Source organism: Triticum aestivum, chromosome 1B (assembly GCF_018294505.1).
Source record: "Triticum aestivum cultivar Chinese Spring chromosome 1B, IWGSC CS RefSeq v2.1, whole genome shotgun sequence".
In the NCBI taxonomy this organism is placed as follows: domain Eukaryota; kingdom Viridiplantae; phylum Streptophyta; class Magnoliopsida; order Poales; family Poaceae; genus Triticum; species Triticum aestivum.
The window spans coordinates 536,641,450-536,713,300 of NC_057795.1; the positions used below are offsets into that span (position 1 = coordinate 536,641,450).

At 48.2% G+C, this 71,851-nt stretch overlaps 3 protein-coding genes and 2 non-coding genes across 5 annotated transcripts; 4 read left to right on the top strand and 1 right to left on the bottom strand.

The window, feature by feature from the left end:
* The first annotated feature begins 33,464 nt into the window (after positions 1 to 33,464).
* On the top strand, positions 33,465 to 36,949 carry LOC123094101 (dehydration-responsive element-binding protein 2D). The gene is made up of 2 exons (XM_044516176.1): positions 33,465 to 33,753; positions 35,071 to 36,949. The coding sequence occupies exons 1-2, from the start codon at positions 33,680 to 33,682 to the stop codon at positions 36,152 to 36,154; spliced, it is 1,158 nt and encodes a 385-aa protein (XP_044372111.1). The 5' UTR covers positions 33,465 to 33,679; the 3' UTR covers positions 36,155 to 36,949.
* A 1,067-nt stretch (positions 36,950 to 38,016) lies between these two features.
* On the top strand, positions 38,017 to 41,288 carry LOC123094109 (cation/H(+) antiporter 15). Its single transcript, XM_044516181.1, has 3 exons — positions 38,017 to 38,661; positions 38,767 to 39,762; positions 39,857 to 41,288. Exons 1-3 carry the CDS (start codon positions 38,470 to 38,472, stop codon positions 41,159 to 41,161), a joined length of 2,493 nt encoding a protein of 830 aa, XP_044372116.1. The 5' UTR covers positions 38,017 to 38,469; the 3' UTR covers positions 41,162 to 41,288.
* A 110-nt stretch (positions 41,289 to 41,398) lies between these two features.
* Positions 41,399 to 41,472, top strand: TRNAV-AAC (transfer RNA valine (anticodon AAC)). Its single transcript has one exon. It is a non-coding gene; the product is annotated as a tRNA-Val (tRNA).
* Positions 41,473 to 45,369: 3,897 nt separating this feature from the next.
* Positions 45,370 to 45,443, top strand: TRNAV-AAC (transfer RNA valine (anticodon AAC)). Its single transcript has one exon. It is a non-coding gene; the product is annotated as a tRNA-Val (tRNA).
* Positions 45,444 to 48,535: 3,092 nt separating this feature from the next.
* Positions 48,536 to 51,168, bottom strand: LOC123136825 (exocyst complex component EXO70B1). Its single transcript, XM_044556334.1, has one exon. The coding sequence runs from the start codon at positions 50,778 to 50,780 to the stop codon at positions 48,819 to 48,821; it is 1,962 nt and encodes a 653-aa protein (XP_044412269.1). The 5' UTR covers positions 50,781 to 51,168; the 3' UTR covers positions 48,536 to 48,818.
* Between the last annotated feature and the right edge of the window lie 20,683 nt (positions 51,169 to 71,851).

Here is a 71,851-nt window from a genome sequence, read left to right on the forward strand (position 1 = left end):
ATGTTTGTTCCGGCTTATTCTGCAAGCCAATCCTTTGTTTTGTTTTGAGCTATGGTATTCAAGTTGCTTCAATGTCAAGTGTTGATTCCATACCTTTCCGAAATGGTGTTCTCATACTCCGATGTGAATACTAATCCTTCTTGATCATCGAGTCTGTCTTGTCAATCCTTTTTTTTAACCGGTGTGTCTCTCCTCAAGTGGATCCGTTCACGTCAACATTTGCAAGATCATTTATCACTTCTTCTCAACGGTGTTTGTTTCATCCGTCTCCAAGTTGCCTTTGTTTTTCCCACCCTCCCTCCCTTTTGTTTTCTTCAAGGACTAAGATTTCTTCTTCTAGTATCCATTTTATTGATGGGAAGTTTCTCCATTCTTTTCCGTCAATATTCTTATCCGGTGATTCTCACGTATATTCTAACGGAGCTTCAAGTTCGTCACTCTTCACTCGTTTTCTTCTCCGGTGGTTTAAATTCAAGCGTTATTGATCATATCTTTCTCCTCGTTTTACATACATTCTCATACCGGTGCACCTCATAATAATTCACTTCCCGCTATTCAATTGTTCCGGAGTGCTCAAGATATCTCGAAGATTCGTGTTTCCACTCTGCATTCATTCAAGCTCTTTCGAGATTGGTATCTCATTCAAGTCATTTAATTCAACCGGTGCAACATCTCTTTTAAATCTTTTCAACGGTGTTCTTTTGAGTGGGCCCTAACCCACAGGTCTTTTTCCAGGATCTTACCTGACTCTTCTTATTTTCCCGGTGTTACTCTTAATTTTTTCTCCAAGTTTGACGTAAGAATGAGTTATCATCAGTCAAATGCTTTTTCTCCAAGATCTTTCAAATTCTTTTCATAGTTGGCTCAACCTCTTCGCTTTTGATTCTTCCGGTGTGCCTCAATAATTCTTGGTGGTGTTTCTCGTTGTCATTCTCATCATTTGAAGACCGAAGAAGAGTTTCTCTTTAATCTTGCTCTATTCTCTTCAAGATTCATGGTGCTAGCTTGTTGCCATCCTCTCATAATTGTTTTCGATTGTGAGAATCTTTTTCACCCATCAGGAGATATTCAAGAGTCTTCTCAGTTTGTCATCCGGAGTCCATCAATTCAGGTTTATTCATTCTCAGCCGTCAGTTATCATTCTCCTATCTTGCCGGTGCATCTATTGAATATCCTCTAATCAGTTCTTGATCTCTTTGTTCTCAGGTATCTAGTTTGTCTCAAGCATCCTCGTTCATTTGCAAATTCTTCCGGTGATTCGTTATCTTTTATTCATTCTTTTCAATTCTTCCTGTGGTTCGTTCAAGAGTTTTCTTCCTTCGTGTATCATATCTATGTATTTGTTATTTCAATTCTACCGGTGGTTCGTTGAAGACCTTCTCAAGTTTTGATATATCTTTTTTAATCCTTTCTACGAGAATAAGTAGTATGCCAAATCCGTTGATTGTCGTCAATTTAATTGGTGAAGGATAAGCATAATGTAATTCTTATTCTTGTTTCATCGAGTAAATTCAATTCCTTATTCCGAAGGTTCATCCAAAAAATTCTTGGTTTCAATTGCTCATCCTTCTTTTTCGAAGTTCCAAGTTCTCTCAGTTATATAATCGCGAAGCTCCATCTAAATCATTGCAAGGCTTCACCTTGTGTTTTCAACTTCTCTTTCTTTTCATCATCCTTCTATTACCGGATTTCTTCATGAAGGCTATACATGATGGTTCGTCAAGGATTCCTTTTAATCTCGAATTGTTCTTCAAGATTTCTCTTGAAGTTAAGATCTGTCAAGCCATACTCTAAAATAAACATGGTGCTCAACTCATGTTTTGTTTTGAGGAGTTCAAGCATTCTTCATCTTGCATTCCGAAGTGCAATTCTTTCTTCCTTATCTTCTGAGGTGGTGTTAGGTCATTCTTGATAATTTCTCCTTGTGTTTCATGATTGACAGGTTGTCAGGAATGAGATATTTAAATCCATCTTTTTCTCTTTGTTCAAGAGATCTTTTCTACCGTCAATCTCTTCATTGGAGTTATCTTGGTATAGATTTCACCTAAAGCCTTCCGTTGTGAATGTTGCTATTTGTGGTGCTTATTAATGACCCAAGTTATCTCTTTTCCATCTTGATGGAACAAGCTTTCATCTCTTCGTTAATCTCAAGCAATTGTTTCCGTTAGTGGCCATTTGTCACCTCATAATTTTGAGATGTTTTCCATAAGCCCACTACAAGCTTATTCGTTTCGTTGTTAGTTTTTCCCAACAACCCCGTTGTAACCTTCTTGGAAGGGTGCTTTCCAAGCTCAATTGTGGCAGAAGTTGCCATTTCCCCCTCCATTCTGTTATTCCAATGACCTATCTTCTATTCTTTCTTCCGGAGGCATTGTGATGTTGCTCTTTTCACTCACCATCTCGATTCGTGAGGTTCGTGTTCTTTTCTTGCTTATCCATTTAACCGGAGTGTCGTGTTTTCATTCGAGTTCTCTAATCTTATCAAGTTTTCCCTCCTTCCTCAACTGGAGAGCTGTCTGAAATCCTTCTTACCCATTGTGCCATTCTTTCAATAGTTCCGGAGGCAGTGTGTTGTTGATTTCATCAAGTAACATCCCATCTTCTCAAGTTCATGTTCTATTCCTTCCATGTTCAACCGGAGTACTGCCCGAATTCTTCCCCTCTCATCTTGTTTTAACCGGAGTGGTTTCGAATTCTATCTTGTCCATTAAACTCTTGATTCATGTCTTTGCAACCTTCAAGTTCTCGTAATATTCCTTGTTCCTCTTTCTAACGGATTGTTTGCAATCTCGTTCATCTCCTTTGTATTCTTTCTTTCAATTTGTTCAACCTCTCAAGGTTCTTTGGTTTCACTCATTGGTCAAAGAAGCAACTTAGTTTACCCTCTTCTCTTCCTCTTCCGTTTCTCTCCGGTGCCATCCTAGATCTCGGGACGAGATCCTCTCGTAGTGGTGGAGTGTTGTAACGCCCCGAGACCGACGATCAGAAGACTTCCAGCTATTCCGAGTTCCTCCGTGTGTTTTTTTTATTTGTGCTTGCTCTATTTATTTTTGCATTGCATCATGTCATCATGCAGTCATCTCTTAAATCTTTTGCAACTCTTCCAAATAAATTGTATGGATTTTTCGATCCATTTAAACCGAGGGAACTCACATGGTGACTTCTCTTTATAACTTATCCTCCAATATTAGGGAGCTATATTAAATATTTCTTTATTTCGGAAATCACCAAAACACACTTGCAAAATAATTCCCCATGCCTTTGACCTCAAACGTTGTCCAATAATTTATTTCATCATTTTCCGGAGCTCCACCAAAAATCACAACATTTTTGGACCTTCCCTTTACCTAGTCCTAGTTCAAACCTATTGAATTAAATTCAAATGATTTTGAATTTAATCTTGCAATCTTGCTCACTTCTATTTTCTTGGGACTAGCGCATTTTTGTGAGTCCAAGAATATTATTTGCATGTGCTAATTCTTTGCCTATCCTTCTCTTTCTTTTCTTTCTCTTTTTCTGTTTTGTTTTAAATGGGAAAATGAGAGAGAGAAGAGAGAGTGCAGCCTGTAGCCCAGTCGGCCTCCTGCAGCCCAGCTAGGCCCTTTGTCAGCCCACCAGGCCTCTGCCATTTTTTCTCTCCACTGGGCCGGCCTCCCAGGCCCAGCCGGCGCCCCACCGATCCGACCTAACCCTAGCCCGACTCCTATCGGTCTCCATCTCCCCTCGATCTCCTCCCTCACGCCCCTTCTTCCTCTGCCGCTGCGCCGTCGTTCTGGCCGGCGAGCCCATCTCCTCCGTCCATCCCCATCGTCCCGCTGCTGCGCCGTCTTCTTCACCTCCTGCCCGCGTCCCTCTGCTGCCTTGTCGCCGTCGAGCTGCGCCGCAGCGCCGACCTCGCCCGCGCCACCACTTATCCACCTCTCCTGGACCTCCGCACGCCGGCCACAGGAGCCGCTGCTGGCTGCCGTCCCGCGCTCCTCGCTCCCCTTGCCAGCCAGGAGCTTGTCCCCGAGCTCGGCCAACTCCGGCGGCCCCGGCGCCCGCGCCAAGCTTGCCGCCTCGCCATCTGGTTCCGCCTCAGCCATCCCCGAGCGCCACCGTCCGGCTCCCGTCGCCCCTTTGCAGGAGCAGCCCCATGCCCCGCCTCTGCCTTGTTCGAGCAGGGAGGAGGATGTGCCTCCGCTCGCCCTCATCGACCAGGAACGCCAAGGCCAAGACCAGCCCCGGGCAGGACCTCGTGTTCATCTACATCGCCAAGACCCTAGGCCTTTTGGTGTTGCTCTGTTTTGGAACGCCAAGTACCTCGACGCCGAAGACCCGTGTACAACTACTGTTTCCTGCCTAGAACGACTACCGTCGATGTGCATTTCGCCAAGTACCGCTACCGACGAGCCCCGAAGGACTTGGTTGCGACAAGTTCCTCTCCAAATGTGAACGTCTACTTCCACGACTGCTGCAAGAACAACTACTTCCACGACGTCCGTGAACCACTACCGTCGCCCCGAAGATGTTGGATTCGTCAAGTACCTCTCCGAAAACGAACATGTACCACTACTTCCACGACGCCCGTGAACGTCTACTTCCCTCTACGAACTCGATCCGCCCGAAACGCACGTTTCGAAGGTATAACCCGAGACGACCGCGATGAGATGCCCTTGCATGTATGAGATGCTCGTGTTTGCACCGTGCCCGTTTGTCTTTGCACGTTCCTCCTCGTTTGCCATGCCGTCGACCCGTGGGAACCCGGTAGTCGGGAGCACCCCACCATCTTTTGCATGTTCCGCACATCCGCACATTTGCTCTTTTGCACCGGTATCTCAATGAGTTATCGGATCATCGGAATGTTGCCGTGGCACCATTTTCGGATATGCTGCCGTGGCAACATTTTTGTTTCACCGCCGTGGCACCTTTTTCCTTCTGCCATGGTGACAAATGCTTCATAACATGCTCATGTCAACATTTTCATAAAATTGCATAAAACTTGTATATGTCATCCGCATCATGATAACAACATTTAAAATGTTTAAACTTGTTGTTGCATTAAATTGCTAAATGCATATGGGGATTTACCGGATTTGTTGTTTTTATATCCGGCCCCATTTAAATTGTTTAGATGGTATAGTTTATATTATGCTTCCCCTCTTGCCATGCTTAACAACATTTAATATTGTTGGGTACATAAACGGGATCAAACTAAATAACTTATCGTGGTGTTTCGTCAATATGCAGTTGCATATTGAGCTCCATTTAATTTGTAGGATTGTTTGTCGCACTTTGCCATGCCATGCCTCATTAAACCAGACATGCATCATACTTGTTTGTGCATCATGACTTGTTTATGCTTGTGTGTTTACTATGTTGTTTGTTTCTTTCCGGGTTGCTTCTCTCGTTAGCTTCGGTTTCGTTCCGGAGTTGTGAGGATTTGTTCGTCTACGACCGTTTGTCTTCTTCTTGGATTCGTTCTTCTTCCTTGCGGGATCTCAGGCAAGATGATCATACCCTCGAAATCACTACTATCTTTGCTATGCTAGTTTGCTCGCTCTTTTGCAATGCCAATGCTACGATGCCTACCACTTGCTTGTCAGCCACCCAAATTGCCATGTTCAGCCTCTAACCCACCAATGTCCTAGCAAACCGTTGATTGGCTATGTACCGCTTTGCTCAGCCCCTCTTATAGCGTTGTTAGTTGCAGGTGAAGATTGAAGTTTGTTCCTTGTTGGAACATGGAGATGTTGTTCCTTGTTGGAACATGTTTACTTGTTGGGATATCACAATATATCTTATTTAATTAATGCATCTATATACTTGGTAAAGGGTGGAAGGCTCGGCCTTATGCCTGGTGTTTTGTTCCACTCTTGCCGCCCTAGTTTCCGTCATATCGGTGTTATGTTCCCGGATTTTGCGTTCCTTACACGGTTGGGCTATAATGGGAACCCCTTGACAGTTCGCCTTAAGTAAAGCTCTTCCAGCAATGCCCAACATTGGTTTTACCATTTGCACTAACAACCTACCACCTTCCCTTGGGTTCTGCAGACTCAAGGGTCATCTTTATTCTAACCCCCCCGGGCCAGTGCTCCTCTGAGTGTTGGTCCGAACTGAGCTGCCTGCGGGGCCACCTCGGGGAAACTTGAGGGTTGGTTTTACTCGTAGCTAGTCTCATCTGAGTGTGCCCTGAGAAAGAGATATGTGCAGCTCCTATCGGGATTTGTCGGCACATTCGGGCGGTGTTGCTGGTTTAGTTTTACCCTGTCGAAATGTCTTGTTGTACCGGGATACCGAGTCTGATCGGAATGTCTCGGGTGGAGGTCTATTCCTTCGTTGACCGTGAGAGCTTGTCATGGGCTAAGTTGGGACACCCCTGCAGGGATTTGAACTTTCGAAAGCCGTGCCCGCGGTTATGGGCAGATGGGAATTTGTTAATGTCCGGTTGTAGAAAACCCGAAGTTGACCTTAATTAAAATACATCAACCGTGTGTGTAACCGTGATGGTCTCTTTCCGGCGGAGTCCGGGAAGTGAACACGGTGTTGGAGTTATGCTTGACGTAGGTTGCTATAGGATCACTTCTTGATCATACTTTTATCGGCCGTGCTTTGCCTTCTCTTCTCGCTCTCATTTGCGTATGTTAGCCACCATATATGCTAGTCGCTTGCTGCAGCTCCACCTCATGCCTTTACCTTACCCATAAGCTTAAATAGTCTTGATCTCGCGGGTGCGAGATTGCTGAGTCCCCGTGGCTCACAGATACTTCCAAAACCAGTTTGCAGGTGCCTATGTTACCGTGCAGATGACGCAACCAAGCTCAAGGAGGAGCTCGATGAAGATCTTGCCCTTTGTGTTGTTTCGTTCTAGTTGATCAGTAGTGGAGCCCAGTTGGGGTCGATCGGGGACCTTTGTCGCATTTGGGGTTCTTCTTTTATTTTGGTTCCATAGTCGGACCTTGATTGTATCTGGATGATGTAATGCTTTATTCATGTAATTGTGTGAAGTGGCGATTGTAAGCCAACTATGTATCTCTTTCCCTTATGTATTACATGGGTTGTGTGAAGATTACCTCACTTGCGACATTGCTTTCAATGCGGTTATGCCTCTAAGTCGTGCTTCGACACGTGGGAGATATAGCCGCATCGAGGGCGTTACACCCCTGAACCAGGCTTCAATGACGATAAATCCGGCGCGCACTTTGTCTTCGGCATTGCAACGCAGGTTCCATCTCCGAATACTCCATAAAACATCTCGAACACTTAAATCGTGTCCGGCTCTGCAAGACGAACTTCACATACCACCGTAGAGAGAATAATATTCCACAAATATAATCTGCTGATAACTTTAGATAACGTGACATCACACCACAACCAGCCACCGCACATACCGCGAGGCGGTTTCCTTGTCACGTCTTGTCGAAGCAGAGATCATGTCCCCTTATCACGAGATTCTCATTAATACGGGTATGGGTAACCCAACCGTGCCATTTAACGTGGCACCTGGAAAATAAGCGATTTTAACAGGCAAGCGGGGAGGCACATAGTTTTTGCCACCTCTATAAAGAGACAAGGATCCCCCATTCTTACCCACTCCTTCCTCCTTTGCTCATCCATCCTCGCACTCTCGAGCCCCAGCGCCCAAGTTCTCACCTTCTCCGTAGGACCATTCGCAGTATGTCCGGAGCGGGAGCCTCCTCCGTCACGGAGGAGGACATTACCAAGCTTTGGGCGGCCGGATACCTGGCCGCAGACGTCGCGCACAGGCTTTCGGCAGAGGGACAGATCACTCCCACTCCAAAGTCTCGGGAGAGAGTAGTATGTCTCTCTCATTTCGTTCGCGGACTAGGTTTTTCACTTCACCCGTTCGTCTGTGGGCTCATGTTTTATTATGGGCTAGATTTTCATGATCTAGCCCCAAATTTTGTCCTCAACATCTCGGCGTTTATCGTCGTGTGCGAGGCGTTCCTCCGCATCAAACCCCACTTCGTCATGTGGTTACAAATCTTCTGCGTGAAGCCGAAGATCGTGAGCGGCCAGCAAGCGGAGTGCGGAGGCGCCATGGTGGGCAAAATGTCCAACGTCACATGGCTTGACGGCTCCTTCGTGGAGACCGTGAAAGGGTGCAATCCGGGTGGTTCTATATCACCGATCCGCGCAACGCCAATTGGGCGGTGGCCCCCAAATTCCGATCTGGAATCCCCATGCGGCTCACCTCCTAGGAAAAGAAGGGCCTGCCCTGGGGCGAACACGTTGAGCTGACCGGGCTGCAGAACTGCATCAAAAACATGATAGAGAAGAAGATCAAGCTTGTCAATGTGGTCCAAGTCATGCTCGTCCGCCGGATCCTCCCGTGTCAAAGACGGGCATTCACTCTTTGGGAGTTTGATCCGGCCGAACACCAGACACTGCGAGAGCTTTTCGGCATGACGCATAAGGACGTCTGGAAGGTGCTGTTCAAGGCCACCGAAGTTCCTCCTTCCACATCCGAGGACCGCGGGCTCAGTCCCACGCGACTCGCCAATCCAGTAAGTTCTCTGAATATTACTAGATGTACCTTTCCCAACATATTCATGGGAGGATTTTAAGTCACCACGCTTATCAAATAGGATTATGTGACGACGGCGGAACGGATTGACTGTTCGGCTCCGCTGCCAGAAGATCCGGCAACCGCACTCCTGACGGAGATGCTAGTTCCAGCGCCGTACAAGGTGCCGGAGAAGAAGGCCGAAAAGAAGGCCACGAGGACCAGGAAAGGTCTCCGGTGCAAGGCTGCACCGAACGCCTAGTCCGAAGACGACGAGGCGCACTCCTCCCATGAAGGGGAGGAGAAGAATAGGAAGGCCGCCCCATCCGGGGAGGCCGAAAGGTCTAAGAAGGCGGTCGCAGGGACAGGGAAGGGTCTCCGGCGCAAGGCCGTAATAGACTCGTCGTCCAAAGACGGCGAGGCAGATTCCTTCCACGGAGACGGGGGGAGACATGAAGAAATTCCTCCTCCCCGCATTGGGGAGGAGAAGAAAAGAAAAGCTGCCCCACAGGGGGAGGCTAGGACGCCGAAGAAGGGAAAGGCGTCCCTTCCGGATCACTCCACCACGGCCGCCTACAGCGAGGAGGAGTGGTTGCCCAGGGGCAAGCCCCTGGCGAGATTGTAAGTATCCACACTCTACAATACTTTTCATGCGACTTAACTTCATAGTTTGTTATAACGCCGGACACACATATGCAGCCCGGCCAGATCCCATCTCGAGGTATCCTCTCTGGATGGGTCTATGAGTGATTCAGCGATGAATTCGCTCCCGACGGCCACCTCCCCTCGGCCTGCGGATGACACGGAGGTGTTGTCCCAAAGGATACCGGAACAAGGGGCGACGGTTCTGGAGATGCCCCAAGGCAAAATTCCAGACCCTGGGCACATGAGGGGTAAGATCCCCATAGACTATGCTGACGAGAACCACAGCAAGTTGGGTTCCCAGCCGGATACTGCACCGGAACCTCCAAAGGTTCCAGACTCAGGTAAGCAGCCCCTTGCTAAGGAGGGCGAGCCGGCCGTGCTGATGTCCTCCATCCATCCGGAGGCATTGGATAATTTGCTCGAAGTGCTCCGCGACGCTTCCATTGACGAAGAACACCGTACTCTTATGAGTACAATGATTGAGAAATTTCGGTCCGCCAAAAGCGGATTGGCCGAAGCCTGCACCAGTCTACTAACATGCTTTGAGGTAAGTAATAAAAAAGTGTGAGAAATTATCACCCAATAGACAGCAGCCCCTGATACTCTGTTTGGTGTTCGGAAAGAAGAACCAAACAGAGGGTCAACTTTTAATCCGCAGGAGTCTAACAACAAATGTCTATGTGAATAAGCAGGCATTCCTGCTGCCCGTACTGCCGAGGTCGCCGGACTCACGCGGGACCTAAAACAGGTCGAAGAGGAGCTCAACCTCACGAAGAGGCAGCTCAAAGAGAACAAAGGTAAGTGATACCCCGTCCATGTGTTATATAGAGGAGAAAGAATTGGTGACGTTTAACAAAAAATGTCCTGATTTTTAATAGGGGCTACGACCGAAGTGGCTGCCCTAAAGAAAGCGCTATCCGAGGCCGAAGACAAGGCGGCCGCGGAGCGCACCGAGCGTGAAAAGAAAGATGCTCGGGTGGGCGAGGTACAGCAAGAGCTCCAGGAGTTCGGCAAGAAGTTCGAGTCCTTGGAGGGTGACTTCAAGACGCAAGAGTCTGAGCTTGCAAAGGCCCTCCAGAGCGCGAAAAACGCCAAGGCCGAAACCCAAAAGGCCCTCCAGGAAATCCAGGCGGCCAAGAAGATAGCGGCGGGTAAGGCATTCATTATGCAAAGCAAGCATGTGGAGGAGACATTTATTTTACTTACCCGCATTCGGAGCTCTCCAGGGGCATTCGCAGATCTGTCATGCAGCATATCGGATTCCACGGAGTTCTACCGTACCGAAGAGGGGAGCTCGACGAAGAAGTTGTTCTGGTCCCAGTATACTGGAGCCGAACACCCAATGTCTCTGAGTGACCAACTGAAGCAATTGGTCGAACTCCACAGGGTGGTCGAACTGGCCATGAAGGACCTCATAGTCCGGATGTGGCCTGATGAGCCCCTGCCCGACAGCTACTTCGGCCTTATAAAGGGGATGGTAAATGCATGTCCACGGCTTGAAGTTATCAAACAATCAGTCTGCATTGAGGGTGCCCACCGGGCCTTTGCCCGTGCGAAGATGCATTGGGCCAAACTGGATGCAGAGAAGCTAGTGAAGGATGGACCGCCAGAGGGTAAGGCGCATCGCTACCCCGATAAATATTATGATGGCGTAATGAAAGGCGCTCGCCTCATGGCCGATGAATGTACCAAGGACATAATCTTTGAGTGAATGTACTCATGTTGTCTTTGTAATATGAAAACGAGTTTGTTTGCGCTCTATTGCGCTTTGTTAATTTAAAATATTACCTTCTGTGCGGCTGTTTATAAAATTCTGAAAGTAGCCAGTCGTTGGCTTCGTGGAAAACCCAAACACTCTTTATCCAAATTTTTGGTCCATTAAGAAGATGTTTAGCGCAGCAAACAAGGCAATCGGACTATGCAGCTTTACAACTCTCACTTAGCCATAGAAGTCTACAATTTTAAATTTCGGCGAAGCCCCTAGTATCCGGAAAGCCGAATTGGAGCGCTATACACGCCTAAATTGGACCAGGATGATTCCTCGCCTGAAGCGGAAAAAATCTTTAAGGATTTAGGACCTCTCGAACAGCGACCGGCTCTCGCCGCATCATGACAGTCGGTTTTTGGCTTTCTCTACTCAGGTGCTCGTCCGGAAGAACCGGGACACAATCGCAGTAGTTCTCCCTGCGCTACCTTAGCCGATATAACGGAATGTAAGGTACCAAAACAAGGGAGCCGGGCAAACCCAACTATTGACCCAAGACATGATTCGGAGTTGATGCATATAATGCTATAAGTTCGGGGTGCCGCACTGTCGAAAGTGTTCGGACTTATCTTGCCGTATTATGGGGCGCCATAAGAAGCCCCTGGCAAACTGAACGTACCAAAGTGTATGGATGCAATATAAACATTCAAGGGAGAACATGAAGATAGAAATAATAAGCTGATGTTGTATATTGTTTCCCGTTGTTATTTGGATAATACGTCAAAGCGTATGGGTACAATTAATGTGTTAAGTAGAAACAAATAGGACTATTTGACATGTCCTATCCAAGGGCGGGCCGCATGCGGGTATGTAAAACAGGTATAATGATCGTTAACAGAGACCAGCTGGGTATTCCCTTTGTACGCGAAGCCTCTTGCCTCCTTGGTTTTCCCTCCTATGATGAGTCCGATGATCCGGTTCTCCGAAGGGGCTACCCGAAAGTAGGGTCCTGAAAGAGAAAGAAGGTTATAAAGGTATGCGGGTCTTGTGGCGGTTGAACCGCACTGTGTACCGCCTTGTCGTTGCGCCTCCGCCTATGCCCATGGTATTTTGAGTGCGTAATTGTGTACGCGCGGTTCAAATGCTGCCTGAGTGGGGCTAGGGAGAAGGCCGGATTGCTAGTCGCGCTCTTGGCGTGCCTGACCATCCTGTTGCAAAGTACTCTGGACTCGCTTGACGGTGTCCGGGGTTGTCAGCACCGAATTGGCGGTCTGTTGGAGAAGGCTGCTTTGTATTTCTGCCGCGAGGGCCACAGTGTGTTCTTCCAAGAGAGCAGTCTGTGTTTTCATTGACTGTTATAACCCCGCGAGGTCCTGTCATCTTGAGCTTGAGGTATGCATAGTGTGGTACCGCATTGAATTGAGTGAATGCGGTTCATCCGAGCAGTGCATGATAGCCACTACGGAAAGGGGCGATATCAAAGATTAGCTCCTCGCTTTGGAAATTATCCGAGGATCCGAAGACCACTTCCAGTGTTATTGAGCCCATACAACGGGCTTCTACACCTGGAATTACACCTTTGAAGGTGGTTTTGGTGGGTTTGATCCTCGAGGGATCAATGCCCATTTTGCACACTGTGTCCTGATAAAGCAGGTTCAGGCTACTACCACCATCCATAAGGACTCGCGTGAGGTGGAATCCGTCGATGATTGGGTCGAGGACCAATGCGGCTGAACCACCGTGACGGATGCTAGTAGGGTGGTCCCTACAATCAAATGTGATCGGACAGGATGACCATGGGTTAAACTTTGGGGCGACTGGCTCCATCGCATAGACATCCCGTAGTACACGCTTTCGTTCCCGTTTGGGAATGTGGGTGGCATAGATCATGTTTACCGTTTTCACATGAGGAGGAAATTTCTTTTGTCCCCCAGTGTTCGGACGCCGAGGCTCCTCGTCATCATTGTTGTGCAGCCCCTTGTCTTTGTTTTCGGCATTTATCTTGCCGGCCTGTTTGAACACCCAGCAATCCCTGTTAGTGTGGTTGGCTGGCTTATCAGGGGTGCCGTGAATTTGGCATGAGCGGTCGAGTATGCGGTCCAGATTGGACGATCCCGGATTGATTCTTTTGAATGGCTTTTTCCGCTGACCGGATTTTGAGCCACTGAATCCGGTGTTGACTGCCGTGTCTTGGGTGTTGTCGCCAATGTCGGTGTCAAAACCGGTGGATCTCGGGTAGGGGGTCCCGAACTATGCGTCTAAGGATAATGGTAACAGGAGGCAGGGGACACGATGTTTTACCCAGGTTCGGGCCCTCTCGATGGAGGTAATACCCTACTTCCTGCTTGATTGATCTTGATGATATGAGTATTACATGAGTTGATCTACCACGAGATCGTAGAGACTAAACCCTATGAGCTAGCCTATGATTATGATTGTTCTTGTCCTACGGACTAAACCCTCCGGTTTATATAGACATCAGAGGAGGCTAGGGTTACACAGAGTTGGTTACAAAAGGAGGAGATCTAATATCGGAATTGCCAAGCTTGCCTTCCACGCAAAGGAGTCCCATCCGGACACGATACGAAGTCTCAAACCTTGTATCTTCATAGTCCAACAGTCCGACCAAAGTATATAGTCCGGCAGTCCGGATACCCCCTAATCCAGGACTCCCTCAGTAGCCCCTGAACCAGGCTTCAATGATGATGAGTCCGGCGCGCAGATTGTCTTCGGCATTGCAAGGCGGGTTCCATCTCCGAATACTCCATAAAACATCTCGAACACTTAAATCGTGTCCGGCTCTGCAAGACGAACTTCACATACCACCGTAGAGAGAACAATATTCCACAAATATAATCTGCTGATAACTTTAGATAACGTGACATCACACCACAACCAGCCACCGCACATATCGCGAGGCGGTTTCCTTGGCACGTCTTGTCGAAGCAGAGATTGTGTCCCCTTATCATGGGATTCTCATTAATACGGGTATGGGTAACCCAACCGTGCCATTTAACGTGGCGCCTGGAAAATAAGCGATTTTAACAGGCAAGCGGGGAGGCGCACAGTTTTTGCCACCTCTATAAAGAGACAAGGATCCCCTATTCTTACCCACGCCTTCTTCCTCCTTTGCTCATGCATCCTCGCACTCTCAAGCCCCAGCGCCCAAGTTCTCACCTTCTCCGTAGGACCATTCGCAGTATGTCCGGTGCGGGAGGCAAGTGGATGGCCTCCTCCGTCACAGAGGAGGACATTACCAAGCTTCGGGCAGACAGATACCTGGCCGCAGACGTCGCGCACAAGCTTCCGGCAAAGGGACAGATCACCCCCACTCCAAAGTCTCGAGACAAAGTAGTATTTCTCTCTCATTTCGTTTGCGGACTAGGTTTTCCACTTCACCCGTTCGTCCGCGGGCTCATGTTTTATTATGGGCTAGATTTTCATGATCTAGCCCCAAATTTCATCCTCAACATCTCGGCATTTATCGTCGTGTGCGAGGCCTTCCTCCGCATCAAACCCCTCCTTCGGCCTGTGGTTACAAATCTTCTGCGTGAAGCCGAAGATTGTGAGCGGCCGGCAAGCGGAGTGCGGAGGTGCCATGGTGAGAAAAATGCCCAACGTCACATGGCTTGACGGCTCCTTCGTGGAGACCGTGAAAGGGTGGCAATCGGGGTAGTTCTATATCACCGAGCCACGCGACGCCAATTGGGCGGCGGCCCCCAAATTCTGATCTGGAATCCTCATGCGGCTCACCTCCTGGGAAAAGAAGGGCCTGGCCTGGGGCGAACCCGCTGAGCTGACTGGGCTGCAGTTCTGCATCAAAAACATGATAGAGAAGAAGATCAAGCTTGTCAACATGGTCCAGGTCATGCTCGTCGGCCGGATCCTCCCGTGTCAAAGACAGGCATTCACACTGTGGGAGTTTGATCCGGCCAAACACCAGACACTGCGAGAGCTTTTCGGCATGACGCATAAGGACGTCTGGAAGGTGTTGTTCAAGGCCACCGAAGTTCCTCCTTCCACATCCGAGGACCGCGGGCTCAGTGCCACTTGGATCGGCAATCCGGTAAGTTCTCTGAATATTACTAGATGTACCTTTCCCAACATAATCATGGGAGGATTTTAAGTCACCACGCTTATCAAACAGGATTACGTGGCGACGGCGAAACAGATTGACTGTCCGGCTCCGCTGCCAGAAGATCCGGCAACCACACTCCTGACGGAGATGCTAGTTTCGGCGCCATACAAGGTGTCGGAGAAGAAGGCTGAAAAGAAGGCCACGGGGACCAGGAAAGGTCTCTGGCGCAAGGCTGCACCGGACGCCTTGTCCGAAGACGACGAGGCACGCTCCTCACACGAAGGGGAGGAGAAGAAGAGGAAGGCCGCCCCATCCCGGGAGTCCGAAAGGTCTAAGAAGGCGGCCGCGGGGACCGGGAAGGGTCTCCTGTGCAAGGCCGTAATAGACTCATCGTCCGAAGACAGCGAGGCAGATTCCTCCCATGGAGATGGGGGGGAGACATGAAGAAATTCCCCTTCCCCGCATTGGGGAGGAGAAGAAAAGAAAAGCCGCCCCACAGGGGGAGGCTAGGACACCGAAGAAGGAAAATGCGTCCCTTCCGGATCACTCCACCACGGCCGCCTACAGCAAGGAGGAGTGGCTGCCCAGGGGCAAGCCCCTGGCGAGATCATAAGTGTTGTGGAACGTAGCAGAAATTCAAAAATTTTCCTACGTAACACCAAGATCTATCTATGGAGAGACCAGCAACGAGTAGAAGGAGAGTGCATCTACATACCCTTGTAGATCGCTAAGCGGAAGCGTTCAAGTGAACGGGGTTGATGGAGTCGTACTCGTCGTGATTCAGATCACCGATGATCCTAGTGCCGAACGGACGGCACCTCCGCGTTCAACACACGTACAGCCCGGTGACGTCTCCCACGCCTTGATCCAGCAAGGGGAGAGGGAGAGGTTGAGGAAGACTCCATCCAACAGCAGCACAACGGCGTGGTGGTGGTGGAGGAGCGTGGCAATCCCGCAGGGCTTCGCCGAGCACCTACGGGAGAGGAGATGTGTCACGGGAGGGAGAGGGAGGCAACCAAAGGCCTTAGGTATGATTGCTCCTCCTTTTCCCCACTATATATAGGGCCAAGGGAGAGGGGGAGGGCGCAGCCTTGCCCCCTCCTCCAAGGAAGGGGTGCGGCTAAGGATGGGGAGGAGTCCATCCTCCCCAAGGCACCTCGGAGGTGCCTTCCCCCTTGAGGACTCTTCCCTCTCCAAGTTTCCTTGCGCATGGGCCTCTTGGGGCTGGTGCCCTTGGCCCATGTAGGCCAAGGCGCACCCCCTACAGCCCATGTGGCCCCCCGGGGCAGGTGGCCCCACCCGGTGGGCCCCCGGGACCCTTCCGGTGGTCCCGGTACAATACCGATGACCCCGAAACTTGTCCCGATGGCCGAAACAGGACTTCCTATATATAAATCTTTACCTCCGGACCATTCCGGAACTCCTCGTGACGTCCGGGATCTCATCCGGGACTCCGAACAACATTCGGTTACCACATACAAGCTTCCTTTATAACCCTAGCGTCATCGAACCTTAAGTGTGTAGACCCTACGGGTTCGGGAGACATGCATACATGACCGAGACGTTCTCCAGTCAATAACCAACAGCGGGATCTGGATACCCATGTTGGCTCCCACATGTTCCACGATGATCTCATCGGATGAACCACGATGTCAAGGACTCAATCGATCCCGTATTCAATTCCCTTTGTCTATCGGTATGTTACTTGCCCGAGATTCGATCGTCGGTATCCAATACCTTGTTCAATCTCGTTACCGGCAAGTCACTTTACTCGTTCCGTAACACATCATCCCGTGATCAACTCCTTGGTCACATTGCGCATATGATGATGTCCTACCGAGTGGGCCCAGAGATACCTCTCCGTTTACACGGAGTGACAAATCCCAGTCTCGATTCGTGCCAACCCAACAGACACTTTCGGAGATACCTGTAATGCACCTTTATAGCCACCCAGTTACGTTGTGACGTTTGGTACACCCAAAGCATTCCTACGGTATCCGGGAGTTGCACAATCTCATGGTCTAAGGAAAAGATACTTGACATTGGCAAAGCTCTAGCAAACGAACTACATGATCTTTGTGCTAGTCTTAGGATTGGGTCTTGTCCATCACATCATTCTCCTAATGATGTGATCCCGTTATCAACGACATCCAATGTCCATAGCCAGGAAACCATGACTATCTGTTGATCACAACGAGCTAGTCAACTAGAGGCTCACTAGGGACATATTGTGGTCTATGTATTCACACGTGTATTACGATTTCCGGATAATACAGTTATAGCATGAATAAAAGACAATTATCATGAACAAGGAAATATAATAATAATACTTTATTATTGCCTCTAGGGCATATTTCCAACAGTCTCCCACTTGCACTAGAGTCAATAATCTAGTTCACATTGTCATGTGATTAACACTCACAGGTCACATCGCCATGTGACTAATACCCAAGAGTTTACTAGAGTCAGTAGTCTAGTTCACATCACTATGTGATTAACACTCAATGAGTTTTATGTTTGATCATGTTGCTTGTGAGAGAGGTTTTAGTCAACGGGTCTGAACCTTTCAGATCCGTGTGTGCTTTACAAATCTCTATGTCATCTCCTAGATGCAGCTACCACGTTCTATTTGGAGCTATTCCAAATAACTGTTCTACTTGCAACTATTCTAAATTGTTGCCCCATTGTACGTATCCGGTATCTCTACTTAGAGCTATCCGGATAGGTGTTAAGCTTGCATCGTCGTAACCTTTACGACGAACTCTTTTACCACCTCCATAATCGAGAAAATTCCTTAGTCCACTAGTTACTAAGGATAACTTTGACCGCTGTCCTGTGAGCCATTCTTGGATCACTCTTGTACCCCTTGACTGACTCATGGCAAGGCACACTTCAGGTGCGGTACACAGCATAGCATACTGAAGAGCCTATGTCTTAAGTATAGGGGACGACCTTCGTCCTTTCTCTCTATTCTGCCGTGGTCGAGCTTTAAGTCTTAACTTCGTACCTTACAACTCAGGCAAGAACTTCTTCTTTGACTGATCCATCTTGAACACCTTCAAGATCATGTCAAGGTATGTGCTCATTTGAAAGTATTATTAAGCATTTTGATCTATCCTTATAGATCTTGATGCTCAGTGTTCAAGTAGCTTAATCCAGGCTTTCCATTGAAAAACACTTTCAAAATCACCCTATATGCTTTCCAGAAATTCTACGTCATTTCTGATCAACAATATGTCAATGACATATACTCATCAGAAATTCTATAGTGCTCCCACTCACTTCTTTGGAAATACAAGTTTCTCATAAACTTTGTACAAACCCAAAATCTTTGATCATCTCATCAAAGCGTACATTCCAACTCCGAGATGCTTACTCCAGTCCATTGAAGGATCGCTGGAGCTAGCATACCTTTTAGCATCCTTAGGATCGACAAAAACTTTCTGATTGTATTACATACAACCTTTCCTTACGAAAACTAGTAAGGAAACTTGTCTTGACATCCATCTGCCAGATTTCATAAATGCAGCTAATGCTAACATGATTCCGACGGACTTTAAGCATCGCTACGGATGAGAAAAACTCATCGTAGTCAACTCCTTGAACTTGTGAAAAAAATTTCGCCACAAGTCGAGCTTCATGGACGGTGACATTACCATCCACGTCCGTCTTCTTCTTAAAGATCCATTTATCTTAATGGCTTGCCGATCATCGGGCAAGTCCACCAAAGTCCATGGATCCGTTCTCGGATTTTATGGCCTCTAACCATTTGTAGGAATTCGGGCCCACCATCGCTTCTCCATAGCTCGTAGGTTCATTGTTGTCTAGCAACATGACTTCCAAGACAGGATTACGTACCACTCTGAAGTAGTACGCATCCTTGTCATCCCACGAGGTTTGGTAGTGACTTGATCCAAAGTTTCATGATCAATATCATAAGCTTCCACTTCAATTGGTGTAGGTGCCACAGGAACAACTCCCTGTGCCCTGTCACACACTAGTTGAAGAGACGGTTCAATAACCTCATCAAGTCTCCACCATCCTCCCACTCAACTCTTTCGAGAGAAACCTTTCCTCGAGAAAGGACCCGATTCTAGAAACAATTCATATTGCTTTCGGATCTGAATTAGGAGGTATACCCAACTGTTTTGGGTGTCCTATGAAGATGCATTTTATCCGCTTTGGGTTCGAGCTTAATCCTGAAACTTTTTCACATAAGCGTCGCAGCCCCAAACCTTTAAGAAACGACAACTTAGGTTTCTCTAAACCATAATTCATACGGTGTCATCTCAACGGAATTACGTGGTGCCCTATTTAAAGTGAATGTGGTTGTCTCTAATGCCTAACCCATGGACAATAGTGGTAATTCGATAAGAGACATCATGGTACGCACCATGTCCAATAGGGTGCAACTATGATGTTCGAACACACCATCACACTATGGTGTTCTAGGCGGTATTAATTGCGAAACAATTTCCACAATGTCTTAATTGTGTGCCAAAACTCGTAACTTAGATATTCATCTCTATGATCGTATCATAGACATTTTATCCTCTAATGATCTTCTACTTCACTCTGAAATTATTTGAACCATTCAATAATTCAGACATGTGTTTCATCAAGTAAATATTCTCAACATCTACTCGAATCATCTGTGAAGTAAGAACATAACGATATTCACTGCATGCCTCAGCACTCATTGGACTGCACACATCAAAATGTGTTGCTTCCAACAAGTTGCTATCTTGTTCCATCTTACTGAAACCGAGGCTTTTCAGTCATCTTGCCCATGTGGTATAATTTGCATATCTCAAGTGATTCAAAATCAAGTGAGTCCGAACGATCCATTTGCATGGAGTTTCTTCATGCATATACACCAATAGACATGGTTCGCATGTCTCAAACTTTTCAAAAACGAGTGAGTCCAAAGATCCATCAACATGGAGCTTCTTCATGCGTTTTATACCATTATGACTTACATGGCAGTGCCACAAGTAAGTGGTACTATCATTACTATCTTATATCTTTTGGCATGAAAATGTGTATCCCTACGATCAAAATTCAATAAACCATTCCTTTAGGTGCAAGAGCACTTATTCAGGTTTAATACTAATCTTGATGGTAGAGGGAGCGTGCGATGTTAGATCACATCAAACTTGGAAACACTTCCAACATGTATCGTCAGCTCACCTTTAGCTAGTCTCCGTTTTATTCCGTAGCTTTTATTTCGAGTTACTAACACTTAGCAACCGAACCGGTATCTAATACCCTGGTGCTACTAGGAGTACTAGTAAAGTACACATTAACATAATGTATATCCAATATACTTCTATCGACCTTGCCAGCCTTCTCATCCACCAAGTATCTAGGGTAATCTTGCTCCAGTGGTTGTTCCCCTTATTACAGAAGCACTTAGTCTCGGGTTTGGGTTCAATCTTGGGTTTCTTCATTGGTGCAGCAGCTGATTTGCCGTTTCATGAAGTATCCCTTCTTGCCCTTGCCCATCTTGAAACTAGTGGTTTTACCAACCATCAACAATTGATGCTCCTTCTTGATTTCTACTTTCGCGGTGTCAAACATCGCGAATACCTCAAGGATCATCATATCTATCCCTGATATGTTATAGTTCATCACGAAGCTCTAGCAGCTTGGTGGCAATGACTTTGGAGAAACATCACTATCTCATTTGGAAGATCAACTCCCACTCGATTCAAGTGATTGTTGCACTCAGACAATCTGAGCACAAGCTCAACAATTGAGCTTTTCTCCCTTAGTTTGTAGGCTAAGAAAATTGTCGGAGGTCTTATACCTCTTGACGTGGGCACGAGCCTGAAATCTTAATTTCAGCCCTCGAAACATCTCATATGTTCCGCGACATTTCGAAAACGTCTTTGGTGCCTATACTCTAAACCATTTAACTGAACTATCACGTAGTTATCAAAACGTGTATGTTCGATGTTCGAAACATCCACAAACGACGTTTGGGGTTCAGCACATTGAGCGGTGCATTAAGGACATGAGCTTTCTACTGATCGCATAATCGCTACTATCAACTTTCAACTATATTTTCTCTAGGAACATATCTAAACAGTAGAACTATAGCGTGAGCTATGACATAATTTGCAGAAGGTCTTTTGACTATGTTCAGGATAATTAAGTTCATCTTATGAACTCCCACTCAGATAGACATCCCTCTAGTCATCTAAGTGATTACATGATCCGAGTCAAACTAGGCCGTGTCCGATCATCACGTGAGACGGACTAGTCATCATCGGTGAACATCTTCATGTTGATCGTATCTACTATACGACTCATGCTCGACCTTTCGGTCTCTGTGTTCCGAGGCCATGTCTGTACATGCTAGGCTCGTCAAGTTAACCCTAAGTGTTTTCGCTGTGTAAAACTGTCTTACACCCGTTGTATGTGAACGTAAGAATCTATCACACCCGATCATCACGTGGTGCTTCGAAACGACGAACTGTAGCAACGGTGCACAGTTAGGGGAGAACACTTCTTGAAATTTTAATGAGGGATCATCTTATTTACTACCGTCGTTCTAAGCAAATAAGATGCATAAACATAATAAACATCACATGCAATTATATAGTTGTGACATGATATGGCCAATATCATATAGCTCCATTGATCTCCATCTTCGGGGCTCCATGATCATCTTGTCACCGGCTTGACACCATGATCTCCATCATCATGATCTCCATCATCGTGTCTTCATGAAGTTGTCACGCCAACGACTACTTCTACTTCTATGACTAACGCGTTTAGCAATAAAGTAAAGTAGTTTACATGGCGTTCTTCAATGACACGCAGGTCATACAAAAAATAAAGACAACTCCTATGGCTCCTGCCGGTTGTCATACTCATCGACATGCAAGTCGTGAATCCTATTACAAGAACATGATCAATCTCATACATCACATATATCATTCATCACATCCTTTGGCCATATCACATCACATAGTATACCCTGCAAAAACAAGTTAGACGTCCTCTAATTGTTGTTGCATGTTTTACGTGGCTGCTATGGGTTTCTAGCAAGAACGTTTCTTACCTACGCATGAACCACAACGTGATATGCCAATTGCTATTTACCCTTCATAAGGACCCTTTTCATCGAATCCGATCCGACTAAAGTGGGAGAGACAGACACCCGCTAGCCACCTTATGCACCAAGTGCATGTCAATCGGTGGAACCTGTCTCACGTAAGAGTACGTGTAAGGTCGGTCCGGGCCGCTTCATCCCACAATACCGTCGAAACAAGATTGGACTAGTAACGGTAAGCATATTGAACAACATCAACGTCCACAACTACTTTGTGTTCTACTCGTGCAAAGAATCTACGCAATAGACCTAGCTCATGATGCCACTGTTGTGGAACGTAGCAGAAATTCAAAAATTTTCCTACGTAACACCAAGATCTATCTATGGAGAGACCAGCAACGAGTAGAAGGAGAGTGCATCTACATACCCTTGTAGATCGCTAAGCGGAAGCGTTCAAGTGAACGGGGTTGATGGAGTCGTACTCGTCGTGATTCAGATCACCGATGATCCTAGTGCCGAACGGACGGCACCTCCGCGTTCAACACACGTACAGCCCGGTGACGTCTCCCACGCCTTGATCCAGCAAGGGGAGAGGGAGAGGTTGAGGAAGACTCCATCCAACAGCAGCACAACGGCGTGGTGGTGGTGGAGGAGCGTGGCAATCCCGCAGGGCTTCGCCGAGCACCTACGGGAGAGGAGATGTGTCACGGGAGGGAGAGGGAGGCAACCAAAGGCCTTAGGTATGATTGCTCCTCCTTTTCCCCACTATATATAGGGCCAAGGGAGAGGGGGAGGGCGCAGCCTTGCCCCCTCCTCCAAGGAAGGGGTGCGGCTAAGGATGGGGAGGAGTCCATCCTCCCCAAGGCACCTCGGAGGTGCCTTCCCCCTTGAGGACTCTTCCCTCTCCAAGTTTCCTTGCGCATGGGCCTCTTGGGGCTGGTGCCCTTGGCCCATGTAGGCCAAGGCGCACCCCCTACAGCCCATGTGGCCCCCCGGGGCAGGTGGCCCCACCCGGTGGGCCCCCGGGACCCTTCCGGTGGTCCCGGTACAATACCGATGACCCCGAAACTTGTCCCGATGGCCGAAACAGGACTTCCTATATATAAATCTTTACCTCCGGACCATTCCGGAACTCCTCGTGACGTCCGGGATCTCATCCGGGACTCCGAACAACATTCGGTTACCACATACAAGCTTCCTTTATAACCCTAGCGTCATCGAACCTTAAGTGTGTAGACCCTATGGGTTCGGGAGACATGCAGACATGACCGAGACGTTCTCCGGTCAATAACCAACAGCGGGATCTGGATACCCATGTTGGCTCCCACATGTTCCACGATGATCTCATCGGATGAACCACGATGTCAAGGACTCAATCGATCCCGTATTCAATTCCCTTTGTCTATCGGTATGTTACTTGCCCGAGATTCGATCGTCGGTATACCGATACCTTGTTCAATCTCGTTACCGGCAAGTCACTTTACTCGTTCCGTAACACATCATCCCGTGATCAACTCCTTGGTCACATTGCGCATTTGATGATGTCCTACCGAGTGGGCCCAGAGATACCTCTCCGTTTACACGGAGTGACAAATCCCAGTCTCGATTCGTGCCAACCCAACAGACACTTTCGGAGATACCTGTAATGCACCTTTATAGCCACCCAGTTACGTTGTGACGTTTGGTACACCCAAAGCATTCCTACGGTATCCGGGAGTTGCACAATCTCATGGTCTAAGGAAAAGATACTTGACATTGGCAAAGCTCTAGCAAACGAACTACACGATCTTTGTGCTAGTCTTAGGATTGGGTCTTGTCCATCACATCATTCTCCTAATGATGTGATCCCGTTATCAACGACATCCAATGTCCATAGCCAGGAAACCATGACTATCTGTTGATCACAACGAGCTAGTCAACTAGAGGCTCACTAGGGACATATTGTGGTCTATGTATTCACACGTGTATTACGATTTCCGGATAATACAGTTATAGCATGAATAAAAGACAATTATCATGAACAAGGAAATATAATAATAATACTTTATTATTGCCTCTAGGGCATATTTCCAACAATAAGTATCCGCACTCTGCAATACTTTTCATGCGACTTAACTTCATAGTTTGTTATAACACCTGACACGCATACGCAGCCCGGCCCCATCTCGAGGTATCCTCTTCGAATGGGTCTCTGAGTGATTCAGCGATGAATTCGCTCCCGACGGCCACCTCCCCTCGGCCTGCGGATGACACGGAGGTGTTGTCCCAAAGGATACCGGAACAAGGGGCGACGGTTCTGGAGATGCCCCAAGGCGAAATTCCAGACGCTGGGCACATGAGGGGTAAGATCCCCATAGACTATGCTGACGAGAACCGCAGCAAGTTGGGTTCCCAGCCGGATACTGCACCAGAACCTCCAAAGGTTTCGGACTCAGGTAGGTAGCCCCTCGCTGAGGAGGGCGAGCCGGCCGTGCCAATGTCCTCCGTCCATCCGGAGGCATCGGATAATTTGCTGGAAGTGCTTCGCGGCGCTTCCATTGACGAAGAACACCGTACTCTTATGAGTACGGTGATTGAGAAAGTTCGTTCTGCCAAAAGCGGATTGGCCGAAGCCTGCACCAGTCTACTAACAGGCTTTGAGGTAAGTAATAAAAAAGTGTGAGAAATTCTCACCCAATAGACAGTAGCCCCTGATACTCTGTTTGGTGTTCGGAAAGAAGAACCAAACGGAGGGTCAACTTTTAATCCGCAGGAGTCTAACAACAAATGTCTATGTGAATAAGCAGGCGTTGCTACTGATCGTTGCCGCCCATACTGCCGAGGTCGCCGGACTCACGCGGGACCTGAAGCAGGTCGAAGAGGAGTTCAGCCTCATGAAGAGGCAGCTCAAGGAGAACAAAGGTAAGTGATACCCCATCCATGTCTTATATAGAGGAGAAAGAATTGGTGACGTTTAACAAAAAACGTCATGATTTTTAATAGGGGCTATGATCAAAGTGGCTGCCCTGAAGAAAGCGCTATCCAAGGCCGAAGACAAGGCGGCGCGGAGCGCACCGAGCGTGAAAAGCAAGATGCTCGGGTGGGCGAGGTACAGCAAGAGCTCCAGGAGTTCGGCAAGAAGTTCGAGTCCTTGGAGCGTGACTTCAAGACGCAAGAGTCTGAGCTTGCAAAGGCCCTCCAGAGCGCGAAAGACGCCAAGGCTGAAGCCCAAAAGGCCCTCCAAGAAATCCAGGCGACCAAGAAGATAGCGGTGGGCAAGGCATTCATTATGCAAATCAAGCATGTGGAGGAGACATTTCTTTTACTTACCCGCATTCGGAGCTCTCCAGGTGCATTCGCAGATCTGCCATGCAGCATATCGGATGCCACGGAGTTCTACCATGCCGAAGAGGGGAGCTCGACGGAGAAGCTGTTCTGGTCCCAGTATACTAGAGCCGAACACCCAATGTCTCTGAGTGACCAACTGAAGCAATTGGTCGAACTCCACAGGGCAGTCAAACTGGCCATGAAGGACCTCACAATCCGGATGTGGCCTGGTGAGCCCCTGCCCGACAACTACTTTTGCCTTATAAAGCGGATGGTAAATGCCAGCCCGCAGCTTGAAGTTATCAAACAATCCGTCTGCACTGAGGGTGCCCGTCGGGCCTTTGCCCGTGCGAAGATGCATTGGGCCAAACTGGATGCAGAGAAGCAGGTGAAGGATGGACCGCTAGAGGGTAAGGCACATCGCTACCCCGAGAAATATTATGATGGTGTAATGAAAGGCGCTCACCTCGTGACCGATGAATGTACCAAGGACATAATCTTTGAGTGAATGTACTCATGTCGTCTTTGTAATATGAAAACGAGTTTGTTTGCGCTATATGGCACTTTGTTAATGTAAAATATTACCTTCTGTGCGGCTATTTATAAAATTCTAAAAGTAGGCCAGTCGTCGGCTTCTGCCCTCCGTAACTAGTACTGGGGTGTTCGTGGAAAACACAAACACTCTTTATCCAAATTTTTGGTCCATTAAGGAGGTGTTTAGCGCAGCAAGCAAGGCAATCGGACTATGCGGCTTTATAACTCTCACTTAGCCATAGAAGTCTACAATTTTAAATTTCGGCGAAGCCCCTAGTATTCGGAAAGCCGAATTGGGGCGCTATACACGCCTAAATCGGACAAGGCCGATTCCTCGCCTGAAGTGGAAAAAATCTTTAAGGATTTAGGACCTCTCGAACAGCGACCAGCTCTCGCCGCATCATGACAGTCAGTTTTCGGCTTTCTCTACTGAGGTGCTCGTCCGGAAGAACCAGGACACAATCGCAGTAGTTCTCCCTACGCTACCTTAGCCGATATAACGGAACATAAGGTACCAAAACAAGAGAGCCGGGCAAACCCAACTATTGACCCAAGACATGATTCAGAGCTGATGCATATAATGCTATAAGTTTGGGGTGCCGCACTGTCGAAAGTGTTCAGACTTATCTTGCCGTATTATGGGGCGCCATAAGAAGCCCCTGGCAAACTGAACGTACCAAAGTGTACGGATGCAATATAAACATTCAAGGGAGAACATGAAGATAGAAATAATAAGCTGACGATGTATATTGTTTCCCGTTGTTATTTGGATAATACGTCAAAGCATATGGGTACAATTAATGCGTTAAGCCGAAATAAATAGGACTATTTGACATGTCCTATCCAAGAGCGAGCCGCATGCATGTATGTAAAATAGGTATAATGATCGTTAACAGAGACCACCTGGGTATTCCCTTTGTACGCGAAGCCTCTTGCCTCCTTGGTTTTCCCTCCTATGATGAGTCCGATGATCCGGTTCTCTGAAGGGGCTGCCCGAAAGTAGGGTCCTGAAAGAGAAAGAAGATTATAAAGGTATGCGGGTCTTGTGGCGATTGAACCGCACTGTGGACCGCCTTGTTGTTGCGCCTCCGCCTATGCCCATGGTGTTTTGAGTGCGTAATTCTGTACGCGCGGCGCAAATGCTGCCTGAGTGGGGTTAGGGCGAAGGCCGGATTGCTAGTCGCGCTCTTAGCGTGCCTGACCATCCTGTTGCAAAGTACTCCGGACTCGCTTGACGGTGTCCAGGGTTGTCATCGCCGAATTTGTGGTCTGCCGGAGAAGGCTGCTTTGTACTTCTGCCGCGAGGGCCGCAGTGTGTTCTTCCGTATGGAGAGAGCGGCCTATGTTTCCATTGACTGTTATAACCCCGTGAGGTCCTGGCATCTTGAGCTTGAGGTATGCATAGTGTGGTACCGCATTGAATCGAGCGAATGCGGTTCATCCGAGCAATGCATGATAGCCACTACAGAAAGGGACGATATCGAAGATTAACTCCTCGCTTCAGAAATTATCTGGGGATCCAAGACCACTTCCAGTGTTATTGAGCCCGTACAATGGGCCTCTACACCTGGAATTACACCTTTGAAGGTGGTTTTGGTGGGTTTGATCCTCGAGGGATCGATGCCCATTTTGCGCACTGTGTCCTGATAAAGAAGGTCCAGGCTACTGCCACCGTCCATAAGGACTCGCGTGAGGTGGAATCTGTCGATGATTGGGTCGAGGACCAATGCAGCTGAACCGCCGTGACGGATGCTGGTAGGGTGGTCCCTACGATCAAAAGTGATCAGACAGGATGACCATGGGTTAAACTTTGGGGCGACTGGCTCCATCGCATAGACGTCCCGTAGTGCACGCTTTCGTTCCCATTTGGGAATGTGGGTGGCATAGATCATGTTTACCGTTTTCACATGAGGAGGAAATTTCTTGTCCCCGAGTGTTCGGACGCCGGGGCTCCTCGTCATCATCGTTGTGCAGCCCCTTGTCCTTGTTTTTGGCATTTCTCTTGCCGGCCTGTTTGAACACCCAACAATCCCTGTTAGTGTGGTTGGCTGGCTTATCAGGGGTGCCGTGAATTTGGCACGAGCGGTCGAGTATGCGGTCCAGACTGGACGACCCCGGATTGTTTCTTTTGAACGGCTTTTTCCGCTAACCGGATTTTGAGCCACTGAATCCAGCGTTGACTATTGTGTCTTCGGTGTTGTCGCCATTGTTCTGACGCTTATGTCTATTGCGCCGTGGCTTACCGTTACTGTCGCGGACATCTGAAGTGCCGGAGCTTCTTGGCGTGGTGCTACTGCGGGCGCAAAAGCGGGTCATGAGTGTCGTGAGGGCCGCCATGGACTTCGGTTTTTCTTGGCCGAGGTGTCGGGCGAGCCACTTGTCGCGGATATTATGCTTAAAGGCCGCCAAGGCTTCGGCGTCCGGACAGTCGACTATTTGGTTCTTTTTAGTTAGGAACGGAGTCTAGGATTCCTGGCTGACTGTCCGGGCTATTGGGTAATGTGACTCAAGTCATCAGCATCCATTGGTCGCACGTAAGTGCCTTGGAAGTTGTCGAGGAACGCGTCCTGCAGGTTTTCCCAACTGCCAATTGAATTTGCCGGCAGGCTATTCAGCCAGTGTCGGGCCAGTCATTTGAGCTTAAGGGGAAGATACTTGATGGCATGTAGATCATCACCGCAGGCCATGTGAATGTGGAGAAGGAAATCTTTGATCCATACCGCGGGGTCTGTTGTGCCATCGTATGATTCGATGTTTACGGGTTTAAACCCTTCTGGGAATTCATGATCCACTACTTTATCCGTGAAGCAGAGGGGGTGTGCGGCGCCTCTATGCCGGGCTATGTTACTACGCAGTTCGAGCAAGTCTGGTCTGTTATGTTCGGCCCGGTCGGACTTGTTGTTAATGTATCCGGCATGACGGTCATCGTCATGTGCTGGGGCGCGCCCCCGTGATCCGTAGATCGATCTTGGCTGTCCTGCTTTGTTTTCCAATATATCTCGCAGGTCCTGCGGATTGCCCTAGGCCGTAGTGTATTGGTGTGGGGGTGCGGGTTGGTATTCGGGCTGGTACACCATTTTATCTTGGCCACGAGGTGGCCGGTCAGCCTCGTCCTGTGCTGGTAATGTAGGATCTAGGACCTCCTCCCCGAGTTGGGGTAGCAACTTGTGCTTTGGGTAACCTTTGGCGGGGCGCTCGAGTCCGTATTCCTCGTCTGCCAGGACCTCAGTCCATCTTTCTGTGAGCAGATCTTGATCAGCTTGGAGCTGCTGCTGCTTCTTTTTTGGGCTTGTTGCAGTGGCTATAAGCCGGTGCTTGAAGCGCTCCTGCTCTACAGGATCCTCAGGCACGCCGAATTCATCATCGCAGAGGCTCATCTCGTCTTCGGAGGGAGGCATATAGTTGTCGTCCTCCCTGTATCCGTCCGTCGCCTGTTCATCTAGGCTAACCTGCTCGTCTTCCTGTTCGGCCTGCTCGAAGGCAGGCTGATCGGGATTGTATTCATCTTCGGCACCATCGGATTGTTTTTGTCTCCTATGCCGGTATTGCTGTGGCGGGGCTTAGAGCGGCGCCGATGACGCCCATGCTTTGATTTCTTACCTATGGGGTTATCCTCTATTGCCTCATCGCCATTGTTTTCTTTGGGAGTGTCCACCATGTATATATCATACGAGGAGGTGGCTGTCCAGCGCCCTGTGGGCGGTGGTTCCTGCTCTTCTCCTGCATCGTCGTCCATACCGTCGATGTCTTCAGAGTCGAAGTCAAGCACGTTGGTCAAATCATCGACAGTGGCAATGAAGTGGGTGGTGGGTGGGTGACGAATTTCTTCGTCGCCTGCTCCCCACTCGAGCCGGACATAGTTCGACCAAGAGTCTCCTGACAAAGAGAGAGACCTTAATAAATTTAGCACATCGCCAAAGGTCGAGTGCTGAAAGATATTCGTAGCGGTGAACTCCATTACCGGAGCCCAATCGGATTTGATGGGGTCGGATGCGCGCGGCTCGGAACCTACGGTCGGACACAAGTCCAGGGGTCTGATGACACAGTCTTCCTTAGAGGTGGAGTCTGTGTTCGGCTCTACCGCCGATGAGTATGCGGCCTCCGGGGCAGGGTCCATCCACCCATCCTCGAATGACGCGATCTGCCCTGGATTTAGGTCCGGAGCTACTGCAGGTGCGATGTCCCGACTACTGTCCGACAGCAGATCTAAGTCATGCTCGTCGTGAATGTTCGGCACTCCTGGCATAGGAATGAATCCGTCGAAAATCAAGTCCCCGCGGATATCGGTCGTGTAATTCAAGTTTCCGAATCTGACCTGATGGCCAGGGGCGTAGCTGTCGATCTGCTCCAGATGGCCAAGCGAATTGACCCGCAGTGCGAAGCCGCCAAACACGAAGATCTGTCCGGGGAGGAAAGTCTCCCCCTGAACCGCGTTGTTGTTGATGATTGAAGGAGCCATCGAGCCTTGCAGCGACGACACAGAGGAACTCTCAATGAAAGCACCAATGTCGGTGTCAAAACCGGCGGATCTCGGGTAGGGGGTCCCGAACTGTGCGTCTAAGGCTAATGGTAACAGGAGGCAGGGGACACGATGTTTTACCCAGGTTCGGGCCCTCTCGATGGAGGTAATACCCTACTTCCTGCTTGATTGATCTTGATGATATGAGTATTACATGAGTTGATCTACCACGAGATCGTAGAGGGTAAACCCTAGGAGCTAGCCTATGATTATGATTGTTCTTGTCCTACGGACTAAACCCTCCGGTTTATATAGACACCGGAGGAGGCTAGGGTTACACAGAGTTGGTTACAAAAGGAGGAGATCTAATATCCGAATCGCCAAGCTTGCCTTCCACGCAAAGGAGAGTCCCATCCGGACACGGGATGAAGTCTCGAATCTTGTATCTTCATAGTCCAACAGTCCGGCCAAAGTATATAGTCCGGCAGTCCGGATACCCCCATAATCTAGGACTCTCTCAGTAGCGCCTGAACCTGACCTGATGGGGCCAAGGAGTAGTTGGGAAAATGACTCCCTCACCCATGCCCTCTGCACCCACGACCCCTCGTACGTCGCGCTTCAGGCCACCCTACCCGCTAAATACCAATAGTAGACATGCGTCATTTGCCCAATAAATACCTCTGATCGAGAAGGAGCCGAATGGTGAGGAGGTGGTGGTGGCGGCGGAGTGAGTGCAGAGGCTCGGATAGCAGGTCTGTCCTGGGAAACATTCTTTTTTTGCACGTATTGTCGGACTGATACTTTTGATCGGGCACATGTAAAAATTAAGAACATCCATCATTTTTTGGTTGTAATCAGACGCTATGAAACCCGCACTTAAATTTGTTCTCATATTGCTATGCATTTTAAATGAAATCGACCTGACCTGGACTGACATTTAGAAGATGTGGATGGATGGCATACTCCCACATCCATGTCTTCCGACTGTTTTGGGAGACAAATAGTGTCTGTTTTGAGGGTCGACGTTGGAAATGCCCTAAACGACATTTTTTTTGAAAAGGAGGTCATCCCGGCCTCTGTATCGGAAAGATGCATACGAACACTTTATTAGAGCAAGTTCAACAAAACAAATAGTCTGGTCTGCAAAGTACGACTCATAGAAGGAGCGAAAAAAAAAGGAACAACTCAAAGCCACAACCGGCCGGACGAAAGGACACTAAGGACCTATCCTATTATACGGCCGCTATCCAAACCGGTTGAATATACCCCGTGCTACCATCTCCCACCGGTTGCACCCAGTAGCCAGCTGCTTCCTGGATCCCATAGGAGTGAGTAATGACCACGCACGGATCCATGCCGTAGCCGTGAAGATAACCAGCAAGAAGTTAATATTTGATAGTCTGTTAAAAATCATATCATTCCTGCAGTTTCATATAGCCCAAAGAAGTGCGCATATTCCAATCCGAATACTTGGCGCAATATGAGGAATCACTCCATTTAGCCACATCCCAAACAACGTCAATGCTAACAAGAGGAATAATATTAAAGGCTATATGGACAAACCTCCAAAGTAACTTTGTGAGAGGGCAATCAAAAAATAGGTGTTGGATTATTTCATCGTAAACACAAAAGCAATATCGTGAACCGCCTATCCATCGCCGTTTTATTAAGTTATCTTTGGTAAGGCGATAGCCTCGACAAATTATACTTAGCTACATTGAAATGTGGTATTGTTTTAAACATATTGAATGTTCAAGTTTTGTATTTTCTTAAAGACCGCATCCTTCCTCACTAAAGTAGATGTAAAGGGGGGCCTGTTTAAGGCCTCGATTTAATAATTTAATAAAAATTTAAAAAAAATGATCTATCAAGCTAACTAAATCTAACTAAAGTGGACTTGCGGGCACCATTTATTGCACCATTTACATCCCTAGCCTCAAGATAGAATTAGTTTGAGTCAACCATGTCCATCGAAAGGAAATGGGTCAACATGTCGTCGAAGAGGATGCTCTTAGTTTAGTGAACAGTTTAAGGTTTTGCTTTTTCTTTGTTTTGAGATGAGAATCAGTTTTTGGTGAAACCACTAGTTGAGGAGTACTCCTTGCCAAGATCACTCCAACTTTCCCAGGTTGCGACAAGTGGTGTGCTGCATGTGCGCCACTTGTCGCAACCTGGGAGTTTTTTTTTCGTAGATCGGTTTATTCAAAACGTTTTATCTCAAACCGTTTTCACTGTTGGATTCCTCGCCTCGAGATCTTTAAAACTAGATCCCATGTTGATAGGTTTTGACGAACTTTTTTTACGAAAAAAAATCGAACGAAAAAACCAAACCGGGAGCACGTGTTTTTTCCTTTCCGAAAGAGGCACGCACGCGCCTCTCACGAAATCACAACCGTGCCTCTCCTGGAAGCAAAACAGTGACTCTCGCGAAAGGAAAAAAACGCGTTTTTTTCGTTTCCGAGGAGGCACGGCCGTGACTCTCGCGAAAGCACAACCGTGCCTCTCACGGAAGCAAAACCGTGACTCTCGTGAAAGAAAAAAAACAGAAAACACGTTTTTTCGTTCTCGAGAGGCACGGCCGTGACTCTCGCGAAGACACAACCATACCTCTCGTGGAAGCAAAACTGTGACTCTCACGAAAAAAATTAGAAAACACATTTTTTTTGGTTTTCGAGAGGCACGGCCGTGACTCTCGCGAAAGCACAACCGTGCCTCTCATGAAAGCAAAACCGTGACTCTCGCGAAAGGGAAAAAACAGAAAACGCGTTTTTTTCCGTTTTCGAGAGGCACTGCCGTGACTCTCGCGAAAAAAAACATGTTTTTTGCGCCAAAAGAAATTTCGAATTTTTGTATTGAAAAGCTAGGGAAGACCCGTGGAAAACCAAAACGTCGAAAAAAACCCAGAAAAAAATCGTTAAAAAAAATCCAAAAACGCGTATGGAAAAATAAAAAAATAAAATCCGGAGGAAGCGTCCAGAGCGTGACACGTAGTGAATGGCTGAGAGCGCGCCAAGTGACGCTGTTCGTTGCGAGGCTTCCGAAGAAGCGCTCGTTAATTAGTTACTCTCGGTTTTGGCTACCAGGTGAACAAATTTTACCAGGAGGAATTTCAAAACGAGGGACTGCAAACGATAGGCCCGGCCAGCGGTCCGGTTCCAGCGGCACCTCGGCCCGCGGCCCACCTACCACATCACACCACCCTACTCGGCGGTGGCACCGGAGCACGCCGCAATCCCCGAGCTTCGCTGGGGCTGGGAGGGGAGCCTTCCCGTCGCTTGACGCGTTTCTCGATCGTTCCCCGTGGCGGCGGGCTGCGCACGCCGTACCGATCATTTCGCTGGTCTCTCCCGCCGCGGGTCGCCGAAGAGGGGGGGAGGAGGAGGAGGATGCCCGTGGAAGGCGCCGTCGGGATCAAGGGCGAGGAGATGGAGCAGGCCTCAGCGACAACTCCTACCACCAGGTACAGAATGCCCCGCGGCATTTCCTTTGCTGGGTTCGTCCAATTTCGACATCTCCGTCCGGAACCCACCCCGTAGTTCCTTTTTAGCTTCGAATGAGGGTTTCTCGTGCTGGGGTTTTTGCGAGCTGTAGTTTGCGGCGTCGATTGCTTCAGGCATTTGGGGATTTTGGGCGGTGGAGATGAACCGTGGAGCAACCGAGCGTCGTGTGTTGAACTCTGGTCGATTTCAGGCAGACAATGTTGGCTGATACCGTGCGAATTCTGTTTAAGATGTGGCTAGAGTACTGAATTTTGTCTGAGAATGTCAACATGTTCCTCACTAAAAATATTGGGGCTATTTTTATACATGCAAAATTGAACAGCTTTGTCGTGAAAATTTGGGGAAATGGAACTAGTTGTACCTGTAGTATTCAAATGATTCCAGCAGTAGGGCAAACGGTATTCATGTTTGGAACTTGTAAGTTCTGGGAAGTCTGACAGGATATCTTGTCCTGATAGATTTCTGAAAGTTGTTTGCATTCTTACTGAATTTGTAGCTTAACAGAGCAGATAAATGCAGAGCAAGTCCTTCTTACAGTGCCTACAAAATGCATTGGCTCCTAACTCCTAAGATTCAAGTATTCAACAACTGAACTCGGTCAATCCAGCGAGTGCGCTTGCAAATATGCATTTCCAATAACAAACCACGACTAGTTGAATATATGTATGCAGTTCGACTGGCTACCACTTCAGAACTCAGCTTCAAGCATAGAACACCATTTTTTCGTATCTTCTAGCTCATATGCATGCTGATAATTGTTGGTTAACCATTTCTAGAACGCTGGCATGGTCTTGTTTATCACGGCTTGCATCGAGATCTGAGATGTGCATTTCGCTGTTTGGAACTTATAAGTTCTGGGAAGTTTGACAGGATATCTTGGCCTGATAGATTTCTGAAAACTGATTACATTGTCTACTGAATTTTTAGCTTAATAAAGCACATGATGCACAGCAATTCCTTGGTACAGTTCGTACAAAATACATTTGCTCCTAACTCCTAAGATTTAAGTATTCAACAACTGAACTCAGCCAATCCAGTGAGTGTGCTTGCAAATATGCATTTCCAATGAACAAACAACGACTAGTTGATATCTCTGTGCAGTTCAACTAGCTACCAATTCAGAACTCAGCTTCAGGAATAGCACAACATTTCTGCATATCTTCTTGCTCATATCCATGCTGACATTTGTTGATTAACCATTCCTAGAACACCGGCATGGCCTTGTTTATCGCAGTTTGCAAGACATCTGAGATGTGCATTTCGCTCTTTGCGTGCAGTACGATCAGGACAAAGCGAGCTCGTCCCAAGAGCAGTGCCACGCTGAGAATCAAGACTCCAGTGGCGTCTCCTCCTGGAGGGGAGGGTGGTCCGGAGGATAGGGACCACATGTACCGGGGTGTTCGGCAGCGCAGGTGGGGCAGGTGGGTCTCTGAAGTCCGTGAGCCCAACCGCGGCAAGCGACACTGGCTGGGCACCTTCGACACCGCCGTTGACGCCGCCCTCGCATACGACAGGGCCGCCGTGGCCATCTATGGCTCCCGCGCAATCGTCAACTTCCCATCTGCCTTCTTCATCTCCACCGCCCAGCCAGTGCAATGCCATTCCCCGTCTTCTTCTCCTGCCACTGCTGCCTCTGTCCTTACTGAGCATGGAGTGAAGCCGATGATGGCTGCTGCCTCTATCCTTGATGAGCATGAAATAAAGCCGGTGATCACCGCCTCTGTCTCCGATGAGCGTGAAGTAAAGCCAATGGTCGCTGCTTCTGTCTTCGGTGAACGCGAAGTGAAGCCAATGGTCGCTGCCTCTGTCTTCCATGAGCGTGAAGTAAAGCCAATGGTCCCTGCCTCTGTCTTCGGTGAGCGTGAAGTGAAGCCAGTGGTCGCTGCTTCTGTCTTCGGTGAACGCGAAGTGAAGCCAATGGTCGCTGCCTCTGTCTTCCATGAGCGTGAAGTGAAGCCAATGGTCCCTGCCTCTGTCTTCGGTGAGCGTGAAGTGAGGCCAATGGTCGCTGCCTCTGTCTCCGGTGAGCGTGAAGTAAAGCCAATGGTTGCTGCCTCTGTCTTTGGTGAGCGCGAAGTGAAGCCAATGGTCGCTGCCTCTGTCTTCGGTGAGCATGAAGTCAAGCCGACGCCGGTGCACGGTGTTGGTGACGACACCTGGATCGCTCAGCATTGGGATGCTTCTTGGGCTGAGCGAGAGGAAGTTTATGCTGACTACCTCAAGGACATTGCCATGTATATTGATGTTGATGCTATCACTGAGAAACTGGTGTACCACCCCGGCATCTATGGTAAAGATTACCAGGTCGATGGGTTCGATGCTGAGTTCACCGTCTCGCCATTGTGGGAGCTGGGTGACTGAAATGGCAGCCGAAGGAGGATTTTTTTTGCTGACTAGGGTAGCTTCGTTATGCTGGTAGCCATCCAGATCCTTTAGCTGAGCATATTACATACTTGATGTAGGTCAGGAGGGAGCCTTTCTCTGCACGTCTGCATAGCGTTATGTTTGGTAGAACTGTAATGATATATGTAGATGATCATGCTGTGCATCGAATCACCTTCTCTAATTCGGACATGATGGGCGTCAGAATCTATGTCTTAACATTGGGTAAACAACGGTCTGATGCTATAGTTCGTTGCTAGTAACTCCGAGTATTAGAAGTGCAAGCCATTATCTTTGTTAGATACTCCTCCGTCCAACGTTTTTTGACACTGTCAACGTTCTTATATGGGATGGAGTGTCAAAAACGTATGTTATGGGACCGGGGGAGTATATGTTACATGTGTTTACTTGAGGAATTGCTAGAACACTGTCACGTGCACCACCAGTCTACTACAAGCAAGTATTTCCCCATATCTAAGCCATGCAGCCAAGTGAGTGAGGACCCCACATAAATTCTAATCGTAGATTGTGTTTTAAATTCTCATGTAAACATACCACAACTTGATCTGCATGTGAGTGTAGTTTCATACAAGTTGCAAAATGCTAAACCACACAGCAAACTTGTGGGCTGGAGTAGAGCTACGGCGTGCGTTTTTCATGCTGATGATCTTGTGGGCGACAAAGATGGAATGCGACCCTGTGAACCTATTAGCATCGGGTTCTCTCGGGTGCAGAAGAAGATGGAGGTAATGCTGTTGAGATTAACATGACACAAGATGCACCTGATCAAATGTCCCAAGATATCTAATAGCGGTAAGTTTGTTGAAGAATGTTGAAATGATGAGAATTTGTGGAGTTTTGTGATGTGCTAGTCCTATGTAATGCTGTGAATTTGTTTAGGTGCCCCTTTTCTATGCAATGGTATTGGTCTTTGCAAATGGTTAGGCCATGTTGTAAATTATGTTCATGTACTCTCTTCTAGTCTTCACTGTGATGCGATGGATATTCACATGACCATTCTCTTATGTCCTCACACCATGAACCTGTCAAAGATTTTGTGTGATTTACTAGGGGTTCTACTATCCGCAACTTCCTCAAACTTGTGTTTACAGTGATTGACAATGTTGCAGAAGTAATTCACTCTAAATAGTTCGGCAATAACAGATGCAGCATCTGATTGTAATATCACAAAAGATATACAAGCACACATTCATTGCATCATTTGACTTTCACTTCACTAACCTAACAAATTCAACAAGCAACATACAAATGCATATCATCCTTATCCAAACAAGATCCTCACATTGCATCCAACCCATGTGCTAGCACACCATGGCCACCTGCAAGAACTACAACTGCATCCTTCTCTTTTGCACTATCCTCTCTACTCTCTATTATCCACATTCTCATTTGTGCCTTGTCTTGTGATCCCGTCGATGGACCGCCACGACCATTGCTGGAGCTCCGTTGCCTGCCAACAACATCTGCATGTTGCTACCACCATGACTAGCTGACCACCATCGCTGGAGCTCCCGTGCCGAATACCCAAGCACACATGTTCCTTGGAGAACACGAGATACTACCACATTTTGTCAATGGATCCTTCTATGTTGGTTAGACTGCAAAAGAATACAGTACTTCAGTAGTACTGTATTTTTTTTTCCTGGCCTCTTTCGGAATCTCGAAGGACATCACACAAGTTGAGATTGCTCAAGGCCGAAATAAGGACTGTCCGACCTCCACGGGACAAATTCCTGGCTCACCATCTGCTAAGAAGTTTCTCAAAGCGGAATATTTGTCAGAGAAATGGATGTATTTTAGTTCTAGATACATTCATTTTTATCCATTTCAGCGACAAGTAATTCCGGACGGAGGGGGTATTTTGTACTAGTTCGGAGGCATAGATTTAGACATAAGAAAATCCCAGACTTAGCTTTTAGCAAAACCATTTTGTGTTCCCTGAGAGAAGATTGCATGACATGCGCTTCAAATTTAGCATAATTGCTATTCTTGGACGCGAGATCGACCCGCCTAGATCGAACAATCCACTAAGCTTGCAGTTCCTAGCCACAAGAATCCAACTAAACAAGCTGAGCTCATATATATTCTCAAGGCTACCATGTTCTGAAACTTTTTTGACATGTCATTGTTTTCTCTGGTATTCGCCTCCTCCTCACATCCACCATGCAAACCGCCATTGAAGAAACAGCCTGACGAGGCCACGGTCGTCGGGCAAGAGGAACCACGGGCGACCGCGCCACCGCCAACGACGCCGGGCCGGAGGAATTGATGAGATGGAGAAGGTGGACTGCTATGTTGTGCCGCAGACCACGGGCACCAGCCGGAACATCTTCCAGGGCGGCAGCCCGCTGTCGTCGTCGCTGCCCCTCCTCGGCGTGCAGCTCGTCCTCATCGTCGTCGTCACCCGTGTCCTCTACCTCCTCTGCAGGCCGCTCAAGCAGCCCCGCGTCGTGACCGACATCATGGTACGCTAGCTCCATAATTTGACAAGATCATCGGCTTGAATCGATCTCTTGGGGTGGATGTGGATCGATGGAGAAAGTGTTTACTCAATTCGGTGCTGATTTCAGGCCGGCGTTATACTTGGCCCGTCGCTGCTGTGTCGCTACGAGTGGTTCAAGCAGCTGGTGTTCCCGGCGAGGGGGGAGCCGGTGCTGAACACGGTGGCCACGTTCGGCCTCATGTACGTCATCTTCCTCATCGGCGTGCGGATGGACCCGATGCAAGCCCTCCGGTCCGGCAAGAAGGGCGTCACGATCGGCCTCTCCGGCTTCCTCATCGCGCTGGGCCTGACGGCGTCGGGGTTTTCCGGCGACGCTCTGTCCAAGGAGGAGGATCATATGTCGACGCGGCTCACGTTCCAGTTCGCGCTCGCGGCCACGCTCTCGCTCACGTCCTTCGCGGTGCTCTCGCCGATCCTCTCTGAGCTCAACCTCCTCAACTCGGACCTCGGCCGCATCGCCATGTCGGCGTCCATGACCACGGACGGCATCGCGTGGCTCATCATGGTGGGATACGTGCTCGCCGAGGCCTACCTCGTGTCCCCCGCCACGTCGCTCTGGGCCTTCACGTCGGTGGCGGCGCTCGTCGCCTTCATACTGCTGGTCGTGCGCCCGATCGCGCTGCTGGTGATCGAGCGCACGCCGTCGGGCAGCCCGGTGGACGAGGCGTACGTCTTCTTCTTCCTCCTCATCGTGCTCCTGGTGGGGCTCTACAGCGACATCATCGGGACCAACTCGTTCCACGGCGCGCTCATGCTGGGGCTGGCGATCCCCGACGGGCCGCCGCTGGGCACGGCGCTCGGCGAGAAGATCGAGGCCATGGTGACCGGGCTGATCCTGCCGCTCTACTACACCATGACCGGGCTCAGCACCGACATGTGGGAGATACACTGGGGGAGGCTGCAGTTGATCCTGCTCCTTGGGTGGTTCGGGAAGCTCGCCGGCGTCCTGGCGTCGTCGCTGTGCCTTGACATCCCGCCGCTGGACGCCGTGTCTCTCAGCCTCTTCATGAACTCCAAGGGCATCGTCGAGGTCATCACCTTCAGCTTCTTCGTCACCAACAAGGTGACTAATATAACTTATCTGAATCGATCGATCTCGCTAGTCACGATCCGGTGCGTACTGACATGCAAGACTGATTTTGCGGTTGCACGGGCAGCTGATCGACAAGCACATGTTCAGCGATCTGGTGTTCTCGTCGGTGATGATCACGGCGGTGTCGGTGCCGGTGGCGAGCTGTCTGTACGACCCGGCGCGGCGCTACGCCGTGTACAAGCGGCGCACGGTGCAGCACCTCAAGGCGGACGCCGACCTGCGGATCCTGGCGTGCATCCACGACGAGTCCCACGTCCAGGGCACGCTGTCGCTGCTGGAGGCGTCGCACGCCACGCCGCAGACGCCCGTCGCCCTCTGCCTCCTCCAGCTCGTCGAGATCGCCGGCCGCTCCGCGCCGGTGTTCATACCCCACAAGCTCCGCCGGAGCGCCTCGTCCAGGATCGGGCCGACGTCGTCGGCCAGCGCGCAGTCCACCGACTCGGACCGCATCATCAACGCCTTCCTCCAGTACGAGCAGCGGCACCCGGAGGGCGCCGTGTCCATGCAGTCCTTCACCACCATCTCCCCCTACTCCTCCATGCACGACGAGGTGTGCCGCCTGGCCGTCGACAAGCGCACGTCGCTCATCCTCCTCCACTACCACAAGCGGCACATGCTGGCCGGCGGCATGCGCGCCGCCATGGGGCTCCGCGTGGTGAACCGCAAGGTGCTGGAGGTGGCGCCGTGCTCCGTGGGGGTCTTCGTCGACCGCAACGCCGGGAGCGTGGGCCTGAGCGCCTTCATCATGCAGGACCACCCGGCGTCGTCGTCGTCCGGCGGCCGCCTCGGGTTCCACGCGGCGGTGGCGGCGCTCTTCTTCGGCGGCGGCGACGACCGGGAGGCCCTGGCGTACGTGACGCGCATGGCGCGGCACCCGGGGTCGAGGGCGGCCGTGATCCGGTTCCTGCCGACCCGGGGCATCAAGGACGACCCGGCGGACCGGCGGGTGGACAACAAGGCCATCGAGGAGGTGAAGGCGCTGGCGGCGCGGAGCAAGTACATGAACCTGCAGGTGCAGGAGGAGCTGGTGGGCGACATGGAGAAGATCGTGGAGGTGCTGAGGGGGCTCGACAAGGCCGGCTACGACCTGGTGATCGTCGGCATGCGCCACAGGTGGTACCCGGTGATGTCGGCCAACGGGCTGTCGGACTGGAGCGAGTGCCCGGAGCTGGGCGTCATCGGCGACCTGCTCGCGTCGTCCGACTTCGACACGCCCTACTCGGTGCTCATCATGAAGCAGCAGGACCAGGGCGGGCTCAACGCCGCCGTGCCGGGCGCCCAGGACGTGTGGCACGGCGACGACGGTGCCGCGGCGCCGACGCCGGAGCGGGTAATGACCACCGCCGTGTCTAGCAGATACCGGCAGTAGGCCGGCGTGGGGACGAGCAGCGCTGACGTGATCTTGACCTTTGCATCTGTAGATGTTGACCTGTCTAGTTCCTAGCATCACTCCTAGCATACCTGATGATTCAGATAGACATTTTTCAGTTCATCGCTTCGCCGTTCGTATATGTTGTGTACAGTATTGTACAGCTCCGCTGTTGGAAACAATTTTGTGCTTAGCTACTCTTATACTTATAAAAAAAGATACGATAGTGATCACAACGGTTTCGTGGTGTAGTTGGTTATCACGTCAGTCTAACACACTGAAGGTCTCCGGTTCAAACCCGGGCGAAGCCAATTTATCTTCTTTTTACAACTTTAAAGTTATAAAAAGATTGGCCAATGATCTCAAAACTCCAGAATATTTAGCTTCTCGCAGCATCCTTTTTGCCCAATGACTAATCTAATTCTTGCTTTACAACAATCAAGATCGAGTTAATCCCCTAATCCAACCAATGTGAACTCCTGAGTGATTTCAGGAGCATCAGTGAAGTGTGTGCTGCAACTACCAGATAATGGGACAGTCAGATACTGCCATGAGATAGGTCATATGGCATATGGTTGCTGGATACAAATTGAGTTTTCAAATCTGCTAGTTCTGACTTCTGAGAGGTGCAAATGTTGAGATTCAATGAGTTGTCGAGATTCTGGATCACTGCAGTAAGTTTATCAGTAACTTTCATGAGTAATTAGCATTAATAAACACAACCTGATAGAGCACTGCGGTACCGGAAACTGTGATGTCTGGTAGTGGATACTCTGCTATTCAGCATCACTCTGGGAGCCATAGGGTTTCAAAGGGAACACCGAACACTTAGTTCAGGTCAACTTTCATGCATGAGCCTACAAGCCCCAGCACAAGGCACTGAGGATGACAGGAGCATGTCCAATTATCTGCAGTGGAAATAAAACATATAAACTTCATTCATAAGCCTACAGTTAGGGAAGAGGGAGCATGTCCAATGATCTGCGGTGCAAATAAAAACTCACAACGTGTTACTCAAATAATAAACCTACAGTTACCAGTGCATTACATACCTCAGGAACAAGGAGTTCTTTAAGATGGAAAAATCCATAATACTGTTGAGCTGCATACGCTTTTAACTCCTCAGTTCAACTGTATTAGGGGAGATTTAATCAGTTCCCGGCAGTTCCAAGATTTCTAGAAGCTCCAACTTCTGCTCGCTGTCGCTGACATGAGAGGGAAACCAGGCCCCATCTTTCACGCACGGTAGACAAATCGCATACATCATGTAAAAGAAACATCAGTAAAACAAACAGAAATGATTTCAGCAGGAAGTTACAATGAGAAATTTCGTTAAGCAGAGAAAACTGAGATGGGATGGTAAACGTAAACTAGCACACACAAATAATAGGCTTAACTAGCAAATTTAGTGCAAAGGGGACAAGTATTTGCTCACTGTGTAACTATTCCTGGTCCTAGGCCATAACAGCATCATGCCCTAACTGCCGAACAAATTTATTTCATGGGAAATGAAAATTACGTAACACTGAACCTATAGGACCACGCACTGGACAAGTATGACAGTTTGTGTATTTGACTGCTGGCAGCTGCACTGGACACGAGTCTATGATAGGCCTAAATGATATCCTAATAACTACACCTCAGCAACTGCCGTTAACATAAATGGACCTGTGTGAACAAGGTATTCTGTGGCATCTAATTTTCTTTCATGGAAGTTACTGGGTACCATATGAATTTTGGAAAAATGTACAATGCACAATGAAGTTCCTCACTACTGAGTTTTTAGAGCATTTACCAGTTTTTAATGAAAGTTAAAGTGAATCTTAAAACAAAAGCAAAATATGAATGGAGCACTGGGGATACCACCTTACAAAAGTATCAACAACTTAACAGAAAAAAAAACAGCCACTGCTTGATATTTCAGATAACAAAACTAAACCCTGTAAAGTGAAACAGACAAAGTCCAACATCCCGAGCCTGGACTACGCATTCCCGCAGAATAAGAGCAACTCCAACCGGGTGACCCATTTCGTCCCCACGTCCGTTTGGGTCGCCGCGGACAAAAACGCTGGTCCAACGCGCTGACACATTCCCAAAAAACCGCCCGCTTCGCGTTCGCGCGGACCCATTTCCGGCCCAAAATTGCGCCTGAAATGCGTGTGCGCGGACGCGCCGCGCGTCCCCTCGGTGTCCGCCGCGGCCCCGCATGTCGGCCGCCCAACTATCGCCCGCGGTCATATTTATGACGACCACCGACACCGGGCCTGCCTGGCAGTGTGTAGAAGAGCCGCGTGCCCGTCCTTTTTAATGTATGCGTGTGGTGGGTCCGGCCTCATCCACAACCCCCGTCCACATCTGGCCACCTTTGCTCCCTCGCCGGCGACTAGGAAACCCTAGTCAGCCAGCCAACACCAAACCCTAGCCAGCGAGCAAGCATCCAACCAGCCATGGTATTCTTCAACGAGAAGGGAGGGAAGAAGGGGAGGTTCAGCGCCGGAGCAAGCTCTTCCCGCGGGTACCCTGCTACATCACCGCCGGCTAGACGCGGCACGCCTCCGGTGGAGCGGGAGCGGTTGTACATCCCAGTCCACCAGGCACGGTGGCACTGGCAGTACCGCTAGCCCGTGCCATATCCATATGTGAACTTGCCGCACGGCTGGCATCTGGACCTGCAGCGCATCCCCATCCCGCGCCGCGGTCCGCACGGGCGCACGCTGAGGAGGTTCGCCGGCGGCGCGAGTTCCTCACACCGGAGCAGCGCGCCATGCGTGACTACACGCCAGACACCCCCAACTGGGAGCGCTGGTTTGCGCTAGAGCACGAAGAGGAGCGCTGCCTCGGCGCGTCCATGTCAACGATGACCTTCCACCGCCGCCCCTGCGGGTACAACTGGAGGAAGAGGAGGCGGAGGCGGAGTACCAAGCCGCCCTCAAGGAGGCCCTGCAGCACGCGCTGGAGACGAGCCAACTCGAGGAGGACACCCATTGGGATGGGCTGGAGCAAGCCCTAGCTTTGTTCACGGCGGGGGACTCCATCCAGGCGCCCCTGTTCGTGCTGCCACCGCCACCGGCGCCGCCCCTCGTCGAGCCCAAGGCCGAGCCAGAGCCGGAGCGCGAGGCAACGCCCACGCGGAAGCGGTCACCACCCCCCCCCCCCTTGGTCGGAGGAGTCCTATTCGTGGACCGGCCATCTTTCGCGAGTAGGTGAGTGCGCCTCCGTGCTACTTCGCCTCCACGCTGGAAGAAGAGGCGGCCCACCTTGAGCGCTGGAAGGCGCATTGGCTCGTCGAGGAGGGAGCCAACGACGAGTGGAAGATGCAATATGAGCAGCTGCTGCGCCGCGACGAGGAGGCTCTGCGGCTTGAGGAGGAGGAGCGCGCCCGCCTCGCCGCTATGTCGCCGCCGCAGCTGACGCCGGAGGAGGCTGCCCTGGCGGCCTCTCAAGCCACGTTCGGTTGGGCTGGGCCTCCCCCCGTCTTCATTGACCTCACCGGCGGCGACGACGACGATGACGACAAGGGCAAGGGCAAGGGCAAGGCGGTCTACTAGGGCAGCGTGCGGGCATTTATTTAGAGTTTTTAAATTTTTTATTTATGTTTAAATGGACTTTGGGCGGTGTTTGGCCGGTCATTTATGTATAATTATGCTTAATTATTAAGTTTCGGCCACGTCGGCAGAAAATGGGTCGGCCTCCCGTTGGGTGCACCTGCCAACCCAAATGAAAAACCGGACGTGCACATCAGCGTGCGTCCGTTTGGGTCGGCGCGTTGGAGTTGCTCTAACTGCGAAGATGTGACCAGTTCACATTCTAAACAACGACAGAAACTTGTGAACTATGTAGATGTTGACCTCTCTAGGTTCATAGGACCTGATTTAAATAGACATTTCCCAGCTCATCACTTTCGCAGTTCGTATTTTGTGTACAGGAAGTTGAAATAGTAGTTTGTCTTTCAGGAAAAAAAAATAGTGGTCAGCCTCTTACAGAAATGTAGGGAAAAGCTGCGTACAATAGACCCAAAGTGGTCGGACCCTTTCCCAGACCCTGCGCAAGCGGGAGCTACATGCACTGGGGCTGCCCCCCCTTTTGTCCCCGCAAAATAAAATAGTAGTTTGTCATTCGATGTGAACCCAAAAGAAAGAAAGAGCAGATCTACTTCTGGCCTTATGCAACTTATACTTATACAAGTCGAGGCGACTAAAATAAATAACGGTTTCGTGGTGTAGTTGGTTATCACGTCAGTCTAACACACTGAAGGTCTCCGGTTCGAACCCGGGCGAAGCCATGTATTTTGTTTTTTTTTTGGATTTTCTTCGCAGCATCCTTTTTCCCAACGACCAAACTTAATAATTGACTGAACTAATTCTTACTTTACAACAACCGTCAATTGTGGAGCATGCAAAATTGTAAACCCATTTTCTTCTAACATACTGGAATAACTTGTTACTGGAATGGAATCAAGGCATGGCAATAACAATCAACTAATCAAACACCAGGAGCAGCAGTCCGAATGCCCTCTGCTGTATGCATCGCACATGGTGCAGAATGCAAATTTCCTGTTTCTACCTTAAGAAAACAGATCTTCAATCAAGCAAACAACATTCATAGTTGTCTGTATCATAACTGATTTAAAACCATTTACCTTGGTCATAGTTGTAACTTGTAAGGGCAAAAACTCTTCGATGTGGGGATCTTCCCATGATCTTCTAGTCTGTCCTGGAACCCAATCAGAAGAAGATGCAGCTAGAGTGATCATCATCAGGCATCAGCGGACCCTTCGTCTCACATGACCCTAAGCCAAGTAGCCAACAAGCCCCAACCATCTGAATTTATATGCAATATTGCCTGTTCAGGGAAAGAATTTATACACAGGGTACTCCTTGAGTACGTCCCAACCTAATCCAACCAATGTGCACCACCTGATTCCAGCAGCACTAGCGAAGTATGCGCAGCAACTACTAGATAATTGGACAGTCGAAACTGCCACGAGACAGGTTGTGGCATATGGCTACTGGATCAAAATTGAATTTTCAAATCTGTTAGTACTTCTTATTTCTGACAGGTGCCAATATTGAGATTCACTGGGTTGTCCAGATTATGGATCACTACAGCAAGTAGTAAGCAACTTCCAGGAGTAATTAGCATTAAACACACAGCCAGGTAGAGCACTGCAGTACCAGGAACCGTCACTTCTTGTAATGGAGGCCGAGGGCCGAGGGCTGCACACTACCTTCTGACCCTCTTTGCAATTCAGCATCACTCTGGGAGCCCTAGAGTTTCAAAGGCAACAGTTAGTTCAGGCCAACTTTCATGCATGAACCTACAAGCCCCAGTACAAGGCACTGAGGATGACAGCAGCATGTCCAGTTATCGGCATTGGAAATAAAACATATAATTTTCATTCCTAAATCTACACTTAGGGAAGAGAGGCATGTCCAATTATCTGCAGTGCAAATAAAAAGTCACAAGGTGTTACTTAAAAAGTATAGCCACAGTTACCAATGCATCGCATACCTCAGGAACAGAGTGTAAGAAGAAAAAACATGGAGAATACTGTTAAGCTGTATACCCTAGAACTCAGTTCAGCGGTATTAGGGGAAATTTAATTAATTCCCAAGAGTTCCAAGTGTTCTAGAAGCTCCGATGTCTGCTCACTGCCGCTGATGTGCGAGGAAAGTCAGGCCCCATCTTTTTAGGCACAGTAGACAAAGGGGACACATCATGTAAAGGAACTTCATTACGCAAACAAAATTGATTCCAGTAGGAAGTTACAATGAGCTACTTCGTTAAGCATAGAAAACTGAGATGGTAAACTAAACTAACAGACACAAATAGCATATGATGACTTAACTAGAAAAATTGGTGAAAAGAGGACATGTATGCGCTCACTGTGTGATTGGCTATTAGGCTATTCCTAGTCATAGGCCATAACAGCAGCATGCCCTAACTCACAAACGCCTGAACAAGTATAACAGTTGTGTATTTGACTGCTGGCAGCTGCATGCCTGCAACGGACACGTGTCTATGGTAGGCCTAAAATGATATCCTAACAACTGCACATCAGCAACAACGTATTCTGTGGCATCCATATTTCTTTCATGGAAGTTACTGGTACCATATGAATTTTGGAAAAGAGTACATTGCACAATGAAGTTCCTCGATGCAGCCATTTTAGACAAAAAAAGAGGGGGGGGGGGGGGGGGCATTTAGTAGTTATTAATATGAATCTTAGAACAAAAGCAAAATATAAATGGAGCGCTGGGGATGCTACCTTACAAAAGTACCACCTCCGTTCCACAATATAAGATTGTGAGTATCAACCATTCAATGAACAAAACATCTACTGCTTGATATTTAAGATATAAAACAAAAACCTGTAAAGTAAAACACACAAAGTCCAACACCCCAGATACTACACATTTCTCAGAACACTTGCTAGAAGATGCAACGATTCCACAATGTAAACAACAACGGCAGAGATTTCTCAACTATGCAGAACACCTTATTTGGGTTTCTAGGTGACTCACCTGGCACGAAAACAATTCACCACTTTATCTGCATCTCTTTGTTGATAACGCTACAGTGATAAAGTGGTAATGGCATGTTTAGGTCTGCCATGGATTTCATGATCTGGACAGATTTTCCACAATCACAAAATTAGACCTTCCACAAATCATAATAGAGCAATACTTTTGAAATGTTTGAGCTCATGAAGCTTTAAATAAACATTGAAATTCACACATAAAACCATTACGGGGTTAAACTGGAGTAGTTGGAACCAAAATGGGACCCTAATTTTGTTACAAAATAATCACCTTACTAGTTGACATACACAAAATGGACCCTTATCAACACTAGTGGACTACAGTGATACCAGCTTACAGAAGTATCAACAATTCAATGAAAAAACAGCCACAGCTTGATATTTCAGACACAAACGAAAATCTGTAAAGTGAAACAAACAAAGTCCAACATCCTGAGACTAGACTACTCATTCCTGCAGAATAACTACTAGAAGATGCAACCAGTCCACATTCTAAACAACGACAAAAATTTGTCAAATATGCAGAACACCTTGTTTAAGTTTCTAGGTTATATGATGAAGCATATCTTTGAAGACTCACCTGGCACGGAAACAATTCACCACTTTATCTGCATCTCTTTGTTGATAGCGTTACAATTATGAAGTGATAATGGCATGTTTAGGTCTGCCATGGATTTCATAATTTGGACAGATTTTTGGCAATCACAGAATTAGACCTTCCACAAAATTATAACAGGGCCTTCCACAAAATCATAACAGAGCAATTCTTTGGAAATGTTAGAGCACATGAAGTTTTATAATAAACATTGGAATTCACCCATAAAACAGCCACGAGGATAAATTGAGGGAGTTGTTGAAACCAAAATGGGGCCCTAACTTTGTTACAAAATAATCACCTTACTAGTTGACATACACACACCTACAATCATAATCATGTACACCATTTGTCAAACCCCACAATTTCTTCATGGAGGACAAAATACAAATGATACAACACTACAAGGTTGAGGTAAGAATATCACCATTACTGAGGAACAGATATTCAACAAGATCCCTGCCAGCAACTTAACAAATCTCAGAGAAAAATAGATTATCATCGGAACCACAAGGTACTGATCACTTTGCTGCTCCTTCAAACAAGTGCTGGATATGTGCTTCGACATCTTCTGGGGTGTACTTGATGTACAAGTCACGCCCGGTTTCAGGAGCTGATTTTAACCTGGCAATCAAAGCCGCATATGCTGGCATCACTGAATCCTCCACTGCTGCCCTAACGTCCATTCGCAACTGATCATCGGCTACCACCCATTCTGATTGTACTGCGTAGATCTCCTCAAAGTAGGTATTAAACATCCGCAATTTCTGCAGCATTGCCTTGGTTGGGAGTGCACCAACGCCTGAACCACCAATCTGCAGCACAGTTGTAACCTTGCCCCATGTTGAACGCTGATAATCCATGCTCCAGCGACGCACTCTAGTTGACAACTGCTTGATCCAGTCATCGCCGAGTAGAACACCTAGCTCGCTGTCATTCACTTTCTGGATAATGTACTTGCCATTGTTCATCAAGAAGATGCAAGCCAGTGACGGATCTCGGTAAATCTTAGATTTTGTATCCAAATTCTTGTGCAGAACGTCCATGATCCATGCGATGTGCACAGCAAGTGAAGACGTGGGGCGGTCAGGGTCCACGGCAGCAGAAGCTCTACCACCAGCACCAAGGTCGCCTTCCATCACCTCTTCCAATGTCTGTCGCGAACCGCATGCAGCACGGAGATAGTTCATGACATACCGAGTGATGGGGTGTATACCACCACCAGGTGTGGCAACCCGGGCAGGGTCCCGGCGGATGAGATTTTCCAATTCCATGAATATACCTTTGATTGAGGAACCAAGGGTGTTGCACACTGCAGAGACCTCTGCGCGGAGTGCCGCGGAGTAAGGGTCGGAGAACACAGGGTCAAGGTCCGGGAGGATGTCCCGCACAGCCTCATACATGTCCACCACACGGAAGAGGCGCTCCGGCGAGCGGCTGGAGGAAGAAATGGCGTCGCCGAATGATATGAGCTGCAGCGCCTGAGTGCGCACAGCAGCAATAAAGGCGAGGTCGCCGAAGGGGGCGAGACCGTCGAAGACACGGTCGCATAGGCGGCGCTCGCTGGGAATCAGAATGCGGAAGACCATGTTGAAGGCTGGGATCCAGCGGGCGATGTCGAACTCCAGCTCCTCCCAGGGGGAGGCGTGGACCTCTTCGGCGGTGCGCGGTCGGACGCCGAGACGCGCAACGCTCTCGTCGACGAAGCCCCGGCGCGCGGCGGCATAGGCCTCGGCGCACTCCCGGCCGAAGCCGGCGTCCACCATCCGGCGCGAGATCTGGTGCACGTTGGCAATCGAGCCCGGCGAGAGCGCGTCGATGACGACGTCGTAGTCGGTGACGGGCTTGGCGATCGGGATGGGCTCGTCGCCGTAGCCGTCCGCGCCGCCGTAGAACTCCTCGTCGTCGCTGCCGTCGGACGCGAACCCGCCGGGCGCCGAGGGGGCCGCGTCGTCGGGGCGCTCGATTAGGGCCCGGAACTCATCCTCCAGCCGCGCCATGCACCGGCTGAGCAGCTCGTCGGCGCGGTCGAGCAGCATGCGGTTGGTCCCTGCGGCGTCCAGCTCCTGCACGGTGCCGATGAGGTCGTCGACGGCCTCGAGGAAGGCGTCGGCGTCGCCCGAGTCGGACCAGATCAGCCTGTCCATGGTGACGAACTGCGAGATCTGGCGGTCGAGCGTGCGCACGGTCCGCTCCATGGACGTGACGGGCGGCCTCGCGGAGGAGCCCGGCACGGCGGCCGCGGGCGGCGGGGGCAGCGGCGGCGACGCCGGCATCGAGCGCTCCCCTCCGCCTCCTCCCCCGCCGCCGCCCGCCGCGGCGGCCACGGCGCCGCGCGCGGCGTAGATCTTGTCGAGCGAGAGGCGGCCGTCGTAGTTGGAGAAGACCTTGAGGATGTCCTCCGTCATGGTGTCGCTGCTGCCGAGCGTCTGCACGATGTGCTGGACCGTGGCGAGCAGCTTCTCCTCGCCGTCCTCCGCCATCGCCGGCGCCCGTCCGTGGGTGGGTGGGCAGGTCGTTGGCGCGAAACCGGCGTTCTCACGGGCGGTCTGCGGCTGGCTCCGATCTGGACGAGGTTTCCAGCTCTTCGCACGCGGCTTCGGGTGGTGGTGGTGGTGGTTGTGGACTGCGGCGGGTGAGGCGATGACTTCCCTTCCTTTCCCACGCGGTAGCTTGTGGCGGAGGACGACAGCGCGTGGACTACTGGCCGTCGTCTTTACTGGTAGTGGGCGCGGGATGGAAGCGGCCGCGCTCGGCTCGGGTGGTGGGTGGCAGTGCTCGCGTGGGACGGGTAACTCGCGGCGGACGGTCAGATGAGCTCAGGGAGAGGGGTGACCGGGTGAGTGGATGGTGAAAACGGCATGGCCTCGAGGGAGGCGAAAGGCAGGGGCCCCGCCGTGGCATGCGCGACAGGATGTGCAAAGTGGTCGACGGGGAGAAAAGTCACCAAGGTGGAAATGACGGCGTGGCGTGGAGGAGGGGCGTGATTGACGCGGCGGTCGGGCCGGTGTACTACGGAGGATGGACCATGGACGCTTGGGGGCAGAGTTTGTGTTGGAGAGACACGGCAAATGTACTATTACGTTTCTCGAGATTCAAACTTAAACTTTGAGGCGACTTGTACAAAGACAAGGTTGAAGATCAATCGAGTAAACGCACGTGTACGGAAGCGCAACGGCTTTCGCGCTCATCCCTTGCTTCAAAACTACAGGTTCTAGCCCTCCGTTTGCTGGTCGCCAAAGACGAGAGCTTCGCCTTTGGAAGCGCCAGTAGCGTAGGGCGACCGGGCCAGCCGAGCCCCTCTGAATTAGTTGACGGCTTTGATGACTCGACGGTGAATATTAAGGAAAGGAGAGCGAGGGGAAGAGGGGGCAGCCCTCGGTCCGATCATCCAATTCGCTCCGACGATCCAGGCATGGTTCAGTAGTCAAAGCAACTTCGTCACTTTCGTGTACCCATCGGACAGCAGCCCTTTCAGGGGTTCCTTAGGGACCGATTCACTCTGCGTAGATTGACTGAACGCAGAAAGCCTTCCACTGGCAGGTGATCGTGTTTTTCACAGGATTTCTCGTTTTGCTTCGAAGGAGAGTTGCTGGATGGGTTGTTAAGTGCATGAGAGTACGAGGCACGTCATCTCTCGGAGAAAAGTAAGACAATGTTTGATGAAATAGCCGGCGAAAAATGCCAAGAAAGCGGCGGCGCACCACGGAGTTGGGAACAGAATCTCGACGATGTGACGTTGTGTGCACAAGTATGTTGTTGACAGTGGCGTAATTGTTTATGTCTGACACCAACAGATTGATTTGGTCATTGTCACAGTTGTGTTTCACATTCACTGCTTGAAAATCTGACACATCTAAAATGTAAACAAGCTAATTGTTGTGACATCAATGTAGATGCAAGGGATTGCCTTGTTGTGGTTACGTATGTCAGCCTTGTCCAAAACAAAGGAACTTTTATCTCCCCTAGCAACTCCACTGAGGTGTTCCATGATTATGACAGAAATCTAGAATCTTGAAAACTAGAATATTTTCAAGATGGACAAAAATATGCATCCAACTAGCAGTCATGTTGTTGTTACCCGATGAAGAAACCTATGACAACATTGTCCTAAATCCCGATGCTTCCAAGTCCTATGATGTTTGTGTTTTAACAACACTACAACAACGGTTCTAATTAAAGGCAATGCATATATGTATGTGGTGTATACTACTACAAACCTAGCAACAGTTGAGCTCTACTTCTTTCTCGGCCTTAAGGATGCATGGCTGCTTCTTTGTGAACTATGATCATATTGGGTCTGTCTTCTCATGCTTAAATAGGAACTTTACGAGATATGGAGCAACCACCATGAGACGGATAATTTAATGCACTTCAATACCATTGTTGAACACACGGGCATATATGCCTATATTGTTGTTAGCATCCCCCTGAATGAAGTACTAGTACATATGTATGTGATTTGATCTCACTGAGTGAAGTTTGCAGTGTAGCTTCTCTAGAGCACCACGTCATGACAAAGAACTTGCATTCATCATCTCAAGTTGCATCATCAACAACAAAGTAGAAACGAGAATGTATTGAATAGAAACTGGTAATTCAATATTTGGTACAAGCCACATATAGTTTCCTCTATCTGAACGAAAGGAGTGTTAACCGTAATTGGTAGGCATGTGGTGTTTCATAGTTGGTCTCCCTAAGGACCGACACCTTGTAGAGTGTCGATTGTGTGGTCGCGTGTGATCATGTTGCTTGTGGTAGATAACGGTAGCACATGGACTGGTCGTCGTCTTTACTAGTTTGTAGTAGGCACGAGACGGATGAGGTCACGCTCGAGTGGTGGCAGTGCTCGTGTACGATGGGTAACTTGCAGCAAATAGTCGAATGAGTTAAGCCAGAGGTATGAGTGGATGGTGAAACCGACGTGGCCTTGAGAAAGGCGAAAGCCACGGGCGTGGCATGCGCGACAAGATGTGCAATGTGTTTGAGAGGAGAAAAGTCACGAAGGTGAAAATGACGGTGTGGCGTGGAGGAGGGGCGTGATTGGTGCAGAGGTTGGGGCAGTGGACTACGGATGGATGCTTGGGGGTAGAGTTTGTGTTCGAGAGACACAACAAATTTATAAACTTCTCGAGATTCAAACTTAAACTTTTGAGGCTACTTGTATAAGACTAAGTTGAAGATGAATCGAGTAAACATTTTGCTTCGAAGGAGAGTTCATACATGGGTTGTTATGTGCACTAGAGTACGAAGCACGCCGTCTCACATAAAAGTAAGTCGGTGTTTGATGAAATAGCAAGCGGAAATGCAGAGGAAGCACTGAAGCTCCATGGCGCCAGCAGTGAGAATTTGCTTATGTGCTAGTGGAATAAATTTTTCGTGTGTGTGAGTATGATGTTGACAGTGGCACAATTTTTTCCTCTGATAATTGTCAGTGCCTCACACTAATAGAATGAACCAGTCATGTGGTTACATGTCAAAAAAAATGACAATTGTCTTTCACATTCACTGCTTCGGAATATGCAAAAATGCTAATTGTTGTGACCTCATTTTAGACGTAGATTTTTTTTACTATGATAGCATGTGTCAGATTTGCCCCAAAACAAGGCACCCTTATATTCTCTAGCAATTTCGGTGGGGTATTCCATGCCAATGGCAAAAATATAAAATGTTGAAAAATAGACTATTTCTGTCATCATGTCATGGACGCCCTCAAGGATGGAGAAGAATCTGCATCCAACCAACCATCATGTTATTATTTCGTGGTGTAGAAACATGTGACTGATGCTTCCAAGTCCTATGATGTGTGTGCTTCAACAACAGGGGAACAATGATTCCATTTAAATGCAATGCATGTATGTTTGTGGTGTATGCTACTATGAACATAGCAACAGTTGGGCTCTACTGCTTTCTCGGAGTTAAGGATGCATGGCTGCTTCTTTGTGAACTATGATCCTATTATGTTTGTCTTTTTGTGCTTAAATAGGAACATTATGAAATATGGTGCACCAACCATGAGACAGATGCTTTCACGCACTTCAATACCACCATAGGGAGCACATAGGCATATATGCCTATGTTGTTGTGAGCATCCCCTAGATGAAGTAGTCAGTGGCGGACCCAAAGTTAGCCGGGGCGAACATTTTAGGTTGAATTTTTTTAGGTACAAATGCAAATCTATTCAACCAAAGTTCGTGCATCCGACCATGTACCTTTGCTAGTAAGAGGTACAACGGATGATCATGTCCCTTCGCTCGGTCTCGACAGTAGGAATTTTTTTGGGAGCGGAATGCAAGCCTACCGTAGGTGATCAAAAAATCATGGGCTGCTTGTAGTGTTATGGATAACCTAGGCAACGTGACCGAGGCCTTGCGCAACACTATGTATTCCCTAAGGTAGTGGAGTAATAAAAAACTGGCAACATCAAGAGAGAGATTAACAAGACCCACTCATGCACTTAGATATTTTTGTTTTGAGTAATATGGCTACGTCCTACTTTAAGGAAGTTTCCTCAGCCAACCCAAGTCTTGACGCTTCTGAAATTTTGGGTCTTTTTCATGTTGTTGTTTCTTTCAAGGATAATGAAAAGTTACGTGGTGGGTTTTTTGATGAAGAGATCTCAGATGCACTTTTCCAGACTGAACCTCTAAAGGCCCCTGGACCCGATGGCTTTCCTGCTAGATTTTTCAGCACAACTAGGATATTTGAAAGATAATGTCGTCAAGGCGGTTAAGGAATTCTTTAGGATGGGTCTGATGCCCGAGGGAGTAAATGATACTTCAATAGTTCTTGTTCCAAAGTTACTAACCCATCAAAACTTTCATATTTCGGGCCTATAAGTCTTTGTAATGTGATATACAAATTGGTATGTGTATGGTATTGATGACCCACAAGTATAGAGGATCAATCGTAGTCTTTTTGATAAGTAAGAGTGTTGAACCCAACGAGGAGAAGAAGGAATTTATAAGCAGTTTCAGCAAGGTATTCTCTGCAAGTGCTGAAAAGTGACAATAACAAATAGTTTGATAGCGAGACAATTAATAGCAAATAACAAGTAACCAATGTAACAAGGTGCAGCAAGGTGGACCAATCCTTATATTGCAAAGCAGGAAGTACTTCTTGTATTAAGCAAAACATTCTTAAGGACACATGGGAATATCTTCTAGTTAACTTCATCATGTTTTAGTTGATTCATGTTCACTACTTTGATAAGTTGTTATGTGGGTGGACCAGTGCTAGGGTGATGTTCTTACTTGAACAAACAACACATTTATGATTACCCCCTGTCGCAAGCATCCATAACTATGAAAGAAGAATTAAGATAAATCTAACCATAGCATGCAACATATCGATCCAAATCAGCCTCTTACGAAATAACACATAAACTAGGGTTTAAGATTTTGTCCCTCTTGCAACCCATCATCCACTTACTAATCAATAATTTCTTCCCCTAGGCCCAAGCATGTTAATGTGTTATGTAGTTGAAGTTCACATGATACCACTAGAGGAAGAGCTACATACACATCATCAAAATATTAAATGAATACCAACTTCACATGATTACTTATAACAAGAGTTCTCACATGTCCTCTAGAACAAACGGAACTACTCACAAATCATATTCATTTTCAAGATCGGAGGAGTATAATATATAATTGACAATTTGAACATATGATCTTCCACACAAAAAACTAGCATGATACATCTCCAACGTATCTATAATTTTTTATTGTTCCATGTTGAGATATTATCATTCTTGGATGTTTTACAATCATTTTAAAGCAACTTCATATCACTTTTTGGGACTAACCTATTGACATAGTGCCCAGTGCCAATTGCTATTTTTTGCTTGTTTTATACCTTGCAGAATATCAGTACCAAACGGAGTCCAAACACAGCGAAGCTTTTTGGACAATTTTTGTGGACCAGAAGCAACAACATGGGCCAAAGAAGTACCAGAGGGGTGCCGCAAGGGGGGCACAACCCACCTGGGAGCGCCTGGGGGCCCAAGCGTGCCCTGACGAGTTGTGCCCACCTCGGTGGCCTCCCGCACTGCCTCTTCGCCCTATAAATTCCCAAATATTCCAAAAACCCCGAAGATAACCCTAGATCAGAAGTTCCGCCACCTCAAGCCTTTGTAGCCATGAAAAACCAATCAGGAGCCCGTTCTGGCACCCTGCCGGAGGGGGAGATCATCACCGGAGGCCATCTTCATCATCCCTATGGTCTCCATGATGAGGAGGGAGTAGTCCAGCCTCGGGGTTGAGGGTTTGTACCAGTAGCTATGTGTTTAATCTCTCTCTTTCTCTCGTGTTCTTGAGATGGCACGATCTTGATGTATCGCGGGCTTTGTTAATATAGCTGGATCATATGGTGTTTTTCCCTCTCTATCTTGTTGTGATGAATTGAGTTTTCCCTTTGAGATTTCGTTTTATCGGGTTGAATACTTTTATGGATTTGAGAGCACATGATGTATGTCTTGCATATGAATACCCATGGTGACAATGTGGTATCATATTGATTCACTTGATATGTGTTTTGGAACTCAACTCGTAGATTCCCGAGGTGACATTGGGGTAATCTATGCATAGGGGTTGATGCATGTTGTCGTCTTTTGTTTCTCCGGTAGAAATCTTGGGGCACTCTTTGAGGTTCTTTGTGTTGGATTGAATATTATGAATATGAACTTGTTTGATGTGTATCGTATAATTAACTCATGGATACTTGTGGTGACATTGGAATATCTAGGTGACATTAGAGTTGGTTGATATGTATCATATGGTGTTATTTTTTGTACGAACTCTTGGATAGATCAAACGGAAAGAATAACTTTGTGTTATTTTAGTACGGACTCTTGAATAGATCGAACGAAAAGAATAACTTTGAGGTGGTTTCGTACCCTACAAACAATTTCTTCTTATGTTCTCCGCTAGATAGGAACTTTGGAGTGATTCTCCATCGCACGTTGAGGGATGGTTATATGATCCAATTAGATTAGCATTGTTGAGAGATTCACTAGCGAAAGTATGGACCCTAGGCCTCGTTTTCAAGCATTGCAATACCGTTTATGCTCACTTTTGTTACTTGCTACCTTGCTGTTTTTTATTGATCCTATTACAAAAATCAATATCTACTATCATTACTACACTTGTATCACCATCTCTTCACCGAACTAGTGCACCTATACAATTTACCATTGTATTTGTTATGTTGGGGACACAAGAGACTCTTTGTTATTCGGTTGCAAGGTTGTTTGAGAGAGACCATCTTCATCCTATGCCTCCCACAGATTAATAAACCTTAGGTCATCAACTTGAGAGAAATTTTCTACTGTCCTACAAAACTCCGCGCTTGGAAACCCAACACGAGTCTACAAGAACAAGTTGTGTAGTAGACATCAAGATCTTTTCTAGCGCCATTGCCAGGGAGGTGAGTGCTTGAAGGTATTGTTGGGGAACGTTGCATGGGAAACAAAAAAATTCTTAATCTCACCAAGATCCAATCTAGAAGATGACCATCTACGAGAGGAGAGATTGCATCTACATACCCTTGTAGATCGCTAAGCGGAAGCGTTAAGAAACGCGGTTGATGTAGTCGAACGTCTTCACGATCCAATCACAATCTGCCCCGCGAACTGCTGATCCAAGTGCCGAACGGATGTCACCTCCATGTTCAACACACGTACGACTTGATGACACCTTCCCCTCCTCGATCCAGTGAGTGATGGTGAAGTAGTAGCTTGAGTCCTCCGGCAGCACGTCGGTGTAGTGGCGGTGGTGGTGGAGAAATCTCAGCAGAGCTTCGCTAAGCACTACGGAGAAGAAGATAGCTATGAGGAAGAGGAGTAGCAACGTTGAGGCACGTATAGATGCGTATGGGGTGTGGCTGCCCTCTCTCCCCTCCTCTATATATAAGGGGAAGGGTGGAGGGAGGGGCACCCCTAGATCCAATCTAGGGGGTGGCAGCCAAGGCAGATGGGGGCGTCCCCTTAGGGAAACCCTAGGGTGACTTGCACCCCAAGCCAGGTGGAGGGAACCCTAGATGGGGTGCCCCACCTCTCTCGGTTACGTGAGATGGGGTGAGAGGGGCGCTCAACCCCTTAGTGGGCTGGTTTGCCCCCTCCCATTAGCCCATGAGGCCCCCAACACTTGCCGGGACCCCCCCCCCCCCGTGAAACCCCTTTCGGTCATGCTGGTCATCACCCAGTACCCCCGGAACACTTCCGGACTCCAATACCCTTCGTCCAATATATCAATCTTCACTTCCGGACCATTTCAGAGTTCCTCGTCATGTCCGGGATCTCATCCGAGACTCCGAACAACCTTCGGTAACCACCATAACAACTCAACTATACTTATATCATCACCAAACGTTAAGTGTGTAGACCCTACGGGTTTGAGAACTATGCAGACATGACCGAGACACCTATACGGTCAATAACCAATAGCAGGACCTGGATGCCCATATTGGCTCCTACATATTCTACGAAGATCTTATTGGTTGAACCTCGATGCCAAGGATTCACCTAATCCCGTATGTACTTCTCTTTGTCTTTCGGTATGTTACTTGCCCGAGATTCGATCATCGGTATCTCCATACCTAGTTTCATCTTGTTACCGGCAAGTCTCTTTACTCGTTCCGTAATACAAGATCCCGTGGCTAACCCATTAGTCACATTACTTGCAAGCTTATTGTGATGTTGTATTATCAAGTGGGCCCTAAGATACCTCTCCGTCATACGAAGTGACAAATCCCAGTCTTGATCCATGCCAACTCAACAGATACCCTTGAAGATACCTGTAGAGCACCTTTATAGTCACCCAGTTACGTTGCAATGTTTGGTACACACAAGGCACTCCTCCGGTGTAAGTGAGTTGCATGATCTCATGGTTATAGGAACATATACTTTGACATGCAGAAAACGGTAGCAATAAACTTGATACGATCATATGCTACGTTTATAGTTTGGGTCTTGTCCATCACATCATTCTCCAAATGATGTGATCCTGTTATCAAATGACAATTCATGTCTATGACTAGGAAACCATACCCATCTTTGATCAACGAGCTAGTCCGGTAGAGGCTTACTAGGGACATGTTCTTATCTATGTATCCACACATGTATTTGAGTTTGCGATCAATACAATTCTAGCATGGATAATAAACGGTTATCATGAATAGGGAAATATGATAATAACTAATTTATTATTGCCTCTAGGGCATATTTCCAACATTCTCCCACTTGCACTAGAGTCAATAATCCAGTTCATATCACCATGTGATTAACACTCATAGTTCACATCGCCATGTGAGTAACACCCAAAGAGTTTTACTAGAGCCAATAATCTAGTTTCACATCACCATGTGATTAACACTCAATGAGTTCTTGGGTTTGATCATGTTATGCTTGTGAGAGAGGTTTTAGTCAACAGGTCTGTAACATTCAGATCCGTGTGTACTTCGCAAATTTTTATGTCATACTGTAGATGCTGCTACCATGCTCCAGTTGGAGCTATTCCAAACGGATGCTCCACTATACGTATCCAGTTTGTTACCCAGAGTCATCCGGATTGGTGTTAAAGCTTGCATCAACATAACCCTTTACGCCGAACTCTTTACCACCTCCATAACCGAGGAACATTTCCTTATTCTTCTAAGGATAATTTTGACCGCTGTCTAGCGATCCACTCCTGGATCACTCTTGTACCCCCTTGCCAGACATGTGGCAAGGCACATATCAGGTGTGGTACACATCATGGCATATCGTACAGAGCCTATGGCTAAGGCATAGGGGACGACCTTCACCCTTCCTCTTTCTTCTGCCGTGATCGAGCTTTGAGTCTTACTCAAATTCACACCTTACAACTCAGGAAAGAACTCCTTCTTTGACTGGTCCATTTTGAACTCCTTCAAAATCATGTCAAGGTATGTGCTCCGTGAAAGTCTTATCAGGCATCTTGATCTATCTCTATAGATCTTGATGCCCAATATGTAAGAAGCTTTACCCAGGTCTTCCTTTGAAAAACTCCTTTCAAACAACCCTTTATGCTTTCCAGAAATTCTACATCATTTCCGATCAACAATATGTCATCCACATATACTTATCAAAAATGTTGTAGTGCTCCCACTCACTTTCTTATAAATACAAGTTTCTTGCAAACTTTGTATAAACCCACAAGCTTTGATCACCTCATCAGAGTGTATATTCCAACTCCGACATGCTTTCTCTAGTCCATAGAATGATCGTTGGAGCTTGCATACCTTTTGGCATCCTTAGGGTCGACAAAACCATCTGGTTGTATCATATACAACCTTTCCTCACAGAAACCGTCAAGGAAACTTTGTTTTGACATCCATCTGCCAGATTACGTAATCTGAAAAATGCAGCAACTGCTAACATAATCCCAACAAACTTTAGCATCGCTATGAGTGAGAAAGTCTCATCATAGTCAACTCCTTGAACTTGTCGGAAACTTCTCTGCAACAAGTCAAGAGCTTCATAAATGGTGACATTACCATCAGTGTATGTCTTCTTCTTAAAGATCCATTTATTCTCAATGACTTGCCGATTATCGGGCAAGTCCACCAAAGTCCACACTTTGTTCTCATACATGGATCCTATCTTGGATTTCATGGCTCCTAGCCATTTGTTGGAATTTGGGCCCACCATCGCTTCTCCATAGCTCGCAGGGGTTCACCGTTGTCTAACAACATGACCTCTAAGACAGGGTTACCGTACCACTCAGAAGTTGTACGTACCCTTGTCCACCTACGAGGTTCGAAAATAACTTGATCCTAAGCTCCATGATCATCATCATTAGCTTCCTCTTCAACTGACGTAGGTGCCACAGAAACATCTTTCTATGTTGCTCTACTCTCTAGTTGAAGTAAAGGTTCAACAACCTCATCAAGTTCTATCTTCCTCGCACTCAATTCTTTCGAGAGAAACTCTTTCTCGTTCTTAGCGATAAACACTTTGCCTTCGGATCTGAGATAGAAGGTATACCCAACTGTCTCTTTTGGGTACCCTATGAAGAGATAGTTGCTCGCTTTGGGTTCAAGCTTTTCTGGTTGAAGCCTTTTGACATAAGCATCGCAACCCCAAACCTTAAGAAACGACAACTTAGGTTTCTTGCCAAACCATAGTTCATATGGTGTCATATCCACGGACTTAGATGGTGCCCTATTTAAAGTGAATGTAGTTGTCGCTAATGCATAGCCCCAAAATGATAGTGGTAGATTGACAAGAGGCATCATAGAATGCACCATTCCAATAAGGTTCGATTACAATGTTCGAACACACCATTATGCTGTGGTGTTCTAGGTGGCGTCAGCCGTGAAACGATTCCACATTGTCTTAAGTGATTGCCAACCTCATAATTCAGATATTCTCCCCTTCGATCAGATCATAGGAATTTAATCTTCTTGTTATGATGATTCTCAACTTCACTCTGAAATCGCTTGAACTTTTCAAACCTTTCAGACTTATGCTTCATCAAGTAAATATACCCATATCTACTCAAGTCATCGATGAAGGTGAGAAAGTAACGATATCCACCGCGCGCGTCAACGCTCATCAAACCACACACATCAGTATGTATGATTCCCAACAAGTCACTTGCCCATTCCATTGTTCCGGAAAACGGGGTCTTAGTCATCTTGCCCATGAGGCATGGTTTGCATGTGCTAATTGATTCAAAATCAAGTGACTCCAAAAGTCCATCAGCATGGAGTTTCTTCATGTGCTTTACACCAATATGACCTAAGCGGTAGTGCCACAAGAAAGTGGTATTATCATTATCAACTCTACATCTTTTGGCGTCAATGTTATGAACATGTGTATCACTATGATCGAGATTCAATAAACCATTCTTATTGTGTGCATGACCATAGAAGGTATTATTCATGTGAATAGAATAACCATTATTCTTCGACTTAAATGAATAACCGTATTGCAATAAACACGATCTAATCATGCTCATGCTCAACGTAGACACCAAATAACATTTATCTAGGTTCAACACTAATCCTGAGGGTAGAGGGAGCGTGCGATGGTGATCACATCAACCTTGGAAACACTTCCAATACACATCGTCACCTCGCCCTTAGCTAGTATTCGTTTATTTCATAGCTTTTGTTTTGAGTTACCAATATTAGTAGCTGAACCGGTATCTAATACCCTGGTGCTACTAGGAGTACTAGTAAAGTACACATCAATAACTGATACATCTCCAACGTATCTATAATTTTTGATTGTTCCATGCTGTTATATTATCATTCTTGGATGTTTTACAATCATTCTATAGTCATTTTATATCATTTTATTGGTACTAACCTATTGACATAGTGCCCAGTGTCAGTTGCTGTTTTCTGCATGTTTTTTACATCGCAGGAAATCAATACCAAATGGAGTCCAAACACAGCGAAACTTTTTGTGGATTTTTTTGGGCCAGAAGACATCCAGTGGGCCAGGAACGCACCTGAGAGGAGCTCCGAGGGGAGCACAACCCACCAGGGCACGCCTGGGGGGCTAGGCGCGCCCCGGTGGGTTGTGCCCTCCTCGTTGGCCCCCCACACCGCCTCTTTGCTCTATAAATACCCCAATATTCCAGAAAACATAGGGGAGTCGACGAAAATCAATTCTAGCCGCCGTAGAGTCCAGAAACACCAGATCCAATCTAGACACCATCTCAGAGGGGTTCATCATGTCCATTGGTGCCTCTCCGATGATGTGTGAGTAGTTCTTTGTAGACCTACGGGTCCATAGTTAGTAGCTAGATGGCTTCCTCTCTCTCTCTCTCTCTCTCTCTCTCTCTCTCTCTCTTGATTATCAATACAATGGTCTCTTGGAGATCCATACGATGTAAGTCTTTTCGTGGTGTGTTTGTTGGGATCTGATGAACTTTGAGTATATGATCAGATCTATGTTTTTATCCATGAAAGTTATTTGAGTCTTCTTTGATCTCTTATATGCATGATTGATTATAGCCTCGTATTTCTTCTTTGATATTTGGGTTTTGTTTGGCCAACTTAATCTATTTATCTTGCAATGGAAATAGGTGCTTTGTGATGGCTTCGATCTTACGGTGCTTGATCCCAGTGACAAAAAGGTGAAAGGATCGATATAGTTGACTAGAGGGGGGGGGGGTGAATAGGCAACTAACAATTTCTAGCTTTTCTTTACCAAACTAAACTTTGCATGAAAGTAGGTTGTCTAGATATGCAACTAGGTGAGAAACCTATATGATGCAACAACAACAAGCACACAAGCAAGCAAAGGATATAACACAATATAGCTTGCACAAGTAAAGGTGAGAGATAACCAAAAGTGGAACCAATGGAGACGAGGATGTGTTATCGAAGTTACTTCCCTTTGAGGGGAAGTACATCTCCGTTGGAGCGGTGTGGAGGCACAATGCTCCCCAAGAAGCCACTAGGGCCACCGTATTCTCCTCAAGCCCTCACATAATGCGAGATGTCGTGATTCCACCATTGGCCCTTGGAGGCGGTGACTGAACCTTTACAAATAAGGTTGGGGAAATCTCCACAACTTAATTGGAGGCTCCCAATGACACCACGAAGCTTCACCACAATGGACTATGGCTCCGCGGTGACCTCAACCGTCTAGGGTGCTCAAACACCCAAGAGTAACAAGATATGCAAGGGATTAGTGGGGGAATCAAATTTATCTTGGTGGAAGTGTAGATCGAGGCCTTCTCAACCAATCCCTAGAGAATCAACAAGTTTGATTGGCTAGGGAGAGAGATTGGGCGAAAATGGAGCTTAGAGCATCAATGGAGCTTGGGGATGGAAGAGGTAGTCAACTCGGAGAAGAAGACTCCCCTTTTATAGTGAAGGGACAAATCCAACCGTTATCAACTTAACCAGCCCGCGACATGCGGTACTACCGCACCAGACAAGCGGTACTACCGCAAGGCGTTGCGGTACTACCGCTAGGAGGTGCGGTACTACCGCACCCATGGCAGATACCAGAATAAGCCCTTTTGCGTTGATGCTATGAGCAGTAGAACCGCCGGAGCGGTACTACCGTGCGCCCTTGCGGTACTACCGCAAGGCAGGGTTCGAATGGGCTGGGAAGGCATAGATGAATAAAATTACACCCGTGACTACTTCCACTGAGTTTAGATCGGTGCAAAAATCCGACACGGTACTACTGCATCCAGGGAGCGGTACTACAACATAGGGCGTTGTCGGCATTCTGGATATGGGGGTATCTAGACTTGCCCGCCTGCGGCCCAACACGTGGCTCCATCGACGGCCTAGTACGGCCCAACTTCTACACCGACATCTCAAGACCCTCGCGAGGGGCCAAGCCTCACGAGGAGGATGACGCCAAGACCCCATAGGGGACTGGCCTCCTCAGGCTGGCTCCTGAGGGGCGGAGAGTTCTATATAGGGTATACCTCACGAGGCTCAGCTGACGTGAGTCGTGACGACCAATGCTAGGCGGGCGCAGCACACCAGTTTCCTCTTTGGTGCAAGGGAGGAAAGCCATAGTCACGGAGTCCCGAGGAATCAGCCAAAGGTTTCCATTCTGGTGCAACAAGACCAAGACCACCAGGACGGCAGGACGGAGGTCATCACCGAGCCCACCGCAGCGTCACGACCATAGGCTTTTCGCAGGCAAAGACTACTTTTGTCAGGATAAGCTGTACTACTTGTCCCCTTTCAAATCCGACCGTTGTGGGACCCCTTCCCGCCTATATTTGGTAAGAGGACCAAGGCCACTATAAATAGGACCTAGCCACCACCATAGAGAGGACCGGATTCCCATCTAGTCGAGATCCCACCAGCTCTCTTGAGCTCAAGAACACCTCACCTCCTGAGGCCAATTCATCCACTGTACTAGTTCATCCTCAGCCCTTCGAGGCAATCCACCAGAACGCTGGAGTAGGGTATTACACCGCAAGGTGGCCCGAACCAGGATAAACTGATGTGTCTTTGTTCCTTCGAGCTCGTCGTGCTAGGCTTAGGAGAATCGCGAGTAGGCAGGCTGGGTAGGTTGAGATTTCTGCACGCACCCCAGAGTTTGAACCCTTCAAGGGTTTGCGGAACCCGTAATCTGACATTTGGCGCGCCAGGTAGGGGTGCGTCAGAGATCTTCTGCCTCGTCAGCCAGATCGCGCCGCCGGTTCTGATGGCAGGCGCACCCCCGTCGGCACGGCTGACGCGTGCTTCTGAAGAAGCGCCGGGGCTGTGCTGTTTCTGTTGGGGAACATTGCAGAAAATTAAATTTTTTCCTACGGTTTCACCAAGATCCATCTATGAGTTCATCTAAGCAACGAGTCAAGGGAGTGAGTTTGCATCTACATACCACTTGTAGATCGCGTACGAAGCGTTAGAGGGAGCGGTGATGATGGAGTCGTACTCGCCGTGATTCAGATCACCGGAGATCCTAGCGCCGAACGGACGGCACCTCCGCGTTCAACACACGTACAGAGCGTGTGACGTCTCCTCCTTCTTGATCCAGCAAGGGGGAAGGAGAGGTTGATGATGATGGCTCCAGCAGCAGCACAACGGCGTGGTGGTGGTGCAACAGCAGCACTCCGGCAGGGCTTCGCCAAGCACGTGACGGAGGAGGAAGAGGTGTAGCAGGGGGAGGGGGCGCCAGGACTTCAGGGTGCGGCTGCCCCTCTCCCCCCTCCCTTTATATAGGCCCCCAGGGGGGGGGGGGGCGCCGGCCCTGGGAGATTCAATCTCCCAAGGGGGCGGCGGCCAAGGGGGGAGGAGTGCCCCCCAAGGCATGTGGTGCGCCCCCCCACCCTAGGGTTTCAACCCTAGGCGCAGGGGGTGGGCCTAAGGGGGCGCACCAGCCCACTATGGGCTGGCTCCCCTCCCACTTCAGCCCATGGGGCCCTCCGGGATGGGTGGCCCCACCCGGTGGACCCCCGGGACCCTTCCGGTGGTCCCGGTACAATACCGGGTGACCCTGAAACTTTCCCGATGGCCGAAATACCACTTCCTATATATAATTCTTTACCTCCGGACCATTCCGAAACTCCTTGTGACGTCCGGGATCTCATCCGGGACTCCGAAGAACATTCGGTATACCGCATACTCATATTCATACAACCCTAGCGTCACCGAACCTTAAGTGTGTAGACCCTACGGGTTCGGGAGACACGTAGTCATGACCGAGACGGCTCTCGGGCAATAACCAACAGCGGGATCTGGATACCCATGTTGGCTCCCACATGCTCCTCGATGATCTCATCGGATGAACCACGATGTCGAGGATTAGAACAACCCCGTATACAATTCCCTTTGTCATTCGGTATGTTACATGCCCGAGACTCGATCGTCGGTATCCCAATACCTCGTTCAGTCTCGTTACCGGCAAGTCACTTTACTCGTACCGTAATGCATGATCCCGTGACCAAACACTTGGTCACTTTGAGCTCATTGCGATGATGTATTACCGAGTGGGCCCAGAGATACCTCTCCGTCATACGGAGTGACAAATCCCAGTCTCGATCCGTGTCAACCCAACAGACACTTTCGGAGATACCTGTAGTGCACCTTTATAGTCACCCAGTTACGTTGTGACGTTTGGTACACCCAAAGCACTCTTACGGTATCCGGGAGTTACACGATCTCATGGTCTAAGGAAGAGATACTTGACATTGGAAAAGCTCTAGCAAAACGAACTACACGATCTTGTGCTATGCTTAGGATTGGGTCTCGTCCATCACATCATTCTCCTAATGATGTGATCCCGTTGTCAATGACATCTAATGTCCATAGTCAGAAACCATGACTATCTGTCGACCAACGAGCTAGTCAACTAGAGGCTCACTAGGGACATGTTATGGTCTATGTATTCACACGTGTATTATGATTTCCAGATAATACAGTTATAGCATGAATAAAAGACAATTATCATGAACAAGGAAATATAATAATAACCCTTTTATTATTGCCTCTAGGGCATATTTCCAACAGTCTCCCACTTGCACTAGAGTCAATAATCTAGTTACATTGTGATGAATCGAACACCCATAGAGTTCTGGTGTTGATCATGTTTTGCTCGCGAGAGAGGTTTAGTCAACGGATCTGCGACATTCAGATCCGTATGTACTTTGCAAATATCTATGTCTCCATCTTGAACATTTTCTCGGATGGAGTTGAAACGACGCTTGATGTGCCTGGTCTTCTTGTGAAACCTGGGCTCCTTGGCAAGGGCAATAGCTCCAGTGTTGTCACAGAAGAGTTTGATCGGCCCCGACGCATTGGGTATGACTCCTAGGTCGGTGATGAACTCCTTCACCCAAATAGCTTCATGCGCTGCCTCTGAGGCTGCCATGTACTCCGCTTCACATGTAGATCCCGCCACGACGCTCTGCTTGCAGCTGCACCAGCTTACTGCTCCACCATTCAACATATACACATACCCGGTTTGTGACTTAGAGTCATCCAGATCTGTGTCGAAGCTAGCATCGATGTAACCCTTTACGACGAGCTCTTCGTCACCTCCATAAACGAGAAACATGTCCTTTGTCCTTTTCAGGTACTTCAGGATATTCTTGACCGCTGTCCAGTGTTCCTTGCCGGGATTACTTTGGTACCTTCCTACCAAACTTACGGCAAGGTTTACATCAGGTATGGTACACAGCATGGCATACATAATAGATCCTATGGCTGAGGCATAGGGGATGACGCTCATCTCTTCTTTATCTTTTGCCGTGGTCGGGCATTGAGCCGAGCTCAATCTCACACCTTGCAGTACAGGCAAGAACCCTTTCTTGGACTGATCCATTTTGAACTTCTTCAAAATTTTATCAAGGTATGTGCTTTGTGAAAGACCTATGAGGCGTCTTGATCTATCCCTATAGATCTTGATGCCTAATATGTAAGCAGCTTCTCCAAGATCCTTCATTGAAAACCACTTATTCAAGTAGGCCTTAATACTGTCCAAGAATTCTATATTATTTCCCATCAAAAGTATGTCATCTACATATAATATGAGAAATGCTACAGAGTTCCCACTCACTTTCTTGTAAACGCAGGCTTCTCCATAAGCCTGCATAAACCCAAACGCTTTGATCATCTCATCAAAGCGAATGTTCCAACTCCGAGATGCTTGCACCAGCCCATAAATGGATCGCTGGAGCTTTCATACTTTGTCAGCGTTCTTAGGATCGACAAAACCTTCCGGCTGCATCATATACAGTTCTTCCTTAAGATGCCCGTTAAGGAATGCCGTTTTGACGTCCATCTGCCATATCTCATAATCATAGTATGCGGCAATTGCTAACATGATTCGGACGGACTTAAGCTTCACTACGGGAGAGAAAGTCTCATCATAGTCAATCCCTTGAACTTGCCGATAACCCTTAGCGACAAGTCGAGCTTTATAGATGGTGACATTACCATCCGCGTCCGTCTTCTTCTTAAAGATCCATTTGTTTTCTATCGCTCGCCGATCATCGGGCAAGTCAGTCAAAGTCCATACTTTGTTTTCATGCATGGATTCTATCTCGGATTTCATGGCTTCAAGCCATTTGTTGGAATCTGGGCCCGCTATCGCTTCTTCATAGTTCGAAGGTTCACCGTTGTCTAACAACATGATTTCCAGGACAGGGTTGCTGTACCACTCTGGTGCGGAACGTGTCCTTGTGGACCTACGAAGTTCAGTAGTAACTTGATCAGAAGTACCTTGATCATCATCATTATTTTCCTCTTCAGTTGGTGTAGGCATCACAGGAACATTTTCCTGAGCTGCACTACTATCCCATTCAAGAGGTAGTACTTCATCGAGTTCTACTTTCCTCCCACTTACTTCTTTCGAGAGAAACTCTTTTTCCAGAAAGGATCCGTTCTTGGCAACGAAGATCTTGCCCTCGGATCTTAAGTAGAAGGTATACCCAATGGTTTCCTTAGGGTATCCTATGAAGACGCATTTTTCCGACTTGGGTTCGAGCTTTTCAGGTTGAAGTTTCTTGACATAAACATCGCATCCCCAAACTTTTAGAAACGACAACTTAGGTTTCTTCCCAAACCATAATTCATACGGTGTCGTCTCAACGGATTTAGACGGTGCCCTATTTAAAGTGAATGTAGCTGTCTCTAGAGCGTATCCCCAAAATGATAGCGGTAAATCGGTAAGAGACATCATAGACCGCACCATATCCAATAGAGTGCGATTACGACATTCGGACACACCGTTATGCTGAGGTGTTCCAGGCGGCGTGAGTTGTGAAACGATTCCACATTTTCTTAAGTGTGTACCAAATTCGTGACTTAAATATTCTCCTCCACGATCCGATCGTAAGAATTTTATCTTTCGGTCACGTTGATTCTCTACCTCATTCTGAAATTCCTTGAACTTTTCAAATGTCTCAGACTTGTGTTTCATCAAGTAGACATACCCATATCTACTCAAGTCATCAGTGAGAGTGAGAACATAACGATATCCTCCGCGAGCCTCAACGCTCATTGGACCACACACATCGGTATGTATGATTTCCAACAAGTTGGTTGCTCGCTCCATTGTTCCGGAGAACGGAGTCTTGGTCATCTTGCCCAAGAGGCATGGTTTGCATGTGTCAAATGATTCATAATCGAGAGACTCCAAAAGTCCATCAGCATGGAGCTTCTTCATGCGCTTGACACCAATGTGACCAAGGCGGCAGTGCCACAAGTATGTGGGACTATCGTTATCAACTTTACATCTTTTGGTATTCACGCTATGAATATGTGTAACATTACGCTCGAGATTCATTAAGAATAAACCATTGACCATAGGGGCATGACCATAAAACATATCTCTCATATAAATAGAACAACCATTATTCTCGGATTTAAATGAGTAGCCATCTCGTATCAAACGAGATCCAGATACAATGTTCATGCTCAAACTTGGCACCAAATAACAATTATTAAGGTTTATAACTAATCCCATAGGTAAATGTAGAGGTAGCGTGCCGACGGCGATCACATCGACCTTGGAACCATTCCCGACGCGCATCGTCACCTCGTCCTTCGCCAGTCTCCGCTTATTCCGCAGCTCCTGCTGTGCGTTACAAATATGAGCAACGACACTGGTATCAAATGTTGGAAATATGCCCTAGAGGCAATAATAAATAAGTTATTATTATGTTTCTTTGTTCATGATAATAGTCTTTTATTCATGCTATAACTGTATTATCCGGAAATCGTAATACACGTGTGAATACATAGACCACAATATGTCCCTAGTGAGCCTCTAGTTGACTAGCTCGTTGTGATCAACAGATAGTCATGGTTTCCTGGCTATGGACATTGGATGTCGTTGATAACGGGATCACATCATTAGGAGAATGGTGTGATGGACAAGACCCAATCCTAAGCATAGCACAAAGATCGTGTAGTTCGGTTGCTAGAGCTTTGCCAATGTCAAGTATCTCTTCCTTTGACCATGAGATCGTGTAACTCCTGGATACCGTAGGAGTGCTTTGGGTGTATCAAACGTCACAACGTAACTGGGTGACTATAAAGGTGCACTACAGGTATCTCCGAAAGTATCTATTGTTTTATGCGGATCGAGACTGGGATTTGTCACTCCGTGTAAACGGAGAGGTATCTCTGGGCCCACTCGGTAGGACATCATCATATGCGCAATGTGACCAAGGAGTTGATCACGGGATGATGTGTTACGGAACGAGTAAAGTGACTTGCCGGTAACGAGATTGAACAAGGTATCGGTATACCGACGATCGAATCTCGGGCAAGTAAAATACCGCTAGACAAAGGGAATTGTATACGGGATCGATTGAGTCCTTGACATCGTGGTTCATCCGATGAGATCATCGTGGAACATGTGGGAGCCAACATGGGTATCCAGATCCCGCTGTTGGTTATTGACCGGAGAACGTCTCGGTCATGTCTGCATGTCTCCCGAACCCGTAGGGTCTACACACTTAAGGTTCGATGACGCTAGGGTTATAAAGGAAGCTTGTATGTGGTTACCGAATGTTGTTCGGAGTCCCGGATGAGATCCCGGACGTCACGAGGAGTTCCGGAATGGTCCGGAGGTAAAGATTTATATATAGGAAGTCCTGTTTCGGCCATCGGGACAAGTTTCGGGGTCATCGGTATTGTACCGGGACCACCGGAAGGGTCCCGGGGGCCCACCGGGTGGGGCCACCTGCCCCGGGGGGCCACATGGGCTGTAGGGGGTGCGCCTTGGCCTACATGGGCCAAGGGCACCAGCCCCAAGAGGCCCATGCGCCTAGGGAACCCTAGAGGGAAGAGTCCTCAAGGGGGAAGGCACCTCCGAGGTGCCTTGGGGAGGATGGACTCCTCCCCCCCTCCTTGGCCGCACCCCAAAACCCATCTAGGGCTGGCCGCCGCCCCTAGGGGGTGGGAAAACCCTAAAGGGGGCGCAGCCCCCTTCCCCCCTATATATATTGAGGCATGGGGCTGCCCATAAACAGCGATTTGATCTCTCGTTGGTGCAGCCCTGCCCCTCTCCCTCCTCCTCTTCTCCCATGGTGCTTGGCGAAGCCCTGCGGGATTGCCACGCTCCTCCACCACCACCACGCCGTTGTGCTGC

What these genes read in the sequence shown, in the direction of transcription:
- LOC123136825 (XM_044556334.1), bottom strand. Translation starts at nt 50,780, where the DNA reads ATGGCGGAGGACGGCGAGGAGAAGCTGCTCGCCACGGTCCAGCACATC.
- LOC123094101 (XM_044516176.1), top strand. Translation starts at nt 33,680, where the DNA reads ATGCCCGTGGAAGGCGCCGTCGGGATCAAGGGCGAGGAGATGGAGCAG. An exon ending in GCGACAACTCCTACCACCAG is followed by an intron (nt 33,754 to 35,070) that starts GTACAGAATGCC and finishes CTTTGCGTGCAG; the next exon opens with TACGATCAGGACAAAGCGAG.
- LOC123094109 (XM_044516181.1), top strand. Translation starts at nt 38,470, where the DNA reads ATGGAGAAGGTGGACTGCTATGTTGTGCCGCAGACCACGGGCACCAGC. An exon ending in GCGTCGTGACCGACATCATG is followed by an intron (nt 38,662 to 38,766) that starts GTACGCTAGCTC and finishes TGCTGATTTCAG; the next exon opens with GCCGGCGTTATACTTGGCCC. An exon ending in GCTTCTTCGTCACCAACAAG is followed by an intron (nt 39,763 to 39,856) that starts GTGACTAATATA and finishes TTGCACGGGCAG; the next exon opens with CTGATCGACAAGCACATGTT.